At 46.5% G+C, this 72,089-nt stretch overlaps 1 protein-coding gene across 1 annotated transcript; it reads left to right on the forward strand.

Annotated features, from left to right (window-relative positions):
• The first annotated feature begins 29,994 nt into the window (after positions 1 to 29,994).
• LOC138351836 (outer membrane protein A-like) lies at positions 29,995 to 52,050 on the forward strand. Its single transcript, XM_069303849.1, has 9 exons — positions 29,995 to 30,064; positions 31,028 to 31,657; positions 34,734 to 35,075; positions 35,742 to 36,551; positions 38,298 to 39,013; positions 39,464 to 40,115; positions 42,006 to 42,649; positions 46,758 to 47,517; positions 51,317 to 52,050. The coding sequence occupies exons 1-9, from the start codon at positions 29,995 to 29,997 to the stop codon at positions 52,048 to 52,050; spliced, it is 5,358 nt and encodes a 1,785-aa protein (XP_069159950.1).
• Positions 52,051 to 72,089: the final 20,039 nt, after the last annotated feature.

Genomic DNA, 72,089 nt, shown 5'->3' on the forward strand with positions numbered 1-72,089 from the left:
TTTCTCTTCTTTAGATAATGTGCGGCTAGCATAAGCTATTGCGTGATCTCTGTGACCTTCTGTTTGAAGTAATGCAGCACCTAAACCTATGTCACTAGCATCTGTAACCAACGTAAAAGGTTTAGAAAAATCTGGGTACCTAAGGACAGGTGATGAAATCAAGGCTGCTTTGAGTTTTTTGAATGATTGATCCTGGGCCTCTCCCCAAACAAAGGGTTCATCTTTTCTTTGCAACTTGTAAAGCGGAGCGGCTATAAAAGAGAATCCAGCAATAAATGAACGATAAAATCCTACAAGACCTGTGAACTGTCTTACGGCTTCTGCGGTACGAGGTGTTGGAAAATCACGGGCAGCAATAATTTTTGATTCATTCAATGTAATACCTGAAGGTGTAACTGTATGACCTAGGAAATTAATCTTTTGCTTTAAAAATGAACATTTTGCAAGCTTTATTTTTAAATTAGCTTCAGCGAGCTTTGCAAGTACCTTTTCAAGGTTCTGGAAATGAGTCTGAACATCTTGCGACATGATTATGAGATCATCAAGGTAAACTAGAAGCGTACTTCCTATCAATCTACGAAATAGATTTGTCATGAGCCGTGAAAAGGTTATTGGACTACTACGCAAACCAAACGGCATTCTTTTGAAATGAAAATGACCATTGGGAGTACTAAAGGCTGTCAATTGTTTACTTTCCTCATCAAGGGGGATTTGCCAGAATCCCTGCAACAAATCTAACGTTGAGAATACTTTGTTTCGACCAATACTTTGCAACAAATCATTTAGAACTGGAAGTGGGAAACGATCAGGTATTGTTACTCTGTTAAGCTTGCAATAATCGATTACAGGTCTCCAAGTCCCATCTCGCTTTGGTACAAGAATCAATGGAGCGTTCCATGGCGAATTACTCGATTCAATTACATCACTCTGTAACATTTCTTCTACAAGTCTATCTGCTTCTGCTCTCTGAGAATGGGGAAGTCGGTAAGCTGGTACATAAATAGGCGTAGTTCCTTGTTCAAGGGGAATTTTATGTGTAATAAGAGGAGTGAGACCTAATTTTTCTCCTGGTAGAGCAACAACAGCTCTATTCTTGTTCAAAATTTTCAAAAGCTGAGCCACAGAGTCAGGAAAATCAGTAGGACTGAGGTGTTGCGCTTGCACCTCTGGCTGAGATCCCTGTTCTCCTGGTGTGAGTGTACAAACAGTATGATCCATGGAGACATCATCCACAACTCGCACCGGTAACGAGTAATGGGCAAAATCTACAACATGGGTACCCGACTGGAGATGGATATCGGCATTACTAGTGTTTGCGATAAATAATGTAACAGTACCATCCTGCACTGTGTGCCAGGAGGGTTCAACAAATGTACCATTCACTTTACATGTTTCACTTTCCGCAATCACATCCGACAACTCAGGCACTCCCTGAACCTTAACTCTTATTCTGGTGAGAGAATGAGGGTGTAGCACAGTGTCAGTAGCCATGGAACCACTGACTTCAGAGATGGAAGCTGCCAGGCGAGTGAGACAACGAGAATCCGTTAGGGCGTCCCCTTCCAGAAAGTCCCGATACTCATTCTCCTTAACAACTGCACAACTACTATGCTTCAATCGAGTGCCTGTTTTCTCGGGTATGCTACCACGACAATGATCTGACAAACCTACGCTTGCAAGGCGGGTGTCAACAAAATTAACATAATCTGATTGAAGGTTGAACTCGTGGCCCTGTCGATACATGCTACACAAGGGTATGACATGGTCTTTGATACTTATGTTCCAACGATGGGGAAACAATGCAATATTTTCATCAATCATGGTGTACAGACCTAAGAGAATGTCTCCAGGAAAATGAATAATGTCAACAACTAAACATGTTATAGACAATGTGACATCATTGAACTTGAGTGGGAGGTCAATTTCACCCTGAACTTTTACTTTATTTCCTGAAATACCACTTAGAAAAGGTATGTGTGACTGTTTTAAAATAGTAGGGTGCATACTTTCAATGTCTCTAAGAGCTGAGGGCTTGACAATATTAATTTTTGCACCTGAGTCAAGAAAAACTTTTAAAACTCTACCATGTACAATGGCTGAGACAAGGGGACCATCACTTGAGACTGGACAAGTTACTATTTTTGACTTACGATGTCTGGGATATCTGTGTCTTGTTTGTGTCAAATTTACTGTGGATCCGTCAACATCTACAACTGGTCTAGAGTCAGTGTCCTCCTCTGTCAAGTGTCCAAATCTATTTTGGGTAGCTACTGAATACACAGGGAGGGCACTAGGATTGGCTAGCTTGAATTGGTTAGCGGATGGCCTTGGGGGTTTCCCGACGACATGGAGTGAACATTCTGAGCTCCAGCATTCTGTGACTGAGCATTATAATTTGAAGTTGCATTATAGCTGGGCTGGGAGTTGTAATTACGAGAGTTCTGATAATGTCTTGGACGCTGTGAGCCTCGCCAAGACTGACCATGGGAGTTACGCGGTGGAGATGTCCTTTGCCTAGCTCTACAATCCGCAGTGTGGTGACCAACTTGTTTATGGTACGTGCAATATGGAAGCCTAGAATGATTAGATTGATGAGGGGGCCGAGAGAATTGTCTAGGAGGTGATGATCTAGGGGCGGACCAACAGTCCCTTGCAAGATGGTTACTCTTACCACAATGCCAACATGTGGGAGTGGATGGTTGTGGACTATGGCGTTTCGGCATTTTATGAGGCGGCGAATTTGACTGGGGGCTACGAGCATGGGTACGCTTCTGCGACCAAGAGTTTTGAGAATTTGTGGGAGGATGCTGAGAGCTTGTGACTACATTTACAGCATCAGAGGGTGGCAACAGTTGAGCACTTCGGGGAGCTAGTTTATCTGCGGCATTGTTAATAGCCTCAAACACTTCACCAATTTCATGTTTAACACCAAAATTTTGTTGCTCAACGATTGGTTTTGTATGCTCGGGGGCAAAATGCATTAAAGTACCAAATGCTATCATTTTGGCCATAGCCTCAGGGGACAGATTATTGTCTTTATCTAACCAAGTCGAATTATTCATAGCAGAAACTAAGGCATACAGATACTGATCGAGACGGCTAGTAAACGCATTAAACGATTCACCAGGCTGCATGGTGGCATTGGCAATTTTCTTGACTAACCTATATGGGTCAAGGTCTCCTTTATTAACAAAGCGACGGCGAAAGAAATCCTTAAATTCAGGCCAAGACTGGAGGCTAACAATGGCTTTCTCATCAACAACAAAACGTGCATCACCTTTGGTTGTGTCCACGGCTGACCGTGCAATTGCTAAGTATTCGGCATCAGTAGGCTTAGAAAAACGTGCAACTGTTTTCGCTTCAACCTTACTAAACCATGACTCTAATAAGCGGGATTCACCGGCAAAAAGAGGAATAGCCATTTCCTGAGCTGATCTCTGGCCATTGGGACGAGCAACTGTTCCCATTGATTCTGAAGGGGTTTCAACAGTGGTAGGCATTGTCACAGCCGTGGAAGTAATATTTGAACGCAGATTATAATTAAGTGCACCTGGCATCAGAAATAGTATACACAAAAATAAACACAAAAAAATATCAACTTGGCTAAAGTAAAAATGGCAGAAATAAAATTATTAAATTGGGCTAGGCAAGAAAATAATTAAGAACAAGCAATTGTAAACTAAATTTAGCAATCTTTCATTAAAAAATGACTGGAATTAGATGTATGTAAATTAATTAAACCAGACTAAGCACAGCAATTGAGAATATAAAAACTGGAAGTGCAATTGCAAAATTTCTTTAAAAAGATTCAACACAACAAGTGGCAATGCAAGAAATATGGATGTAGCACATAAACTGGACACAGGAATGTATATAACTGCTAGAAACAATTATTTCTTACTTCTCTCACCTTTGAATTCAGTAATGACACTAGCAACAATTAATGAATAATGGAATCATATGCAGGGAATATTGAAATGTCTCAGAGAAACTGTGGGCCTCTGGAGTACTAAACCGGCTCCAATATTTAACAAGTCACTGAATGGGTAATTCACAGGATATTCTGGATATATTTACGTTAAACCTCATTAAAACATAGCACACGCTATCTTAGCTCACAATTACTTAACTCAGGGCTGTACGATTTGCAGTATAACAGCGGCCAAAACGAAAAACGGTGACCAGACGTGTGAAGAGGACCATGTGAGGGCTTGTTTACAAACTGGTGCGATGGCAGCGCTCCTGGCGGCGGTGGCGCGAAACTCAGGGACCCCACACTGTTGATGCTGGAAGTGCGAAGATAAATTCTGACGACGACGATATTACGACGATGTCGGTGGAGAAACACGATTGGGAGGCAGGAGTTCACACAAAATGATGTAGCAGGGGCTGGTGGCGAGGTGTGTGAGCTTGGGAGGGAGGCAGGGTGGCGACACTAGTCAAACAATTGTAGTCTTTTTTTTCACCAATTCCTCTTGAATTACTGTACAACACCCACAATAATCAGTTGATACTTGCGACGATGGCTGACCACGATTTCAGTAGCTTGAACACTCACAAAGCTTAGATACTGTCAGCTTGGGTGGCGGCGGTGGTGGTGGGTGCAGGTGGTTCCCACGTGTTGGCGCGAGATTCAAAAATGGCTGGCGCGGGAAGCTTCCTTCCTCCTCACTGATGAATGAGCGTTCTCACAGGAAAATATTGACCCTTACTTCTGAAACGTTGGCCTGGAGTAGTGGTTGATGGCAGGACCCCGGTCTGGCACAATATTTGATGCGTGGGTGGCAGGATGGCGGCTTATGGCGGTGGCGGTGGCGGCGGTTTTGGCTGGAACACGAGGCGATGCTGGGTACTTGAACTTTTGCTTCCAGAAAAAAATTTCTGGATCCCACTGCTGCTACCAGTATTCGTTTGCCTTGTTCGGGTAGAAGGTAGACACAGTAGTCGCTTCTGTATATATTTATTGACTGAGATTGCAAGGTATATATCTGCCTAGCCGAGGTCCTTCTACTCTGAGCCTGTGAGGATAACTGCGGCTGCTGGGAGCATGCTTGATGCTCCTCTGTCTGGCATGACGTCAGAGGCCTACTTGCCTGTGATTGGTTACATTTCAACTGACAGAATTTTGAGTATAACACATTGGTTACACCAGAAGGAGATACTGAATAAGTACCTACATTACCACTCCCTTTTCCAGTGGATGGAGCAGTCCTAGGTTTAAATTTATTAGACTTATTTAAAGTCGTTTTGGGTTTGACTGAAGTGTCAATATGAGCTGAGTTACGATGGGAGTTAGTAGAGAAATTTGAAACACTTTTCCCATCTTGGTTGGCTCTTTGCCTTTCGACTAAGGTATGTAGACCTTCTGTAATTTCTTTCAAGGTCAGAAAGGTTTTATTGTACATAGTACACAATTTATCTAAGGTTTCTCTTGGTAATTTTCGCCTTACAACTACTTTGGTTATCCATTCAGCTGTCTGAATTTGGACTTTAAGGCTTAAGGCCTTGAGTAAAGATTCTAACTCTAGTTTGAAAGTTTGGAGAGAATCTGTAGTTTTATTAGCAGATGGTAAATCTAGCAATTTTTTAACTAAGACAGTAATAGTTCTCTCCTTGTTATCGTAGTTGGTTTTGAGCAATTGAACAGCTAGGGTGTAACCATCACTGGTCAGTGTTATATTAGAGATTACTGTCAAGGCTTCATTTCGTAACAAGCCTTGTAAATAAATGAATTTGTTTTTTTGAGGAATGTTGACTTTAGAGTCTACTGCATCCACGAATTTACTCCAGAAATAATCCCAACTTTCATTCTCGTTACCAGAGAATGTAGGTATGTAGATTTGAGGTAATTTGACATCAGGATCTGTATGTGCAGTAGAAGTTATTGTTAATTTGTTTTTAGCAATTTGCCTTTTAAAGGGTTGAAGCTTAACCTGTATATCATCTTCATACTCGGCTAAGTCATTTACAACATCCTCAAGTTCTATAGGTAAAATTACCTATAGAAGTTGAGTGAAGTTCTGTCAAATACAGATTCATATGTTGCTTAATATGGGCGAATTTGCTTTCAGCAACTTAAAGTAAATCTTCTAATTCAAAGTAGTCAACAGGTGACTGTTGTGACAGATTTTGACATTTATTAATCTGTCGGGTCAAATGACCTTTCAGACCGATAAGGGTCCTTTTCATTTTCTCAGCCGTTTCCATTATGGTGGGTAAAGGCTGGTTTGAAAGTAAATAGTTGTTATTGAGATAACTGGGATATTGACTCATTCAATGGAGTTCAATATCAATAATAATAGCCTAATATATTTGAATGGACTACACTACCTCTTTCAGAGGTTAATTTACCTACCTAACAAGAAATAACTAATTATTTTGAGTAGTGCTCGAACTTCACCATTAACTTTCGTCCGGCTAGCTCATCTATATCACCATTAGATGTAATGGTGATCATTCAGCAGCACTCAAAATGTATACACACAAAATAATGAGTACAAGAAGAAATAATATGGATATACTCTAATCAGAGTTATCTTAAGGTTTAATCCCACCCTTGATAGGGTCAGCACAAATTAATAATATATGTACTACTAACTAGGTCAAGCCTAGTCGTGAGAATTTCTACCTAAGAAACTACAAATTTATTTAGTCTGTGTTTGTGCCAAATTCAGCACAATCACAGCCTAAATTCCTACCTAATAAAGGTTAGCAAAGATTATTGTGGTGCAGCAATGTGAATATATAGTTGTGCTGATTTTTTTTTTTTTTTTTTTGGATTTTATAGTTTATATAAATGTGCCACTTGCACACACAAGTGAAAACAATTATGTACAGTTAATTTTGGCTTGCTAGCCACAGCCGTTTGTGATAATTGATTGTGTTGATCAATTTGTCAACTACATGTGACCTAGACTCACCTGACAGGTGTACACCATCTCTTGCCAGGTTTTGCCTGCATGGTCTGGCTGTAAATTGGATATAAGTGGCATCCAATCGTACTCGTTTTTTCAGCCTGAAGTTTATGTATTTGGCAGCTCTCTGGTAATATTCCGGTGTTACTCCCCAACGAATATCATTACTCAGTTGGCGAGGTTCCACTAATGTGAATACTACCGAATTACTGATGAGCTTGAAAGAAGAAATTATGGATTTAAGGTGCTTGATCACCTCAGCTGGATGACGAGTAGGATGGATGTCATTACCACCTAAATAAATAATGGTTAGATGGTGAGGCCACTCTAACGCAGGTGTTAGTGTGGAATTGTTATAAAAGTTATGAGCTGTTGCTCCTGGTGACCTAAAGATTCTTACTTCAGTATGAGGTATAGGTCTATGTGTTGTGGGTAATTGACTGTGTCCTACGAGTGCTACCTTATACATGAGGTATAAGTAGCAATGAATTGGTGTGAATTAGGCTAACCTGTGTGTTACGCTGTCGATAGACACGGTTAATTAATGGGGTTAATCTAGACTACTTCACACGGTGATTAGTTATTACTAATTAGTATGCATATATTTATGTTTATCCGGTTCGATAAGGACCATAATGTGGGATATCTGGGCTTGACTCAATTTATTTAATTATTAAATTAATTGAAATCAATTACGAAGGACCACCCACTTTTAAGAAAAGAGGGAAACTAATAAAAAGTGATCATTAGAAACACAAAGAAGAACCAGTGTCTATGGATAAATATTAGAAAGCATAATCACTTAAATAATTAATGGGCTGTATAGTTAATTAACTAAAGTCAGAGCCTCAAACACCTACATTGGGGGGTATTGCTAGAACTTCATCTACGTCTAGGAACTAGTGTGGTTCGTGCACCAGTTCATTGTTTGATAAATAATATTGTGACCAAAATATTAAAGAATCAATAGGCGATTACCACCAGAAATTATAAAGATTATTAGCATTAGAAAGTAATCATCTAAATAAACACATACTATCTCCAGTGTACATGACGAGTAATCAATTAGATAGAATCATGAACAAATAGCAAAAATTGGAGTAATTAAATGTGTACAAAAAGTCTTAGCTTTAAGACGATTTCTATGACATCATTCACGCCTCGGCCTCGTGATTTCAGGAATTCCACGTAGAAGCCCTTAGAGGTGAATAACACGAATGTAGGTAACAGCTCGTTGACTCCTCACATACGAGCTGTAATTTAAGGGATATTACGTAGCATTGAACTAGGCTACTTAAATCTCAATATTCAGAAATATAAAATAAAAATTTGTGCGGTACTAACGTTGGATTTTTTGTAGTCGTTCGATATAACGACAGGCTACCCACGACATATACAATCTCAAATGATGCATCAAAAAAAGAACTATATACTTATCGAAAGGTGCAAATTATGCTGAAGCCTGCCAGTATCGCGTCTCAGGCTCAAACTTCCACAATGTCGTACACGTGGTTGATAGCTTGGCTTGAATATCGACGCGTTATTAGTTGACCGAGCACTGCAGATCACGTAGAACAATAATAAGTCATTCTGGGTTGAGTATCAGTGTAATTCTTGCTGATAATCTCAACGTCACGTGTCTCAGACTCTGATGCCACGACCTTTGTTGCTCAATTCCGCAACACGAGTACACCACACACACACACAATGGCGTCTCCCCTCCCTCTTCAACCCGCGTCCCCGCATTCACCACAGAAATTATTTATCACGAATAATATTATTTCGCGCAATTGTGGCTGAAAGACTTTAATAAAGACTGGGTTGTAATTCTAGGGATTTAAATATTATTACTTTCTCGTCTTATGATGGTAAACAAGAAATGGAGAAGATTTTAGTTTTCTCCATGGCATTCACGCGTGACGGTAAATTTCTTACTTGATAACAATTGTAACTAAAAACTCTCGATTTAGAATTATCTGGGAGCTATGTTATCCATAAATAATTATCACACGGAATACTGATGATTTTAGAGAATCACATTCAATTCTGTAACACACTGGCTATAAATGTGTTTAACTAGATATAATCTGATGCAATACTGGTGCTTGGTTTCGTAAGAATTCCAGTATCCATATGCAGATATAATGGTTAGTTTATGTGAACATTACTGTTAGTAAGTTTTAGTAACTACTGTAATTAGTATATTTTGATACTGATTTATTATAATACAATAGTATTGTATTAGAGTTGGAAATTTCCAACAGCATGTTGGATTTCTAGATAGAGCTAGTATATACTATCCTTAAAGCTACCAATACCCACACCATTGGCGGCCAACCTGTCCTCATAAAATTTCATTGCTCTTCACCCGTATGTGCGCTATGGCCAAAATAAACGTAATTTGACATTTAATTGGCTCACGAAAGTGATGTACTATCACGTTTTCACTTGTGAGTCCTCCGCCTACTCGGTAAGGTTAGGAGAGGAAACTTTTAGTTAACTGTTTTCATGACGTTTTGTAACCTTAGGAGAACTTCCTGCCCTATTAACCTACCAGAGGACCCTTAACTTGTTGTTTTGGAAGAAAAAACTCCAAAATTTATTTTCAATTATTTTTCATTTTCAAATTACGTCCATTTTCGGCCATACGGGCAAACGGTCAAATTCAAACGTAATTTGTAAGAGGACAGGTTCAGGAAATACTTAAAATCTAAGAAAAGACTAACTAAGATCAACAGCATGAATTTAAATTATGTAAGTTGATAGTAGGTAAGGTAGGTTACATGGAGTTGATTATGTAGTACTTAGTTGTTTTTATCTTAAACTAGATGAGAGAGGAGCTGTCTTTGGCATGATTGGGAGTACATTCATGCATACATACGTAAATATACATTTAATCAGTATATTATTATTATTTCGGGATAAAATCCAATACAGTTTATATTGGTGCGATGCCACGGTCATGAGGAGTTTAAATATCTCAGAAACTGTAGGCTTATGCGAGACATGTGTTAGATGGGGCATCTACAAGCACCAGCTGGAGGCTGGGGGAGTGTTGATGATTGAGGTGGTGTTCTGCTCACATGTTGGAGGGTGGGTTTGACCCCCTTCTCCCTGTCGTGACGCTGAACCCCGGTTCATTCCGAACACAGCAATTACACAACACATAACACCTTGCCTCTGCAACCGTTACTACCACCGTGTACTCCTACACACACCAGACCCTTGAGGCGTACCACTAGGTTTGTACTTTAACACAATGAGTGAACATATGGAAGGTATTTAAAGGCCGTCGGGTTTTGTCATTTAATTACAAAAAATAGACTCTGACAAATAATAACATATTAACATACTCAATTAGGTCAATACACTTCCAATACCCATAGACCCCTTGACCTCCGCGATCACCACCCACACTCGTAACTTCCGCCTAAGTCCCTAATACGGAATGATTACTACAACGCTCCACACCTGGTTAGTCTTTCATTCAATACTCACATACTGCAGACTTAACTTGGTCACTAAGATCACATCAGGTTCTCGCATAGCTGTCTGCTACACTTCGCTGCTGCCACAAACGGAGATCCAGAGGACTTCTCAGTTCAACTCCCACAATCAGACTGACTCCAGTCAGCCATCTACCTCAACCATTTCACCCCGCCTCTCAAGGAAGGTATAATCCGATTAACCTTATCCCTAGAGCGGTAACCTTGTTCCTAGAAGCCTGACGAAGAATAATTCCTCTTTCCAGGAATTATTAATTTGGCTAAACAGCTTCGGTCTTAATCCATTGACCTTTCTTAGATATGTGATCCATAGTCTGTCTACTTAACATGTACTTCCAATCATCATTCGTTAAGTGTTGTAGTAATGATCCTCTAGCTAATAATTCCTACTAACTTGTGGATTACAACACCACTCCCCTCCTTAAACACGCATATGTCCCCATATGCATCATTGCAATGGTTCCATTAGTGCAAGGACCTGGAGGATGCACCCACCATATGTGTACAACTAAGAAATCATCCAATAAGTTCATCATACACACGATGAAATAAATTAAAATTTTCCCCGACATGACTCACAACACTTCTCCAACATATACATTATATTCACATCATAGCACAGGTAAAATAGTCTGTAATAATTTTTCCCATCTCCAACAATGCACATATACCTAAACTGCTGACATATAATTACATACAAACATAACCATAAAATTACATGGACCAGAATGCTGGCACTTAAACAGAAATGACACTAGTCATTAATATATACACAACACATATATATCTAAGGTTCTTCATCCTTTGTAATAAGTTACTAACAATTTAACATCTTGCCCTGTACTGTTGACATAAGGGCTTACAATGATCACACAATGTTTCACTGGCCTCCTCCACAATTGGCAGCATCACTTCTCTTGTCTTCGTGTCCCATGGTTGCTAGGTCATAGATCCTCCATGACCCAGACAAAACCCAGGCTGTCCTGCCTGGTGAATGTTGTCAATGTCCCATCGTTGCTCTGAGCTAACGTGATCCTGGCCTCCAGAGCAACGGAGATTCCTACCCCAGGGTCATGTTCCCTTGGGTCTGTGCTGACGTCTCGTTCCAGGGCACCAATCCCAGAACGCTGTAGATACCTCACAGCTCTCTGGTCATCCTTCCTTGCTGTGCTCACCACAGCTGTAGCACATTACTCTAGGCCCATCCGCCCAGAGTGTGTCCACCTGTATTCACACCTTCCCGTCCGCTGTACCTGCAAAATATTCCCTCGGAGCCCCCTGGCTCGATCCCATTATTACATAACCTCCTCGGCTCCTTACTCTCTCCCCGTATATAGCTTGAGCGCAGCTGCAAAACCATTGCAGCTGGCCCTTATCCCTGCTTTGATGTCAGGGGGCGAATTTCGCCTATAACGTCACGTTGGCTTCACTTCCTCCCCCTTTTTTTCTAGAATTACTGACTGTAGCCTCATGGCTTCCCTTCTACTCAACCTGAAGCTCTGTGACATGATCCCGGGGAACCTACTCAAGCCTAACACTCAATAATGGTGCCGATGAGGTAATATACAGTATATACATACACATACATTATCACAATAAATACCACAATAAAATCATTTCACAACTAATGTTACTAAAGCATCATACTGCCACTGGCTCGCTTCTAGCGAGATTCCTGTAACAACTTAATTAATGAGAAATTAGTATATCTACTTGGCTCGCCCACTGCAACCACCAACACCTGAAATTTGAAATTCTACCTTATAATCTTATCCATAAGACTTACCCACTCCGATTTATTTAATGAAAATAATGAATTTTTATTAGTCTTTTATGAGTCTTGCTAGAGATATCGACTTGACTCGCCTACTGCAGCCACCAACTCCTGCAATTATCTACATTTCATCTTATCCATAAGACTTACCCACTCCGACACACCATCTCCTCTGGTTATCCCAACCACTGATGACCTTAATTAATATAACGCCACACATCCCCACAACCACTTATTGCGTCCTAACGCACCGACCTTGCTACGCCAATACTCACCTTATCGACCACTACATGGCGCCCCTGCGCCACCATATACTCCACAACACCACACTCCATACCAGGCGTCCCCAACGCCCTCAACACAACACACGGCGTCCCCAACGCCCTCAACACAACACACGGCGTCCCCAACGCCCTCAACACAACACACGGCGTCCCCAACGCCCTCAACACAACACACGGCGTCCCCAAAGCCCTCAACACAACACACGGCGTCCCCAACGCCCTCAACACAACACACGGCGTCCCCAACGCCCTCAACACAACACACGGCGTCCCCAACGCCCTCAACACAACACACGGCGTCCCCAACGCCCTCAATACAACACACGGCGTCCCCAACGCCCTCAACACAACACACGGCGTCCCCAACACAACACACGGCATCTCCAACGCTCTCAACACAACACACGGCGTCCCCAACGCCCTCAACACAACACACGGCGTCCCCAACGCCCTCAACACAACACACGGCGTCCCCATCGCCCTCAACACAACACCCGGCGTCCCCAACGCCCTCAACACAACACACGGCGTCCCCAACGCCCTCAACACAACACACGGCATCCCCAACGCCCTCAACACAACACACGGCGTCCCCAACGCCCTCAACACAACACACGGCGTCCCCAACGCCCTCAACACAATACACGGCGTCCCCAACGCCCTCAACACAACACCCGGCGTCCCCAACGCCCTCAACACAACACACGGCGTCCCCAACGCCCTCAACACAACACACGGCGTCCCCAACGCCCTCAACACAACACACACGGCGTCCCCCAACACCATTACCACCACAGGCAAATGCCTTGCGCCAGAGCGCATCAAAACACCACGAGACGTCACCACCAATAAGTAACCAGACGCCACACACACTCCCTTTTCTCTCGTAATCCGTTAATTACCTGACCAACACTCGTCAGGCATAATTTCTTGTGTAGTGGCCACCCGCCACACTCTACCACCTGCGTTAACATACTTCAACGCTAATGTCTACAATACACCCGGTGTTACAACAACCAGTTATGCTACACCTTGGCGCTACAATGCCAACAATGTCATGCACTATACTACATCCATAATATCAACAGTCAAAACGTGCACATTTCACTACAGTAGATACTATGCATTACGCTGGCGTTTAATAAGCCACTACACGTGCATTACACTACACACCCCGGCGTACAAACGCCAATACACAACCATGCACTACACTTGGCGTCCAAACACCAGTACACAACCATGCACTACTCCCGGCGCCACACACCCCCACCAACGGGACACGCTCCCCGTGTCCCAAGGTAACACTCTCCATAATGCTACCTGCACTCACTAAAAATCTCCATGGCCCTCTCCAGGGTACACTAGACGGCGAACCCCAGACGTCAAATTCTGGAAGTCATAGACGTCGCTATGCCAAGGCGTCCATAATTCACTGCACCTATTTTCTGTATCTACACCTGACAATGCCGGAACTCGCACAGTACTTTAGGTAATATTTCATTATCCTTAAAATATTCGATTTACACGTTACATGAAATTTAATTAACTTTAAACTACGTAGTTTTCACGCTTAATTTCACCTTAGCAACGGTTTCTCACTATTTCCGCCTTACCAACGATATAAAACAAGCTCCAAGGTGCGGCTCGCTTGGCCCACCCATCGCTTTGCCCGCACATGGGTGCGGGCCACGTGGCACATGGCCCACGCTGGCCCACATTCACCCGCGCTAGATTACCTCGCCACTCTGTATACTCCGCACTACGAACACTGCACTTGTTTTGGTTCCCGATGCTTCAGTGGTCCAGACTTGCATCTTAGCCGTCTCTTGTTGCGGGAATCTGGAAAGAAAGAAATAAACCCCACATGTCCCCCACAATGGCCTAGTCCCTTTTAATTAACTAACTCCTCTGACCTGGTCTCACCTGACCTTTCTTTCCTCCGTCTAGTAACCACCATTCTCACCACAACCCGACGTCTACCATTTCCCGAACATTCCCTCACCAACTAAACCAGAACCACACTTCCTTCATCTCACACAGTGTTCCAAAACCTGTTTGCGCTGCCACCAAATATGTCCTGACGCTGAACCCCGGTTCATTCCGAACACAGCGATTACACAACACATAACACCTTGCCTCAGCAACCGTTACTACCACCATGTACTCCTACACACACCAGACCCTTGAGGCGTACCACTAGGTTTGTACTTTAACACAATGAGTGAACATATGGAAGGTGTTTAAAGGCCGTCAGGTTTTGTCATTTAATTACAAAAAATAGACTCTGACAAATAATAACATATTAACATACTCAATTAGGTCAATACACTTCCAATACCCATAGACCACTTGACCTCCGCGATCACCACCCACATTCGTAACTTCCGCCTAAGTCCCTAATACAAAATGATTACTACAACGCTCCACACCTGGTTAGTCTTTTATTCAATACTCACATACTGCAGACTTAACTTGGTCACTAAGATCACATCAGGTTCTCGCATAGCTGTCTGCTACACTTCGCTGCTGCCACAAACGGAGATCCAGAGGACTTCTCAGTTCAACTCCCACAATCAGACTGACTCCAGTCAGCCATCTACCTCAATCATTTCACCCCACCTCTCAAGGAAGGTATAATCCGATTAACCTTATCCCTAGAGCGGTAACCTTGTTCCTAGAAGCCTGACGAAGAATAATTCCTCTTTCCAGGAATTATTAATTTGGCTAAACAGCTTCGGTCTTAATCCATTGACCTTTCTTAGATATGTGATCCATAGTCTGTCTACTTAACAGGTACTTCCAATCATCATTCGTTAAGTGTTGTAGTAATGATCCTCTAGCTAATAATTCCTACTAACTTGTGGATTACAACACCCCCCCCCCCCACAAGTTGACCACACAACGTCTATGGTTATCTGCCACTCTCACTTACCAAGGGTATCCCACACACACACACACACAACGGCATATGCCAGGTTGGCTAACATAAGAATGGCCTTTAGAAACTTGTGTAAGGAATCTTTCAGAACTTTGTAAACCACATGTCAGACCAATCTTGGAGTATGCAGCTCGAGCATGGCGTCCAAATCTAGTCAAGCATAAGACTAAACTGGAAAAGGTTCAACGGTTTTCCACCAGACTAGTATTCAAACTGAGGGGTATGAGCTACGAGAGGAGACTTCGGGAATTAAACCTACACGTCACTTGGAGACAGAAGAGTTAGAGGGGACTTGATCACCACATATAAGATTCTCAGAGGAATTGATAGGGTAGATAAAGACAGACTATTTAACATAAGGGGTACATGCACTAGGGGACACAGGTGGAAATTGAGTGCCCCAAATGAGCCATTGAGACGTTACAAACTTTTATTAGTGTCAGAGTAGTTGACAAATGGAATGCATTAGGAAATGATGTGGTGGAAGCAGACTCCATACACAGTTTCAAGTGTAGATACGATAGAACCCAGTAGGCTCAGGAACCTGTACACTAGTTGATTGACAGTTGAGAGGCGGGACCAAAGAGCCAGAGCTCAACCCCAGCAAGCACAAATAGGTGAGTACATATGCATCAGATTCTTAACTTACAATATTTATGATTTACCAATTTATGTTACTACCTAGACTCAATTTCACAAAACTCTATAAACCTGGAACTTAAAATTTGTCTATCTGAATAATAAAACGATAACTTTGTTATGCAGATGAAGAGTCACAACAACGTGGCCGAGAAAGGTTGACCAAACAACATACTATAAATTGAAGAGACGATGACATTTCGGTCCGTCCAGAACAATTATCAAATCGATTGTGACGACCATGAAACGTCTTTGTCTCTTCAATTTATGTTGTGTGTGGTTTGGTCAACATAACTTTGTTAATTATCAACTAATCATTAATTTACTCATTTAAATATTTTCACATTAATATTAGCTACTAAAACTCTTTCTTGTGTTACAATATCCCACCAATGTTAATGGACTCTCAAGCTATAATTACATCTGCGTCTCATTCATTTCTTTCTTTATTATGCACCCCATACCCGTCGCTTGGGCGATTGTGGAAAGGGTTACATAGGCATATAATCGGTTCAGAAACTGAACCCATAGTTCATACTGCTAAGCAAGTGACAGTTACACAATATAGCTAGTTACTAGCTAGTTACACAATATAATGTTATACATATTATACATACATGTACATATATATATATATATATATATATATATATATATATATATATATATATATATATATATATATATATATATATATATATATATATATATATTTATATATATATATATATATATTTATATATATATATATATATATATATATATATATATATATATATATATATATATATATTTATATATATGCAGAAAATCCACAGAGAAATATGAAATGAGGTGAAGCATAAAATGCGGATTTTCCGCATAAAATGATCAGTGTTTTGTGATCGTCAATTGCATATATATATATATATATATATATATATATATATATATAATATATATATATATATATATAATATATATATATATATATAATATATATATATATATATATGTGTGTATATCACGAAAATAAACACGTGATTAAGAATGTGACAATGTCAGACCACGGAGGAAAAATGAAACAGGAAATTTCCTTAAGTACTTTCGTATATTAAATACATCTTCAGAAGGTACCTTCTGAAGATGTATTTAATATACGAAAGTACTTAAGGAAATTTCCTGTTTCATTTTTCCTCCGTGGTCTGACATTGTCATATATATATATAATATATATTTTGTGACGGTAATCTCTTTCAAGAGAGATTGAGCCTGCTTTTCCTTACATAAAGTTACTCATACAAATATACCACAAGAAGATGCTAACTTTAAGATACGTATACCAGTAGCACAAAACGTTTTGATTAGAGGGTAAAACGTACCCTAAACTTGCTCCACTCCACACTACCTCCTGCCGGCTCGCCACCGTCGTCAACACCCAAACTACCACTCCAAGCCAGCGCTCTTCCCGATTGGTGGATCAACGACTGTATTCGACGCCAGCACCATCTACACCCCCGTATAAATAGCCACACACGAGCTGTGGACTTCAGAATATCCTAGTGCTCTAAGAGTTGATATCTCTCTCTGGCATACTAAACTCTCTGGGTCTGTATACTAAGGGAGGTCTCAGCCAAGGCCAATATTCTCAGCACCATTTACTATTTTGTCTTACGTATTCACTATTTTATTTTATATTGTGTTCTTGCATTTATCTCCGTTTTTTGAGTGCACTGTACATTGCCATGGGACTCGTGTTTATTTTTATTTGTGTTTAAAGTAAATTAAAGTTTTATTTTTATACGTTTTGTTTTACGTGTTCCTCCCTCTCACTTACCACAGGAAACAAGCCAAGCAGTCAACATTTTTTTTTCTCTCTCTAAATGTGATTAGGCATTAACATCAGCCAAAGTGAGGACTGCATTACCATCTACACTTTCCCATCACAATATATATATATATATATATATATATATATATATATATATATATGAATGAAAACTCACACCCCAGAAGTGACTCGAACCCATACTCCCAGAAGCAACGCAACTGGTAACTACATGGCGCCTTAATCCGCTTGACCATCACGGCCGTCAAAGGAAGTGATAGCCGAGGCTATTTGAGCCACTTCCCCGACGGCAACTCGGATGGTAATCTTGGGCATAGCATTTCACCAAATCACCTCATTCTTTGGGGCACACGTGAGGAACACAAACGCATTTGTGTTCCTCACGTGTGCCCCAAAGAATGAGGTGATTTGGTGAAATGCTATGCCCAAGATTACCATCCGAGTTGCCGTCGGGGAAGTGGCTCAAATAGCCTCGGCTATCACTTCCTTTGACGGCCGTGATGGTCAAGCGGATTAAGGCGCCCTGTAGTTACCAGTTGCGTTGCTTCTGGGAGTATGGGTTCGAGTCACTTCTGGGGTGTGAGTTTTCATTCGCATATAGTCCTGGGGACCATTCAGGCTTGTTCGCATATATATATATATATTATATATATATATATATATATATATATATATATATATATATATATATATATATATATATAGGGGGTACCACCTCTGGTGCAATTATAGGGACCCACAGCCTCAGAGAAGGGAACAAGGAGCATTCAGAGAAAAACTTGCCATTTAACTCTGATACGTATAAGTGTTCGCATCTCCTACCACCCCCCTTTTTTATGGTGTACACTTTATTATGAAAGGTTATACAGTTACATATCTGATTTTATACAAAAAATTAATATTAAGAGGACACAGGAAAAAGTTAGCATCCTAGAGGCTGTAGATTTCCTCGAACTCCTCCGATGCCGGGCAGGAACCGATGATGCAGCAGGCATTCCCCCTCTGGATCGCGACACTGAGGCACTGAAAGAGAACACTTGCCGCTCTAGGGTCTCTTGCAGTGTCATTGAGCTTGGAACCAAGATCCTTAAAAAAACCTTCTTGCACTCTCTCCCCATGGGCCAATGGTCTCAGACCCTATTGGAACGAAGTTGTTCCGATGATCTAATTGGCTGACTTGTGTCTTTCTCTGTGTGTCGCCGCGGCTCCTGCTTGGTCGGCAGAGAGGTTGATGTATGTGGTTGCCAGGGTGGCTATGCAAATATAGTCCCATGCCAACTGTCTGCCACCCTTCCACGGGCGCAGTGTGATTCCGTCTGGTCGGCCGGCAAAGCTAACAGAATCACGGTTCAGTAGTTTGCAGGTCTCTCTCTCTCTCCGCTGGACACTGAGCAGAGGCAAGGCTTCTTTTAATGATTTCATTGACTTTGTCGTGTCTAGTGTGCCAACCACCAGATTTTCCACAGTGCAGGCCATGCAAACCATATTTGTCAGCATCTGCCTCGCCGCAAATACACCTATGAACAGTGTGGATAGGGGCAGCAAGGCGGAGAGTGACTGCAATACAGAGCTCCTGCGGATCAAGACGTGTGCCTGTCGCAGACATGGGGACTGCCAAAAGGAAGTCCCCTACATGGGGAGCCTGCACAGCTGTGAGGCGTGCACGATCACTGGGGGTTGTTGCTGCCTCCAGCAAAGCAGTGACTTTGTCTAGAATGGGGCTGTCCCAACTGGATTGTTTCTTGGCTTTCGGTATGGCTGGTCTGAGTGCTGGGTCTGCCATAGCACCCCATTTCGTGTCGCATTCCGTGTAGTGGCGGTCCTGTATCCCCGCTACATCACTCAGGGTGTCAGGTAGAATTTCCTTAACCAGGTCATCTGATGCTGAGGAGGAAGACAGGAAGGCTGGGACAGCAATTTGGGTGGCGGTGCGGACACCCAAGCCACCGAACCTAACAGGAAGAGTGGCTTGTTTCCACCGGCATTCGTTGAGGGAGAGGTTAACAACTTTTTCCAGCATGGTCTTCAGTAAGAAATCATACTCTTCAAGCTTTTGGTTGTTGTAAGATGGGGCGCACCTCAGAAAGTAGGTTAGCCTCGGAAGGGATAGGCATTTGGTGAGGAGATATAAGGCATCGTGGGCATCGATGTCATCTTTTCTGTCTTCCATCCTTCTAAGGTCTGCGATTTTCTTGTCAATGATATCTTCAATGGCGTTAGACCCAAGAGGGGGGGGGGGGCTCCAAGGAGGGTGATGTTCTCGGCCCTAATGACATGGGCTCCAGGCAAGGCAGACCTTATTCTAGCTACGATGTCTGGGTTAGAGGAGGGATATATATATATATATATATATATATATATATATATATATATATATATATATATATATATATATATATATATATATATATACACACACATATATATTAACGAGCATTTCCAGTAATGAGCGAGCCACCTGCAGCAAATTTGTCTCTATTGACGAGCTTCACCTCTATTAACGAACAAGACCACATTTTTTTTTTTTTTTTTTTTTGCAGGGATATTCCTGCACGGGCCCTAAACCTCTGGCTGGCCCACTAAGTGTTGCTTGTTTCTGTTTTACTTGGGCAGAGTATGTGTATTTATTACTCGTATGGTCGCTTCAGTAAGATTTTGCCATACGTGTTTAACAACTTCTTCTGCTCTGTTGAATCTAAGTTGAAATCTTAATGGGTTTGTAACTGTGCACTGTGTTAGATAATGTTCCAGTGGTCTGTCGGGCATTTCTCCACAGTGTTGACATTTCCTCTCATCTTCCGGAACCTGTAAGCCAATTTCCCATGCACATGGGTATCCAAGCCTGATGTGATATAAGTGCACTTCTGTTGCTCTACTGCTCCCTTTCATCAAACTAAGTCGTTTGTAGTTGGTTGAATTCTTGTACCAACCCGCAGATCCTGATGTTGCAACTGCTGTGTTGTGGTCACTGTACATCTTTTTGCATTGCTCTGTTTCTAATTACTTTCTTAATCTGTGATAGACTCTGTGGTATGTAAATGTCTACATTTCTTCTCTTAGTTGCAAGTTTTGCAGCTTCGTCTGCAATGTCATTTCCTATTATTCCCACATGACTTGGCACCCAGTTGATAAGTACCTGTCAGCCTTGTCATTTGAGTGTTTGCATTAATGATATAACATTTGTGATCAGATGTATGTTATCACATATGTGTTCTTGTTGCAAGGTTTCAATGGCGGTTCTCGAATCTGTATGTATGATAACATGTTGTCGGTATCACATGGTGCTTCGTAGTGTCTCGTGGGTTCTCGCAAATTTTCGGACGCCTCCGACGCCAGTGTTGTTGTTGTATCGCACACGACAAGCATCCCTCTGGATTTATTTGCGTTTTTCTTTGTGTTTTTAGTGGTTTTGTGACTACAATTTGTAACGCACGATGTCGCCAAAGAAGCTGCTTGCTAAAGATAGTGTTGTCAAGAGGAAGAAAGACACAATTACTGTGGATTTGAAGAAGGAAATTATAGCAAAGCATGAGTGTGGTGTCTGTGTGACTGATCTCACAAGGGAGTATGGCAGGTCCTCATCAACAATTTACACCATTAGTAAGGGAATGAGGAGGTAAGGGAGGATGCTGCCTCTTTCACTGAGATCAGGGAAGTGTTGGGAATGTTTGAAAAGGTGAACACATTCTTGGAAAAGCTGCTCTGATAAAGCAGTGACAACCCGGTGTGTGAAAATGTTTAATTAATTTATCACTTTGTGATAACACTTTGTGAAAGTGTTATCACTTTCGCAGGTATATGTTGCTTCAACGTGACACACTTTTTTCTCTTGAATGCACCCAAACACCGCGCTCAAGCATCATTTGAGCAAATATTTCAATAAAATCAAATTCTTATCCGAGCGACTTGGGGATAGTATAAACATGTTTGCCATAAAATTTCCGTTTTCTTTAATAGCCACATAGCCTATTTAGGAGAACGGCAATGTATTGTATCTTCGTGGTAAGACCATTGTATTGTTGACTCGACGAGTGTAATCAATGTAGTTTTTTATTTGGTGCTGGTCTAACGTATCCTTGTGTGACATTTGAAATGAAATTTGGGTGAAAATCCCAAGAAAAGAGAGTCTGCCTGACTCAGAGGTGGATTCTCCTTCCACACCATAACCCCTCTCCTCCTTCCCACCTCCCCTTCGTCTCCCTCAAGCCAGCAACTACTCTTCAGAAGGTAAAGTAAACATTAAAACAGTATAACAAAACAATTATAATTACATGTGCAGCATTATATTTACATAAAAAAATGTCATACAAGTATGGATGTTTTGGGGAGTGGAACGGATTAAATTTATTTCCTTTATTTTAAATAAGGAAATTTATTTCTTAAGACGAGTTTTCCAGATAACGAGCTCGGTGCCAGAACGGATTAAACTCGTTAATAGAGGTTCCACTGTATATATATATATATATATATATATATATATATATATATATATATATATATATATATATATATATATATATAATACATATATATATATATTTATATTTATATATATATATATATATATATATATATATATACATATATATATATATATATATATATACATATATATATATATATATATATATATATACATATATATATATATATATATATACATATATATATATATATATATATATATATATATACATATATATATATATATATATATATATACATATATATATATATATATATATATATATATATACATATATATATATATATATATATATATATATATACATATATATATATATATACATATATATATATATTTATATTTATATATATATATATATATATATATATATATATATATATATATATATATATATATATATATATATGTCGTACCTAGTAGCCAGAACGCACTTCTCAGCCTACTATGCAAGGCCCGATTTGCTTAATAAGCCAAGTTTTCCTGAATTAATATATTTTCTCTACCCTTTTTCTTATGAAATGATAAAGCTACCCATTTCATTAAGTATGAGGTTAATTTTTTTTTATTGGCGTTAAAATTAACGTAGATATATGACCGAACCTACCCAACCCTACATAACCTATTTTTATAGGTTAGGTTTGGTTAGGTTAGGTAGTCGAAAAAACATTAATTCATGAAATTTGGCTTATTAGGCAAATCGGGCCTTGCATAGTAGGCTGAGAAGTGCGTTCTGGCTACTAGGTACGACATATATATATATATATATATATATATATATATATATATATATATATATATATATATATATATATATATATATATATATATATATATATATATATATACATATATATATATATATATATACATGTGTGTATATCACGAAAATAAACACGTGATTAAGAATGTGACAATGTCAGACCACGGAGGAAAAATGAAACAGGAAATTTCCTTAAGTACTTTCGTATATTAAATACATCTTCAGAAGGTCCTGACCTTCTGAAGATGTATTTAATATACGAAAGTACTTAAGGAAATTTCCTGTTTCATTTTTCCTCCGTGGTCTGACATTGTCATATATATACATATATACATATATATATATATATATATATATATATACATATGTCGTACCTAGTAGCCAGAACTCACTTCTCAGCCTACTATTCAAGGCCCGATTTGCCTAATAAGCCAAGTTTTCCTGAATTAATATATTTACTATAATTTTTTTCTTATGAAATGATAAAGCAACCCTTTTCTCTATGTATGAGGTCAATTTTTTTTTATTGGAGTTAAAATTAACGTAGATATATGACCGAACCTAACCCACCCTACCTAACCTAACCTAACCTATATTTATAGGTAAGGTTAGGTTAGGTAGCCAAAAAAAGCTAGGTTAGGTTAGGTTAGGTAGGTTAGGTAGACGAAAAAACATTAATTCATGAAAACTTGGCTTATTAGGCAAATCGGGCCTTGAATAGTAGGCTGAGAAGTGCGTTCTGGCTATTAGGTACGACACATATATACATATATATATATATATATATATATATATATATATACATATATATATATATATATATATATATATATACATATATATATATATATATATATATATATATATACATATATATATATATATATATATACATATATATATATATATATATACATATATATATATATATATATATATATATACATATACATATATATATATATATATATATATATATATATATATATATATATATATATATATATATATATATGTCGTACCTAGTAGCCAGAACTCACTTCTCAGCCTACTATTCAAGGCCCGATTTGCCTAATAAGCCAAGTTTTCCTGAATTAATATATTTACTATAATTTTTTTCTTATGAAATGATAAAGCAACCCTTTTCTCTATGTATGAGGTCAATTTTTTTTATTGGAGTTAAAATTAACGTAGATATATGACCGAACCTAACCAACCCTACCTAACCTAACCTAACCTATATTTATAGGTAAGGTTAGGTTAGGTAGCCAAAAAAAGCTAGGTTAGGTTAGGTTAGGTAGGTTAGGTAGACGAAAAAACATTAATTCATGAAAACTTGGCTTATTAGGCAAATCGGGCCTTGAATAGTAGGCTGAGAAGTGCGTTCTGGCTATTAGGTACGACATATATATATATATATATTAGTATATTTTGGTAGCAGTCTTTCCTGTAGACATATATTATTAAATATGACCGAAAAAGTAAGATTAATAATTCTAACACGAATTTTCTCTATCTTTCTTACATTTCTTTTCACTGTTGATGGTAATTCAAAGGTCAATTCTCCAAAATTAATTTTTATTTCTAGTCTGACGCGACACTTGAGCGCGTTTCGTAAAACTTATTACATTTTCAAAGACTTTAGTTTACAAACACACAACTGAAACTGAATAGAGCTTGCACATCTTCGAGTTTATATCTACATTTGGGTGAGGTGGATGAGGTGAAAACGAACTTTCAACAATGGGTATTATATGGGTATTAAATTCAAACACAAGACAGAACACGAAACAATGGGTATTGAATGGAAGTAATTGTAGAAAGCCTATTGGTCCATATTTCTTGATGCTTCTATATTGGAGCAGAGTCTTGAGGTGGGTAGAATATAGTTGTGCATTATTTGGCTGTTGATTGCTGGTGTTGACTTCTTGATGTGTAGTGCCTCGCAGACGTCAAGCCGCCTGCTATCGCTGTATCTATCGATGATTTTTGTGTTGTTTGCTAAGATTTCTCTGGTGATGGTTTGGTTGTGGGAGGAGATTATATGTTCCTTAATGGAGCCCTGTTGCTTATGCATCGTTAAACGCCTGGAAAGAGATGTTGTTGTCTTGCCTATATACTGGGTTTTTTGAGGCTTACAGTCCCCAAGAGGGCATTTGAAGGCATAGACGACGTTGGTCTCTTTTAAAGCGTTCTGCTTTGTTTCTGGAGAGTTTCTAATGAGTAGGCTGGCTGTTTTTCTGGTTTTATAGTAAATCGTCAGTTGTATCTTCTGATTATTGTCTGTAGGGATAACGTTTCTACTGACAATATCTTTCAGGACCCTTTCCTCCGTTTTATGGGCTGTGGAAAAAAAGTTCCTGTAAAATAGTCTAATAGGGGGTATAGGTGTTGTGTTAGTTGTCTCTTCAGAAGTTGCATGGCGTTTCACTTTCCTTCTTATGATGTCTTCCACAAAACCATTGGAGAAGCCGTTGTTGACTAGGACCTGCCTTACCCTACAGAGTTCTTCGTCGACTTGCTTCCATTCTGAGCTGTGGCTGAGGGCACAGTCGACATAAGCGTTAACAACACTCCTCTTGTACCTGTCTGGGCAGTCACTGTTGGCATTCAGGCACATTCCTATGTTTGTTTCCTTAGTATAGACTGCAGTGTGGAAAACTCCGCTCCTTTCCATGACTGTTACATCTAGAAAGGGCAGCTTCCCATCCTTCTCCATCTCGTAAGTGAAACGCAACACAGAATTCTGCTCAAATTCCTCCTTCAGCTCCTGCAGATGTCTGACATCAGGTACCTGTGTAAAAATGTTGTCAACATACCTGCAGTATATGGCCGGTTTCAAGTTCATGTCAACTAAGACTTTTTGCTCGATGGTACCCATGTAGAAGTTTGCAAACAGGACACCTAGGGGAGAACCCATGGCGACCCCATCTACTTGCTTATACATGTGTCCATCCGGGCGCAAGAAGGATGCCTCTTTAGTACAAGCTTGGAGTAGTTTCCTTAGACTGTTTTCTGGTATGTCAAGAGGAGTACAGGCCGAATCACAGTACACTCTATTGGCTATCATCCTGATTGTTTCATCCACAGGTACGTTGGTAAACAGAAATTCTACGTCCAACGAGGCTCTTATCTCTGTGGCCCGTGTTCCCCGCAGCAAGTCAACAAATTCCTTTGGAGACTTCAGGCTGAAGGCGCAAGGGACATAAGGAGTCAGCAAGCCGTTGAGTCGTTTCGCCAGTCTGTACGTGGGTGTGGGTATCTGGCTGATGATTGGCCGAAGTGGGTTTCCAGGCTTGTGTGTCTTGACATTTCCATACGCATATCCAGGTTTATATTCCCCAATAATCTTTGGCAGGTGGAGCCCAGATTTCTTGGCGTTCACAGTTTCGATCAATTTGTTGACCTTTACTTTTAGTTCGGCTGTAGTGTCCTTCGTTGCCCTTTGGAATTTAGTTTGGTCAGAGAGTATGAGGTTCATTTTCGCCAGATATTCGTCTTTCTTAAGAATGACGTATATTGGCGACTTGTCGCCTCTCCTGACAACTATCTCCTTGTTCTCACGAAGGCTCTTAGCTGCCGCTTTGAGCTCGGGGGACAGTATGGTGCTTCTGTAGTTGCCTCGATTCCTTCCTCCTTCTGCAATAAGTTCTGCTTGTAAGGTGCCTCTGGTGGTGACCTTCTTTTGTGTCTCGAGGTCGAATATGTCGTCCAACAGGATCTCCAACTCCACTTTCCGGGCCATCTCACTTGGTCTGGACATAACGTAACAGTTTATACCCAGATTTAGGTGAATGACTTGGTCCTCAGTGAGGTTGATTCCAGCAAGGTTCAGGAAGCCGTCTCTTGGTCGTGGAATAGCCATAGGTCCTTCACTGATGGCCTTTTGCTCTCTTTGCCTCCCCTGGGTTTTGTATGATTCCTGTAGCTTTACTTTAATTGTTTTAGTTTCTCTACCTAACCTTCTTCGCCGTTCTTGATAGGGTGCGACTCTCAAGTTGTTCCGCGTTTCGTTTTCTTCGCCTATAGAGGGAACGATGTTCTCGTTCCAATCGGCATCTCTTCCTCTTTTTTCTTAGGGGTATGCAGTTTGAGCATATTTCTATTTAGTGGTAGTAGCATATTTAGTCCTACTGAGCTTATTTTTTTCAGGCACTGGTTCAAGTTTTCATTTTCTAGCTGTTCTTCCCAGCTTATTTCTGTGAAGTCTTGGTTTATTTGCTCCCAATTTATCTGTATACCATGCATACCATATGCATGCCATATACATATCATATGCATACCATGTATACCATATGCATGCATTAATTTGCATATTTCGCTAAGATTTCCGGAAGTACATCACTATGAATGAAGTACTTACACATTTCTTGGACTCCATTGATGGTGTTTTCTCTGAATTCCGCAATTTTTTCATTCCATTATATAATGGCGCAATGTATGCGAGTAGTTCTGCTGACAGAGCTTACATTTAGTCAAATCTACATCTGCAGATGTTAGAAACTCCCAGTGGTGTTTGTAGCCGAGCCTAAGCCTAGCAGTGGTAACATCTAGAGGTCTGCTAACCTTATTAAATGATCCGTAGACGCTGGTTCGGTTCTGGTTCGCTCGTGCGGTTCTTCCTGCATAATAGAATGATGATTGATGGAGTAACTGGTGTGAATTTCATTTTACATCAAGTCAACGAAATTTTGTTGATGTTCCCGGAATATTTCTGCCCTCGGGCTGCTCAAAGACAGTCCAAGATTGTAATCAATTCCTTGTTATGAGCAAAAGTCTTGGCTAACGCATCAGTTGTACCATGCATTCGGAGACCAATATGGGAAGGAATCCACAGGAGACAAACTCAGGCTCCATCATTGATTATTTCACCATATTTGTGTCTAGCTTCAATTATATGCAAGTCACAGTTATGCCTTGAGGAGCAGAGGGCATTCGAGGATGACAAGGAGTCACTTAAAATTAGCGTGTCAACTTTGGATTCATATACGTGCTCAAGTGAAAAAATTATGGCAACCAATTCTGTTTGAAGAGTGGAGGCCCAGTTACTTAGATGCGCTCCACACTCATGGGAGAAGGAACCATCTCTCCCTGTCACAACAACTGCACTTCCAGCTGCACCATGGGACTGTTGCAAGGAGCCATCAGTATAAATAATTTGGAAAAGGGAGCACTCACTGACCAATGCATCGCTTAGCATTGAACTTTGCTTCTTGTGGAAGCAAGGCTTGTTCTCTAATCAGCTTCTTGGGTGGGAAAGGGGGGGGGGCAGTAATTTGAAAGTTGTCTCCCATTGGGCAGGAAAGTGTCGTTCTTGTCTATCTTGGTAGAGGTGATGAATATAATAGAAGCTGAGCACAGTGGCGGTTTTGGCAATCCTTTTGGAGGGATGCTGACCTTCAAGAAAGAAGGCTTGGAGGGCTTCAGTGCAGGGGTTAGAGTGGGTTAGCCTAAGTATCTTGATACCAATTAATGCATTAATTTCAGTGCCACGATCACTTACACACATGAAATATTCAGTTCCTTCCTCGTGTTTTGTGATATAGTTGTACGGGGGCATCCGAGGATAATCCTCATGGCTACGTTTTGCATCTTTTCGAACCCTACAAGCATTTTCTAAGGTACTAGAGCAAGCATAGATGCAACATAATCGATTGGAGATCTAATATATGAGAAATACATCATTTTGCTAATTCTCACATTTGCATCATATCTTGGATGGTAACCTGCCACAGACTTGAGAGCACATAGCCTCTCTCTTCATTGGCGACCCAGTCTGGCTACAACACTGCTGTACAGTGGGACCTCAAGACCAAGGAAGTTGTATCTGGTTACATAATGGAGCAGAGAATCCACACAGCTGCATCTTGCGAACAGCCCCACCCCGTCTGCGTGGGCGTCGGTTCAGGATCTTTCTTTTTTCTACTGAGAAAGTGTAGGCTTAGGCTGCGTAGGGGGTGGACGTTTCTGGGGTCCTCTCCGGCGTTGGCGCTCGTTGACGATGGTGTAATTGGACTTGCTGCATTTACGAAGCTTAATAGCTAATCTGGGGCACACGTACACACCAGGTGGGTCTGAAACTTGGTTATCACCTGCACTGGTAAATTAGAAGTGACATTTGTAGCCTTGTTGTTGGCCTGCGAAGGGACGCCTCTCCTCCTCACACACCTATTGGGCCTAAACAAACATGTCAGGTACCCGAAAATATCTCTTGCGCCATACAACCGCTGAGCCGTGATTGCCTTTTTCTTTGATCGGAGACACTAGTGATCATGAAACAATGCAGCCTCTTTTCAGTGTAGATACTTTGAGTGATGCCTTAACTCTCCACTTCTACATTAGTTGATGTGAAGTAGTGCTCTGACGATTGAAGGGGGTTAGAAACTTTAATTACAAAAACTTTGTGGATTAACAAAGGAGCCGTTGGAATATTAGGCATTGGTGTGGCACCAACTATAACTGTGTTAGGCCTAGCTCCTCGCCCGGCCAGGAAAGGAGGATATGGTGCCAGGAACGCCTTCATGATCAACATGCTTATTGCACATCTCTCAAGAACTCTCAAGAACTACGGTTTGTTGACTGCGTATTTCAATTTTGTTGTAAGTATTGAGCAGACTCCAGGTATTTATGCATATGCCACTAACTTAAAATTTAGCTCGCGGATCTGCAAGTACGCTGTGACCTGGAAAATAGTGGAGCCTCATATATGCAGGCTGGCCGATATATTTCTGCTGATCTTGTTTGATGGTTCGCGGCCCCTTCCACCCTGTGAATAGGCCATCTGCTGGTGTGCTGCTTTGTGGTTCACTGTGGGGCGAGTGTACCGTAGTACCCTGCATATAGATGTTATGTTTTTGACGTCATGGCAACTGTCCTGGGCGAGATGCCGGGCAGCACATCACCGTTGCCAGATAGTGACTTTGGGGACCACCGTATGCTCATCAGTTGTTCTTTAATGATGGTGCGATCTCCTCAGTGATGACCCACGACATATCAGAGGGCGGTGCATATGATATAGGTTACAAGGTGCAAATGAGTAAAAGTCAGCGACGTAAGCATTCGAGAACGGCACGATCTAACACACCCAATTCGGCTGCTGCCAAACTTTACGGCTAGATTTTTCTCTGGGAACCACAGTAGAGGGAAAAGTGCAGTGGTTGTGAAGCCTCTGCGACATATTATGACATGGTCATTAAGTTACCTAGAGATAAAAGTGACTATGTCTTCGTTACAAACGACAGTGCTTTTGTAAATGTGTTGCTAAACACCCAGTTTACATGTATTAAGATGAAAAATGCAGTACCAAGGTGTCCAAATGTAACCATTGCTATATTCAATGTTAATAAACATATTTAGCCTGTATATGTCTGTGATGAAAATGTTGTAAACCCTAAACGTCTGAGATATGGCCTCATAGCTGCCACATGAAAAGGTGCCATGCCTATACCAAATAGAATTTACTCTAGAACAGCTTTAGGTCGGCACTATAACATAGCACTCTACAACCCTCCCCCTCGTGGGTGTTATAAGTGTCAACGCTGGGGACGTCACGTGGCCAGGTACTGATAAAGCAAAAACTATTTTTGTGCCGTGTGTGGTGAACCTCATAAATTTGAGGTGTGTTTTAAACTCATAAATGAGCTGCACCCAGTAAGTGAAAAATGCATAAACTGTGTCAGGAGCGGTGCTCAAGAATGGCACCTTGACTATTACAGGAGTAGTGTTCAAGCCTGGCACCTTGACAGTGGCAGGAGTGGTGTTCAAGCCTGGCACCTTGACTGTGGCAGGAGCGGTGTTCAAGCATGGCACCTTGACTCTGGCAGGAGCAGTGTTCAAGCCTAGCACCTTGACTGTGGCAGGAGTGGTGTTCAAATTTGGCACCTTGACTGTGGCAGGAGCAGTGCTCAAGCCTGGCACCTTGACTGAGGCACAAGCAGTATTCAAGCCTGGCAACTTGACTGTGGCAGGAGCAGTGTTCAAGCCTGGCACTTTGACTGTGGTAGGATCAGTGTTCAAGCCTGGCACCTTGAATGTGACAGGAGCAGTGTCCAAGCATGGCACCTTGACTGTGGCAGTAGTGGTGTTCAAGAATTGCACCTTGACTGTGGCAGGAGCAGTTTTCAAGCCTGGCATCTTGACTGTGGCAGGAATGGTGTTCAAGCCTGGAACCTTGACTGTGGCAGGAGTGGTGTTCATGCATGGCACCTTGACTGTGGCAGGAGCAGTGCTCAAGCCTGGCATCTTGACTGAGGCACAAGCAGTATTCAAGCCTGGCAACTTGACTGTGGCAGGAGTGGTGTTCAAGCATGGCACCTTGACTGTGGCAGGAGTGGTGTTCAAACCTGGTTCCTTGACAGTGGCAGGAGTGGTGTTCAAGCCTGGCACCTTGACTGTGGCCGGAGCGGTGTTCAAGCATGGCACCTTGACTCTGGCAGGAGCAGTGTTCAAGCCTGGCACCTTGACTGTGGCAGGAGCTGTGCTCAAGCCTGGCATCTTGACTGAGGCACAAGCAGTATTCAAGCCTGGCAACTTGACTGTCGCAGGAGTGGTGTTCAAGCATGGCACCTTGACTGTGGCAGGAGCAGTGTTCAAGCATGGCACCTTGACTGTGGCAGAAGCAGTGTTCAAGCCTGGCACCTTGACTGTGGCAGGAGTGGTGTTCAAGCCTGGCACTTTGATTGTGGCAGGAGCAGTGTTCAAGCATGGCACCTTGACTGTCGCAGGAGTGGTGTTCAAGCCTGGCTCCTTGACTGTGGCAGGAGCAGTGTTCAAGCATGGCACCTTGACTGTCGCAGAAGTGGTGTTCAAGCCTGGCACCTTGAATGTGGCAGGAGCAGTGTTCAAGCCTGGCATCTTGACTGTGGCAGGAGCGGTGTTCAAGCCTAGCACCTTGACTGTGGCAGGAGCAGTGTTCAAGCCAGGCACCTTGACTGTAGCCGGAGCAGTGTTCAAGCATGGCACCTTGACTGTGGCAGGAGCAGTGTTCAAGCCTGGAACCTTGACTGTGGCAGGAGCGGTGTTCAAGCCTGGAACCTTGACTGTGGCAGGAGCGGTGTTCAAGCCTGGAACCTTGACTGTGGCAGGAGCGGTGTTCAAGCATAACACCTTGACTGTGGCAGGAGTGGTGTTCAAGCCTGGCACCTTGACTGTGGCAGGAGCGGTGTTCAAGGCTGGAACCTTGACTGTGGCAGGAGCAGTGTTCAAGCCTGGCACCTTGACTGTGGCAGGAGTGGTGTTCAAGCCTGGCACCTTGACTGTGGCAGGAGTGGTGTTCAAGCATGGCACCTTGACTGTGGCACGAGCAGTGTTCAAGCCTGGCACCTTGACTGTGGCAGGAGTGGTGTTCAAGCCTGGCACCTTGACTGTGGCAGGATTGGTGTTCAGGCATAACACCTTGACCGTGGCAGGAGTGGTGTTCCAGCATGACACCTTGACTGTGGCAGGAGTGGTGTTCAAGCCAGGCACCTTGACTGTGGCAGGAGCAGTGTTCAAGCATGTCACCTTGAATGTGGCAGGAGCAGTGTCCAAGCATGGCACCTTGACTGTGGCAGTAGTGGTGTTCAAGAATTGCACCTTGACTGTGGCAGGAGCAGTGTTCAAGCCTGGCACGTTGACTGTGGCAGGAATGGTGTTCAAGCCTGGCACCTTGACTGTGGCAGGAGTGGTGTTCAAGCATGGCACCTTGACTGTGGCAGGAGTGGTGTTCAAGCCTGGCACCTTGACTGTGGAAGAGCGGTGTTCAAGCATGGCACCTTGACTGTGGCAGGAGTGGTGTTCAAGCCTGGCACCTTGACTGTGGAAGAGCGGTGTTCAAGCATGGCACCTTGACTCTGGCAGGAGCAGTGTTCAAGCCTGGTACCTTGACTGTGGCAGGAGCAGTGTTCAAGCCTAGCAACTTGAATGTAGCAGGAGTAGTGCTCAAGCCTGGCACCTTGACTGAGGCACAAGCAGTATTCAAGCCTGGCAACATGACTGTGGCAGGAGTGGTGTTCAAGCATGGCACCTTGACTGTGGCAGGAGCGGTGTTCAAGCATGGCATCTTGACTGTGGCAGGAGCAGTGTTCAAGCCTGGCACCTTGACTGTGGCCGGAGCGGTGTTCAAGCCTGGCACCTTGACTGTCGCAGGAGTGGTGTTCAAGCGTGGCACCTTGACTGTGGTAGGAGCAGTGTTCAAGCATGGCACCTTGACTGTCGCAGGAGCTGTGTTCAAGCCTGGCACCTGGACTGTGGCAGGAGTGGTGTTCAAGCCTGATACCTTGACTGTGGCAGGAGTGGTGTTCAAGCATAACACCTTGACCGTGGCAGGAGTGGTGTTCAAGCATGACACCTTGACTGTGGCAGGAGTGGTGTTCAAGCCTAGCACCTTGACTGTGGCAGGAGCAGTGTTCAAGCCTGGCACCTTGACTGTGGCAGGAGCGGTGTTCAAGCCTGGCACCTTGACTGTCGCAGGAGTGGTGTTCAAGCGTGGCAAATTGACTGTGGTAGAAGCAGTGTTCAAGCCTGGCACCTTCACTGTGGCAGGAGCAGTGTTCAAGCCTGGTATCTTGATTGTGGCAGGAGCAGTGTTCAAGCCTGGCACCTTGACTGTGGCAGGAGTGGTGTTCAAGCCTGGCACCTTGACTGTGGCAGGAACAGTGTTCAAGCCTGGCACCGTGACTGTGGCAGGAGCGGTGTTCAAGCTTGGCACCTTGACTGTGGCAGGAGTGGTGTTCAAGCCTGGCACCTTGATTGTGGCAGGAGCAGTGTTCAAGCATGGCACCTTGACTGTCGCAGGAGTGGTGTTCAAGCCTGGCTCCTTGACTGTGGCAGGAGCAGTGTTCAAGCATGGCACCTTGACTGTCGCAGAAGTGGTGTTCAAGCCTGGCACCTTGAATGTGGCAGGAGCAGTGTTCAAGCCTGGCACCTTGACTGTGGCAGGAGCGGTGTTCAAGCCTGGCACCTTGACTGTGGCAGGAGCAGTGTTCAAGCCAGGCACCTTGACTGTAGCCGGAGCAGTGTTCAAGCATGGCACCTTGACTGTGGCAGGAGCAGTGTTCAAGCCTGGAACCTTGAGAGTGACATGAGTGGTGTTCAAGCCTGGCACCTTGACTGTGACAGGAGCGGTGTTCAAGCCTGGAACCTTGACTGTGGCAGGAGCAGTGTTCAAGCATAACACCTTGACTGTGGCAGGAGTGGTGTTCAAGCCTGGCACCTTGACTGTGGCAGGAGCGGTGTTCAAGGCTGGAACCTTGACTGTGGCAGGAGCAGTGTTCAAGCCTGGCACCTTGACTGTGGCAGGAGTTGTTTTCAAGCCTGGCACCTTGACTGTGGCAGGAGTGGTGTTCAAGCATGGCACCTTGACTGTGGCAGGAGTGGTGTTCAAGCCTGGCACCTTGACTGTGGCAGGAGTGGTGTTCAAGCCTGGCACCTTGACTGTGGCAGGATTGGTGTTCAGGCATAACACCTTGACCGTGGCAGGAGTGGTGTTCAAGCATGACACCTTGACTGTGGCAGGAGTGGTGTTCAAGCCAGGCACCTTGACTGTGGCAGAAGCAGTGTTCAAGCATGTCACCTTGACTGTGGTAGGATCAGTGTTCAAGCCTGGCACCTTGAATGTGGCAGGAGCAGTGTCCAAGCATGGCACCTTGACTGTGGCAGTAGTGGTGTTCAAGAATTGCACCTTGACTGTGGCAGGAGCAGTGTTCAAGCCTGGCACCTTGACTGCGGCAGGAATGGTGTTCAAGCCTGGCACCTTGACTGTGGCAGGAGTGGTGTTCAAGCATGGCACCTTGACAGTGGCAGGAGTCGTGTTCAAGCCTGGCACCTTGACTGTGGCAGGAGCGGTGTTCAAGCATGGCACCTTGACTCTGGCAGGAGCAGTGTTCAAGCCTGGCACCTTGACTGTGGAAGGAGCAGTGCTCAAGCCTGGCACCTTGACTGAGGCACAAGCAGTATTCAAGCCTGGCAACTTGACTGTGGCAGGCGTGGTGTTCAAGCATGGCACCTTGACTGTGGCACGAGCAGTGTTCAAGCCTGGCACCTTGACTGTGGCAGGAGTGGTGTTCAAGCCTGGCACCTTGACTGTGGCAGGAGCGGTGTTCAAGCCTGGCACCTTGACTGTGGCAGGAGCAGTGTTCAAGCCAGGCACCTTGACTGTAGCCGGAGCAGTGTTCAAGCATGGCACCTTGACTGTGGCAGGAGCAGTGTTCAAGCCTGGAACCTTGAGAGTGACATGAGTGGTGTTCAAGCCTGGCACCTTGACTGTGACAGGAGCGGTGTTCAAGCCTGGAACCTTGACTGTGGCAGGAGCAGTGTTCAAGCATAACACCTTGACTGTGGCAGGAGTGGTGTTCAAGCCTGGCACCTTGACTGTGGCAGGAGCGGTGTTCAAGGCTGGAACCTTGACTGTGGCAGGAGCAGTGTTCAAGCCTGGCACCTTGACTGTGGCAGGAGTGGTGTTCAAGCCTGGCACCTTGACTGTGGCAGGAGTGGTGTTCAAGCATGGCACCTTGACTGTGGCACGAGCAGTGTTCAAGCCTGGCACCTTGACTGTGGCAGGAGTGGTGTTCAAGCCTGGCACCTTGACTGTGGCAGGATTGGTGTTCAGGCATAACACCTTGACCGTGGCAGGAGTGGTGTTCAAGCATGACACCTTGACTGTGGCAGGAACAGTGTTCAAGCCAGGCACCTTGACTGTGGCAGGAACAGTGTTCAAGCATGTCACCTTGACTGTGGTAGGATCAGTGTTCAAGCCTGGCACCTTGAATGTGGCAGGAGCAGTGTCCAAGCATGGCACCTTGACTGTGGCAGTAGTGGTGTTCAAGAATTGCACCTTGACTGTGGCAGGAGCAGTGTTCAAGCCTGGCACCTTGACTGCGGCAGGAATGGTGTTCAAGCCTGGCACCTTGACTGTGGCAGGAGTGGTGTTCAAGCATGGCACCTTGACTGTGGCAGGAGTGGTGTTCAAGCCTGGCACCTTGACAGTGGCAGGAGTCGTGTTCAAGCCTGGCACCTTGACTGTGGCAGGAGCGGTGTTCAAGCATGGCACCTTGACTCTGGCAGGAGCAGTGTTCAAGCCTGGCACCTTGACTGTGGAAGGAGCAGTGCTCAAGCCTGGCACCTTGACTGAGGCACAAGCAGTATTCAAGCCTGTCAACTTGACTGTGGCAGGCGTGGTGTTCAAGCCTGGCACCTTGACTGTGGGAAGAGTGGTGTTCAAGCATAACACCTTGACCGTGGCAGGAGTGGTGTTCAAGCATGAAACCTTGACTGTGGCAGGAGTGGTGTTCAAGCCAGGCACCTTGACTGTGGCAGGAGCAGTGTTCAAGCATGTCACCTTGAATGTGGCAGGAGCAGTGTCCAAGCATGGCACCTTGACTGTGGCAGTAGTGGTGTTCAAGAATTGCACCTTGACTGCGGCAGGAGCAGTGTTCAAGCCTGGCACGTTGACTGTGGCAGGAATGGTGTTCAAGCCTGGCACCTTGACTGTGGCAGGAGTGGTGTTCAAGCATGGCACCTTGACTGTGGCAGGAGTGGTGTTCAAGCCTGGCACCTTGACTGTGGAAGAGCGGTGTTCAAGCATGGCACCTTGACTCTGGCAGGAGCAGTGTTCAAGCCTGGTACCTTGACTGTGGCAGGAGCAGTGTTCAAGCCTAGCACCTTGACTGTAGCAGGAGTAGTGCTCAAGCCTGGCACCTTGACTGAGGCACAAGCAGTATTCAAGCCTGGCAACTTGACTGTGGCAGGAGTGGTGTTCAAGCATGGCACCTTGACTGTGGCAGGAGCGGTGTTCAAGCATGGCATCTTGACTGTGGCAGGAGCAGTGTTCAAGCCTGGCACCTTGACTGTGGCAGGAGCGGTGTTCAAGCCTGGCACCTTGACTGTCGCAGGAGTGGTGTTCAAGCATGGCACCTTGACTGTCGCAGGAACTGTGTTCAAGCCTGGCACCTGGACTGTGGCAGGAGTGGTGTTCAAGCCTGATACCTTGACTGTGGCAGGAGTGGTGTTCAAGCATAATACCTTGACCGTGGCAGGAGTGGTGTTCAAGCATGACACCTTGACTGTGGCAGGAGTGGTGTTCAAGCCTGGCACCTTGACTGTGGCAGGAGCAGTGTTCAAGCCTGGCACCTTGACTGTGGCAGGAGCGGTGTTCAAGCCTGGCACCTTGACTGTCGCAGGAGTGGTGTTCAAGCGTGGCACCTTGACTGTGGTAGGAACAGTGTTCAAGCATGGCACCTTGACTGTCGCAGGAGCAGTGTTCACGCCTGGCACCTTGACTGTGGCAGGAGTGGTGTTCAAGCCTGGAACCTTGACTGTGGCAGAAGCAGTGTTCAAGCCTGGCACCGTGACTGTGGCAGGGAGCAGTGTTCAAGCCTGGCACCTTGACTGTGGCAGGAGCATTGTTCAAGCATGACACCTTAACTGTGGCAGGAGCAGTGTTCAATCCTGGCACCTTGACTTTGGCAGGAGTGGTGTTTAAGCCTGGCACCTTGACTGTGGCAGGAGCAGTGTTCAAGCCTGGCACCTTGACTGTGGCAGGAGCGGTGTTCAAGCTTGGCACCTTGACTGTGGCAGGGGTGGTGTTCAAGCCTGGCACCTTGACTGTGGCAGGGGCAGTGTTCAAGCATGGCACCTTGACTCTCGCAGGAGTGGTGTTCAAGCCTGGCACCTTGACTGTGGCAGGAGCGGTGTTCAAGCCTGGCACCTTTACTGTGGCAGGAGCAGTGTTCAAGCCAGGCACCTTGACTGTAGCCAGAGCAGTGTTCAAGCATGGCACCTTGACTGTGGCAGGAGCAGTGTTCAAGCCTGGCACCTTGACTGTGGCAGGAGTGGTGTTCAAGCCTGGCACCTTGACTGTGGCAGGAGCGGTGTTCAAGCCTGGAACCTTGACTGTGGCCGGAGCAGTGTTCAAGCATGGCACCTAGTCTGTGGCAGGAGCAGTGTTCAAGCCTGGCACCTTGACTGTGGGTCAGGAGTGGTGTTCAAGCCTGGCACTTTGACTGTGGCAGGAGCAGTGTTCAAGAATGGCACCTTGACTGTGGCAGGAGCAGTGCTCAAGCCTGGCACCTTGACTGAGGCACAAGCAGTATCCAAGCCTGGCAACCTGACTGTGGCAGGAGTGGTGTTCAAGCCTGGAACCTTGAGTGACATGAGTGGTATTCAAGCCTGGCACCTTGACTGTGGCAGGAGCGGTGTTCAAGCCTGGCACCTTGACTGTGGCAGGAGTGTTGTTCAAGCATAACACCTTGACCGTGGCAGGAGTGGTGTTCAAGCCAGGCACCTTGACTGTGGAAGGAGCAGTGTTCAAGCCTGGCACCTTGACTGTGGCAGTAGTGGTGTTCAAGAATTGCACCTTGACTGTGGCAGGAGCAGTGTTCAAGCCTGGCACCTTGACTGTGGCAGGAATGGTGTTCAAGCCTGGCACCTTGACTGTGGCAGGAGTGGTGTTCAAGCATGGCACCTTGACTGTGGCAGGAGTGGTGTTCAAACCTGGCACCTTGACAGTGGCAGGAGTGGTGTTCAAGCCTGGCACCTTGACTGTGGCAGGAGCGGTGTTCAAGCATGGCACCTTGACTCTGGCAGGAGCAGTGTTCAAGCCTGGCACCTTGACTGTGGCACGAGCAGTGTTCAAGCCTGGCATCTTGACTGAGGCACAAGCAGTATTCAAACCTGGCAACTTGACTGTCGCAGGAGTGGTGTTCAAGCATGGCACCTTGACTGTGGCAGGAGTGGTGTTCAAGCATGGCACATTGACTGTGGCAGGAGCGGTGTTCAAGCATGGCACCTTGACTGTGGCAGGAGTGGGGTTCAAGCATAACACCTTGACCGTGGCAGAAGTTGTGTTCAAGCATGACACCGTGACTGTGACAGGAGCGGTGTTCAAGCCTGGAACCTTGACTGTGGTAGGAGCAGTGTTCAAGCATAACACCTTGACTGTGGCAGGAGTGGTGTTCAAGCCTGGCACCTTGACTGTGGCAGGAGCGGTGTTCAAGGCTGGAACCTTGACTGTGGCAGGAGCAGTGTTCAAGCCTGGCACCTTGACTGTGGCAGGAGTGGTGTTCAAGCCTGGCACCTTGACTGTGGCAGGAGTGGTGTTCAAGCATGGCACCTTGACTGTGGCACGAGCAGTGTTCAAGCCTGGCACCTTGACTGTGGCAGGAGTGGTGTTCAAGCCTGGCACCTTGACTGTGGCAGGATTGGTGTTCAGGCATAACACCTTGACCGTGGCAGGAGTGGTGTTCAAGCATGACACCTTGACTGTGGCAGGAGTGGTGTTCAAGCCAGGCACCTTGACTGTGGCAGGAGCAGTGTTCAAGCATGTCACCTTGACTGTGGTAGGATCAGTGTTCAAGCCTGGCACCTTGAATGTGGCAGGAGCAGTGTCCAAGCATGGCACCTTGACTGTGGCAGTAGTGGTGTTCAAGAATTGCACCTTGACTGTGGCAGGAGCAGTGTTCAAGCCTGGCACCTTGACTGCGGCAGGAATGGTGTTCAAGCCTGGCACCTTGACTGTGGCAGGAGTGGTGTTCAAGCATGGCACCTTGACTGTGGCAGGAGTGGTGTTCAAGCCTGGCACCTTGACAGTGGCAGGAGTCGTGTTCAAGCCTGGCACCTTGACTGTGGCAGGAGCGGTGTTCAAGCATGGCACCTTGACTCTGGCAGGAGCAGTGTTCAAGCCTGGCACCTTGACTGTGGAAGGAGCAGTGCTCAAGCCTGGCACCTTGACTGAGGCACAAGCAGTATTCAAGCCTGGCAACTTGACTGTGGCAGGCGTGGTGTTCAAGCCTGGCACCTTGACTGTGGGAAGAGTGGTGTTCAAGCATGAAACCTTGACTGTGGCAGGAGTGGTGTTCAAGCCAGGCACCTTGACTGTGGCAGGAGCAGTGTTCAGGCATGTCACCTTGAATGTGGCATTAGCAGTGTCCAAGCATGGCACCTTGACTGTGGCAGTAGTGGTGTTCAAGAATTGCACCTTGACTGCGGCAGGAGCAGTGTTCAAGCCTGGCACGTTGACTGTGGCAGGAATGGTGTTCAAGCCTGGCACCTTGACTGTGGCAGGAGTGGTGTTCAAGCATGGCACCTTGACTGTGGCAGGAGTGGTGTTCAAGCCTGGCACCTTGACTGTGGAAGAGCGGTGTTCAAGCCTAGCACCTTGACTGTAGCAGGAGTAGTGCTCAACCCTGGCACCTTGACTGAGGCACAAGCAGTATTCAAGCCTGGCAACTTGACTGTGGCAGGAGAGGTGTTCAAGCATGGCACCTTGACTGTGGCAGGAGCGGTGTTCAAGCATGGCATCTTGACTGTGGCAGGAGCAGTGTTCAAGCCTGGCACCTTGACTGTGGCAGGAGCGGTGTTCAAGCCTGGCACCTTGACTGTCGCAGGAGTGGTGTTCAAGCGTGGCACCTTGACTGTGGTAGGAGCAGTGTTCAAGCATGGCACCTTGACTGTCGCAGGAGCTGTGTTCAAGCCTGGCACCTGGACTGTGGCAGGAGTGGTGTTCAAGCCTGATACCTTGACTGTGGCAGGAGTGGTGTTCAAGCATAATACCTTGACCGTGGCAGGAGTGGTGTTCAAGCATGACACCTTGACTGTGGCAGGAGTGGTGTTCAAGCCTGGCACCTTGACTGTGGCAGGAGCAGTGTTCAAGCCTGGCACCTTGACTGTGGCAGGAGCGGTGTTCAAGCCTGGCACCTTGACTGTCGCAGGAGTGGTGTTCAAGCGTGGCACCTTGACTGTGGTAGGAGCAGTGTTCAAGCATGGCACCTTGACTGTCGCAGGAGCAGTGTTCAAGCCTGGCACCTTGACTGTGGCAGGAGTGGTGTTCAAGCCTGGAACCTTGACTGTGGCAGAAGCAGTGTTCAAGCCTGGCACCTTGACTGTGGCAGGGAGCAGTGTTCAAGCCTGGCACCTTGACTGTGGCAGGAGCATTGTTCAAGCATGACACCTTAACTGTGGCAGGAGCAGTGTTCAATCCTGGCACCTTGACTTTGGCAGGAGTGGTGTTTAAGCCTGGCACCTTGACTGTGGCAGGAGCAGTGTTCAAGCCTGGCACCTTGACTGTGGCAGGAGCGGTGTTCAAGCTTGGCACCTTGACTGTGGCAGGGGTGGTGTTCAAGCCTGGCACCTTGACTGTGGCAGGGGCAGTGTTCAAGCATGGCACCTTGACTCTCGCAGGAGTGGTGTTCAAGCCTGGCACCTTGACTGTGGCAGGAGCAGTGTTCAAGCCTGGCACCTTGACTGTGGCAGGAGCGGTGTTCAAGCCTGGCACCTTTACTGTGGCAGGAGCAGTGTTCAAGCCAAGGACCTTGACTGTAGCCAGAGCAGTGTTCAAGCATGGCACCTTGACTGTGGCAGGAGCAGTGTTCAAGCCTGGCACCTTGACTGTGGCAGGAGTGGTGTTCAAGCCTGGCACCTTGACTGTGGCAGGAGCGGTGTTCAAGCCTGGAACCTTGACTGTGGCCGGAGCAGTGTTCAAGCATGGCACCTAGTCTGTGGCAGGAGCAGTGTTCAAGCCTGGCACCTTGACAGTGACATGAGTGGTATTCAAGCCTGGCACCTTGACTGTGGCAGGAGCAGTGTTCAAGCCTGGCACCTTGACTGTGGGTCAGGAGTGGTGTTCAAGCCTGGCACTTTGACTGTGGCAGGAGCAGTGTTCAAGAATGGCACCTTGACTGTGGCAGGAGCAGTGCTCAAGCCTGGCACCTTGACTGAGGCACAAGCAGTATCCAAGCCTGGCAACCTGACTGTGGCAGGAGTGGTGTTCAAGCCTGGAACCTTGAGTGACATGAGTGGTGTTCAAGCCTGGCACCTTGACTGTGGCAGGAGCGGTGTTCAAGCCTGGCACCTTGACTGTGGCAGGAGTGTTGTTCAAGCATAACACCTTGACCGTGGCAGGAGTGGTGTTCAAGCCAGGCACCTTGACTGTGGAAGGAGCAGTGTTCAAGCCTGGCACCTTGACTGTGGCAGTAGTGGTGTTCAAGAATTGCACCTTGACTGTGGCAGGAGCAGTGTTCAAGCCTGGCACCTTGACTGTGGCAGGAATGGTGTTCAAGCCTGGCACCTTGACTGTGGCAGGAGTGGTGTTCAAGCATGGCACCTTGACTGTGGCAGGAGTGGTGTTCAAACCTGGCACCTTGACAGTGGCAGGAGTGGTGTTCAAGCCTGGCACCTTGACTGTGGCAGGAGCGGTGTTCAAGCATGGCACCTTGACTCTGGCAGGAGCAGTGTTCAAGCTTGGCACCTTGACTGTGGCACGAGCAGTGTTCAAGCCTGGCATCTTGACTGAGGCACAAGCAGTATTCAAGCCTGGCAACTTGACTGTCGCAGGAGTGGTGTTCAAGCATGGCACCTTGACTGTGGCAGGAGTGGTGTTCAAGCATGGCACATTGACTGTGGCAGGAGCGGTGTTCAAGCATGGCACCTTGACTGTGGCAGGAGTGGGGTTCAAGCATAACACCTTGACCGTGGCAGAAGTTGTGTTCAAGCATGACACCCTGACTGTGGCAGGAGTGGTGTTCAAGCCAGGCACCTTGACTGTGGCAGGAGCACTGTTCAAGCCTGGCACCTTGACTGTGGCAGGAGCGGTGTTCAAGCCTGGCACCTTGACTGTCGCTGGAGTGGTGTTCAAGCGTGGCACCTTGACTGTGGTAGGAGCAGTGTTCAAGCCTGGCACCTTGACTGTGGTAGGAGCAGTGTTCAAGCATGGCACCTTGACTGTCGCAGGAGTGGTGTTCAAGCCTAGCACCTTGACTGTGGCAGAAGCAGTGTTCAAGCCTGGCACCTTGACTGTGGCAGGAGCAGTGTCCAAGCCTGGTACCTTGACTGTGGCAGGAGCAGTGTTCAAGCCTGGCACCTTGACTGTGGCAGGAGCAGTGTTCAAGCCTGGCACCTTGACTGTGGCAGGAGCGGTGTTCAAGCTTGGCACCTTGACTGTGGCAGGAGTGGTGTTCAAGCCTGGCACCTTGATTGTGGCAGGTGCAGTGTTCAAGCATCGCACCTTGACTGTCGCAGGAGTGGTGTTCAAGCCTGGCACCTTGACTGTGGCAGGAGCAGTGTTCAAGCCTGGCACCTTGACTGTGGCAGGAGTGGTGTTCAAGCCTGGCACCTTGATTGTGGCAGGAGCAGTGTTCAAGCATGGCACCTTGACTGTGGCAGGAGTGGTGTTCAAGCCAGGCACCTTGACTGTGGCAGGAGCAGTGTTCAAGCCTGGCACCTTGACTGTGGCAGGAGCGGTGTTCAAGCCTGGCACCTTGACTGTCGCTGGAGTGGTGTTCAAGCGTGGCACCTTGACTGTGGTAGGAGCAGTGTTCAAGCCTGGCACCTTGACTGTGGTAGGAGCAGTGTTCAAGCATGGCACCTTGACTGTCGCAGGAGTGGTGTTCAAGCCTAGCACCTTGACTGTGGCAGAAGCAGTGTTCAAGCCTGGCACCTTGACTGTGGCAGGAGCAGTGTCCAAGCCTGGTACCTTGACTGTGGCAGGAGCAGTGTTCAAGCCTGGCACCTTGACTGTGGCAGGAGTGGTGTTAAAGCCTGGCACCTTGACTGTGGCAGGAGCAGTGTTCAAGCCTGGCACCTTGACTGTGGCAGGAGCGGTGTTCAAGCTTGGCACCTTGACTGTGGCAGGAGTGGTGTTCAAGCCTGGCACCTTGATTGTGGCAGGTGCAGTGTTCAAGCATCGCACCTTGACTGTCGCAGGAGTGGTGTTCAAGCCTGGCACCTTGACTGTGGCAGGAGCAGTGTTCAAGCCTGGCACCTTGACTGTGGCAGGAGTGGTGTTCAAGCCTGGCACCTTGATTGTGGCAGGAGCAGTGTTCAAGCATGGCACCTTGACTGTGGCAGGAGCAGTGTTCAAGCCTGGCACCTTGACTGTGGCAGGAGCGGTGTTCAAGCCTGGAACCTTGACTGTGGCCGGAGCAGTTACCTGGATGATACCTGGTTGATGGGGTTCTGGAAGTTCTTCTACTCCCCAAGCCCGGCCCGAGGCCAGGCTCGACTTGTGAGAGTTTGGTCCATCAGACTGTTGGTTGGAGCGGCCCGCAGGCCCTCATACCCACCACAGCCCGGTTGGTCCGGCACTCCTTGGAGGAATAAATCTAGTTTCCTCTTGAAAATGTCCAGAGTTGTTCCGGCAATATTTCTTATGCTTGCTGGGAGGACGTTGAACAACCGCGGACCTCTGATGTTTATACAGTGTTCTCTGATTGTGCCTATGGCACCTCTGCTCTTCATTGGTTCTATTCTACATTTTCTTCCATGTCTTTCACTCCAGTACGTTGTTATTTTACTGTGTAGATTTGGTACTTGGCCCTCCAGTATCTTCCAGGTGTATATTAATTGACATCTCTCTCGTCTTCTTTCTAGCGAGTACATTTGGAGGGCTTTGAGACGATCCCAATAATTTAGGTGCTTTATTGCGTCTATGCGTGCCGTATATGTTCTCTGTATTCCCTCTATTTCAGCAATCTCTCCTGCTCTGAAGGGGGAAGTGAGTACTGAGCAGTACTCAAGACGGGACAACACAAGTGACTTGAAGAGTACAACCATTGTGATGGGATCCCTGGATTTGAAAGTTCTCGTAATCCATCCTATCATTTTTCTGGCTGTCGCAATATTTGCTTGGTTATGCTCCTTAAACGTTAGGTCGTCAGACATTATTATTCCCAAATCCTTTACATGCTGTTTTCCTACTATGGGTACATTTGATTGTGTTTTGTACTCTGTATTATGTTTAAGGTCCTCATTTTTACCGTACCTGAGTACCTGGAATTTATCACTGTTAAACATCATGTTATTTTCTGATGCCCAGTCGAAAACTTTATTAATATCAGCTTGAAGTTTTTCAATGTCCTCAGCCGAGGTAATTTTCATACTGATTTTTGTGTCATCTGCAAAGGATGATACGAAGCTGTGACTTGTATTTTTGTCTATATCTGATATGAGAATAAGGAAAAGCAGCGGTGCAAGGACTGTACCCTGAGGTACAGAGCTTTTCACTGCACTTGGACTAGATTTTATATGGTTGACAGTTACTCGCTGAGTCCTGTTTGACAGAAAACTGAGTATCCAGCGTCCTACTTTACCGGTTATTCCCACTGACTTCATTTTGTGTGCTATCACGCCATGGTCACATTTATCGAAAGCCTTTGCGAAGTCCGTGTATATCACATCAGCATTCTGTTTCTCTTCTAATGCCTCAGTGACTTTGTCGTAGTGCTCAGGTAGCTGTGAGAGGCACGATCTTCCCGCTCGAAATCAATGTTGGCCTGGGTTGTGAAGGTCATTGGTCTCCATGAAATTGGTGACCTGACTCCTAATCACTCTCTCAAATACTTTTATGATGTGCGATATTAGTGCAACTGGTCTATAATTTTTTGCCAATGCTTTGCTCCCTCCCTTGTGTAGAGGGGCTATGTCTGCTACTTTAAGTGCATCTGGTATCTCCCCCGTGTCCAAGCTCTTCCTCCACACTATACTGAGTGCCTGTGCTACCGGCACTTTGCATTTCTTTATAAATATTGAATTCCATGAGTCTGGACCTGGGGCCGAGTGCATGGGCATGTTTTCAATTTCTTTTTCAAAATTTAGTGCGCTCGTGTTTATATCAGTTATATTTACAGGGGTTTGAATATCCCGCATAAAGAAATTGTCTGGATCTTCCACCTTCATGTTGTTTATTGGAGTGCTAAACATGTCCTCATACTGCTTTTTTAGGATTTCACTAATTTCTTTGTCATCCTCCGTGTATGAACCTTCACTTGTACGAATAGGTCCAATACTGGCAGTGGTTTTTGCTTTTGATTTCGCATATGAGAAGAAATATTTTGGATTTTTCTTTATTTCCTGAATTGCTTTCTGTTCTAACTGCCTTTCTTCAGTTTCATATGAGTGTTTCAATTTCCGCTCGATTTCTTCAATCTCCCTATTTAAATTATTCCTTCTTTGACGGGAAATTCGTGTCTGTATAAGCAGTTCCGTTATTTTTTTCCTGCGTTTATAGTGTCGTCTGCGTTCTCTTTCTACGTTAGATCTCTTTCTGGCTTTCCTCAAAGGAACATGTTTCAGACAGACTTGATACGCTTCTGAAGTCAGTTTTTCTATTCCTTCTGTAGGACTTGTATTATTTAGAACAGTTCCCCATGGAATGTTTGTAAGTTCCCTGTTTATTATCTCCCAGTCTATCCTTTTATTATTAAAATTGAATTTACTGAATAGCCCCTCTCGCTTCATCAACGTTTTAGGTCTATTCTGAGTATTGATGGTCGTTTGCACTTCAATGAGTTTGTGATCTGAGTATGTGGTATCTGATATCGTAATGTCACTGATAATGTCTTCATTGTTCGTAAAGACCAGATCTAGAATATTTTCATTTCTCGTTGGCTCCGATATCTGCTGATTGAGTGAAAATTTGTCACAGAATCTAAGTAGTTCTCTAATCTGTGGTTGGTTAGGTCCTGATAGATTTCCTGGTATAATATTATTGTTTGCTATTTTCCACCTGAGACTAGGCAAGTTGAAGTCACCTAGGAAGATAATATCAGGTATCGGGTTCTCCAAGTTATCAAGGCAGTGTTCAAGCATGGCACCTTGACTGTGGCAGGAGCAGTGTTCAAGCCTGGCACCTTGACAGTGACATGAGTGGTGTTTTAGCCTGGCAACCTGACTGTGGCAGGAGCAGTGTTCAAGCCTGGCACCTTGACTGTGGCAGGAGTGGTGTTCAAGCATAACACCTTGACTGTGGCAGGAGTGGTGTTCAAGCCTGGCACCTTGACTGTGGCAGAAGCGGTGTTCATGCCTGGAACCTTGACTGTGGCAGGAGCAGTGTTCAAGCCTGGCACCTTGACTGTGGCAGGAGTGGTGTTCAAGCCTGGCACCTTGACTGTGGCAGGAGTGGTGTTCAAGCGTGGCACCTTGAGTGTGGCAGGAGTGGTGTTCAAGCATAACACCTTGACCGTGGCAGGAGTGGTGTTCAAGCATGACACCTTGACTCTGGCAGGAGTGGTGTTCAAGCCAGGCACCTTGACTGTGGCAGGAGCAGTGTTCAAGCATGTCACCTTGACTGTGGTAGGATCAGTGTTCAAGCCTGGCACCTTGACTGTGGCAGGAGCAGTGTCCAAGCATGGCACGTTGACTGTGGCAGTAGTGGCGTTCAAGAATTGCACATTGACTGTGGCAGGAGCAGTGTTCAAGCATGGCACCTTGACTGTGGCAGGAGTTGTGTTCAAGCCTGGCACCTTGACAGTGGTAGGAGTGGTGTTCAAGCCTGGCACCTTGACTGTGGCAGGAGCGACGTTCAAGCATGGTACCTTGACTCTGGCAGGAGCAGTGTTCAAGCCTGGCACCTTGACTGTGGCAGGAGCAGTGCTCAAGCCTGGCACCTTGACTGAGGCACAAGCAGTATTCAAGCCTGGCAACTTGACTGTGACAGGAGTGGTGTTCAAGCATGGCACCTTGACTGTGGCAGGAGCGGTGTTCAAGCCTGGCACCTTGACTGCGGCACGAGCAGTGTTCAAGCCTGGCACCTTGACTGTGGCAGGAGTGGTGTTCAAGCCTGGCACCTTGACTGTAGCAGGAGTGGTGTTCAAGCATAACACCTTGACCGTGGCAGGAGTGGTGTTCAAGCATGAAACCTTGACTGTGGCAGGAGTGGTGTTCAAGCCAGGCACCTGGACTGTGGCAGGAGCAGTGTTCAAGCATGTCACCTTGAATGTGGCAGGAGCAGTGTCCAAGCATGGCACCTTGACTGTGGCAGTAGTGGTGTTCAAGAATTGCACCTTGACTGTGGCAGGAGCAGTGTACAAGCCTGGCACCTTGACTGTGGCAGGAATGGTGTTCAAGCCTGGCACCTTGACTGTGGCAAGAGTGGTGTTCAAGCATGGCACCTTGACTGTGGCAGAAGTGGTGTTCAAGCCTGGCACCTTGACAGTGGCAGGAGTGGTGTTCAAGCCTGGCACCTTGACTGTGGCAGTAGCAGTGTTCAAGCCTGGTACTTTGACTGTGGCAGGAGCAGTGTTCAAGCCTAGCACCTTGACTGTGGCAGGAGTAGTGCTCAAGCCTGGCACCTTGACTGAGGCACAAGCAGTATTCAAGCCTGGCAACTTGACTGTGGCAGGAGTGGTGTTCAATCATGGCACCTTGACTGTGGCAGGAGCGGTGTTCAAGCATGGCACCTTGACTGTGGCACGAGCAGTGTTCAAGCCTGGCACCTTGAGTGTGGCAGGAGTGGTGTTCAAGCCTGGCACCTTGACTGTGGCAGGAGTGGTGTTCAAGCATAACACCTTGACTGTGGCAGGAGTGGTGTTCAAGCATGGCACCTTGACTGTGGCAGGAGCGGTGTTCAAGCATGGCACCTTGACTGTGGCACGAGCAGTGTTCAAGCCTGGCACCTTGACTGTGGCAGGAGTGGTGTTCAAGCCTGGCACCTTGACTGTGGCAGGAGTGGTGTTCAAGCCTAGCACCTTGACTGTGGCAGGAACAGTGTTCAAGCCTGGCACCTTGACTGTGGCAGGAGCAGTGTTCAAGCCTGGCACCTTGACTGTCGCAGGAGTGGTGTTCAAGCCTGGCACCTTGACTGTGCCAGAAGCAGTGTTCAAGCCTGGCACCTTGACTGTGGCAGGAGCAGTGATCAAGCTTGGCACCTTGACTGTGGCAGGAGCATTGTTCAAGCATGACACCTTAACTGTGGCAGGAGCAGTGTTCAAGCCTGGCACCTTGACTTTGGCAGGAGTGGTGTTCAAGCCTGGCACCTTGACTGTGGCAGGAACAGTGTTCAAGCCTGGCACCTTGACTGTGGCAGGAGCGGTGTTCAAGCATGGCACCTTGACTGTGGCAGGAGTGGTGTTCAAGCCAGGCACCTTGACTGTGGCAGGGGCAGTGTTCAAGCATGGCACCTTGACTGTCGCAGGAGTGGTGTTCAAGCCTGGCACCTTGACTGTGGCGGGAGCAGTGTTCAAGCCTGGCACCTTGACTGTGGCAGGAGCGGTGTTCAAGCCTGGCACCTCTACTGTGGCAGGAGCAGTGTTCAAGCCAGGGACCTTGACTGTAGCCAGAGCAGTGTTCAAGCATGGCACCTTGACTGTGGCAGGAGCAGTGTTCAAGCCTGGCACCTTGACTGTGGCAGGAGTGGTGTTCAAGCCTGGCACCTTGACTGTGGCAGGAGCGGTGTTCAAGCCTGGCACCTTGACTGTGGCAGGAGCAGTGTTCAAGCCTGGCATCTTGACTGTGGCAGGAGTGGTGTTCAAGCCTGGCACTTTGACTGTGGCAGGAGCAGTGTTCAAGAATGGCACCTTGACTGTGGCAGGAGCAGTGTTCAAGCATGGGCCTCTTGACTGTGGCAGGAGTGGTATTCAAGCCTGGCACCTTGACCGTCGCAGAAGTGGTGTTCAAGCATGGCCCCTTGACTGTGGCAGGAGCAGTGTTCAAGCCTGGCACCTTGACTGTCGCAGGAGAGGTGTTCAAGCGTGGCACCTTGACTGTGGCAGGAGCAGTGTTCAAGCATGGCACCTTGACTGTGGCAGGAGTTGTGTTCAAGCTTGGCACCTTGACAGTGGCAGGAGTGGTGTTCAAGCCTGGTACCTTGACTGTGGCATAAGTGGCGTTCAAGCATGGCACCTTGACTCTGGCAGGAGCAGTGTTCAAGCCTGGCACCTTTACTGTGGCAGGAGCAGTGCTCAAGCCTGGCACCTTGACTGAGGCACAAGCAGTATTCAAGCCTGGCAACTTGACTGTGGCAGGAGTGGTGTTCAAGCATGGCACCTTGACTGTGGCTGGAGCGGTGTTCAAGCATGGCACCTTGACTGTGGCACGAGCAGTGTTCAAGCCTGGCACCTTGACTGTGGCAGGAGTGGTGTTCAAGCCTGGCACCTTGACTGTGGCAGGAGTGGTGTTCAAGCATAACACCTTGACCGTGGCAGGAGTGGGGTTCAAGCGTGAAACCTTGACTGTGGCAGGAGTGGTGTTCAAGCCAGGCACCTGGACTGTGGCAGGAGCAGTGTTCAATCATGTCACCTTGAATGTGGCAGGAGCAGTGTCCAAGCATGGCACCTTGACTGTGGCACTAGTGGTGTTCAAGAATTGCACCTTGACTGTGGCAGGAGCAGTGTTCAAGCCTGGCACCTTGACTGTGGCAGGAGCAGTGTTCAAGCCTGGCACCTTGACTGTGGCTAGAGTGGTGTTCAAGCATGGCACCTTGACTGTGGCAGGAGTGGTGTTCAAGCCTGGCACCTTGACAGTGGCAGGAGTAGTGCTCAAGCCTGGCACCTTGACTGAGGCACAAGCAGCATTCAAGCCTGGCAACTTGACTGTGGCAGGAGTGGTGTTCAAGCATGGCATCTTGACTGTGGCAGGAGCGGTGTTCAAGCATGGCACCTTGACTGTGGCGCGAGCAGTGTTCAAGCCTGGCACCTTGACTGTGGCAGGAGTGGTGATCAAGCCTGGCACCTTGACTATGGCAGCAGTGGTGTTCAAGCCTGGCACCTTGACTGTGGCAGGATCAGTGTTCAAGCCTGGCACCTTGACTGTCGCAGGAGTGGTGTTCAAGCGTGGCACCTTGACTGTGGTAGGAGCAGTGTTCAAGCATGGCACCTTGACTGTCGCAGGAGTGGTGTTCAAGCCTGGCACCTTGACTGTGGCAGAAGCAGTGTTCAAGCCTGGCACCTTGACTGTGGCAGGAGCAGTGTTCAAGCCTGGCACCTTGACTGTGGCAGGAGCATTGTTCAAGCATGACACCTTAACTGTGGCAGGAGCAGTGTTCAAGCCTGGCACCTTGACTTTGGCAGGAGTGGTGTTCAAGCCTGGCACCTTGACTGTGGCAGGAGCAGTGTTCAAGCCTGGCACCTTGACTGTGGCAGGAGCGGTGTTCAAGCTTGGCACCTTGACTGTGGCAGGAGTGGTGTTCAAGCCTGGCACCTTGACTGTGGCAGGGGCAGTGTTCAAGCCTGGCACCTTGACTGTGGCAGGAGCGGTGTTCAAGCATGGCACCTTGACTCTGGCAGGAGCAGTGTTCAAGCCTGGCACCTTGACTGTGGCAGGAGCAGTGCTCAAGCCTGGCACCTTGACTGAGGCACAAGCAGTATTCAAGCCTGGCAACTTGACTGTGGCAGGAGTGGTGTTCAAGCATGGCACATTGACTGTGGCAGGAGCGGTGTTCAAGCATGGCACCTTGACTGTGGCACGAGCAGTGTTCAAGCCTGGCACCTTGACTGTGGCAGGAGTGGTGTTCAAGCCTGGCACCTTGACTGTGGCAGGAGTGGTGTTCAAGCATAACACCTTGACCGTGGCAGGAGTGGTGTTCAAGCATGAAACCTTGACTGTGGCAGGAGTGGTGTTCAAGCCAGGCACCTGGACTGTGGCAGGAGCAGTGTTCAAGCCTCTCACCTTGACTGTGGCAGGAATGGTGGTCAAGCCTTGCACCTTGACTGTGGCAAGAGTGGTGTTCAAACATGGCACCTTGACTGTGGCAGGAGTGGTATTCAAGCCTGGCACCTTGACAGTGGCAGGAGTGTTGTTCAAGCCTGGCTCCTTGACTGTGGCAGGAACAGTGTTCAAGCCTGGTACCTTGACTGTGGCAGGAGCAGTGTTCAAGCCTAGCACCTTGACTGTGGCAGGAGTAGTTCTCAAGCCTGGCACCTTGACTGAGGCACAAGCAGTATTCAAGCCTGGCAACTTGACTGTGGCAGGAGTGGTGTTCAAGCATGGCACCTTGACTGTGGCAGGAGCGGTGTTCAAGCATGGCACCTTGACCGTGGCAGGAGTGGTGTTCAAGCATAACACATTGACCGTGGCAGGAGTGGTGTTCAAGCATGACACCTTGACTGTGGCAGGAGTGGTGTTCAAGCCTGGCACCTTGACTGTGGCAGGAGCAGTGTTCAAGCCTGGCACCTTGACTGTGGCAGGAGCATTGTTCAATCCTGGCACCTTGACTGTCGCAGGAGTGGTGTTCTAGCCTGGCACCTTGACTGTGGTAGGAGCAGTGTTCAAGCATGGCACCTTGACTGTCGCAGGAGTGGTGTTCAAGCCTGGCACCTTGACTGTGGCAGAAGCAGTGTTCAAGCCTGGCACCTTGACTGTGGCAGGAGCAGTGTTCAAGCCTGGCACCCTGACTGTGGCAGGAGCATTGTTCAAGCATGACACCTTGACTGTGGCAGGAGCAGTGTTCAAGCCTGGCACCTTGACTGTGGCAGGAGCGGTGTTCAAGCTTGGCACCTTGACTGTGGCAGGAGTGGTGTTCAAGCCTGGCACCTTGACTGTGGCAGGGGCAGTGTTCAAGCATGGCACCTTGACTGTCGCAGGAGCGGTGTTCAAGCATGGCACCTTGACTGTGGCGCGAGCAGTGTTCAAGCCTGGCACCTTGACTCTGGCAGGAGTGGTGATCAAGCCTGGCACCTTGACTATGGCAGCAGTGGTGTTCAAGCCTGGCACCTTGACTGTGGCAGGATCAGTGTTCAAGCCTGGCACCTTGACTGTCGCAGGAGTGGTGTTCAAGCGTGGCACCTTGACTGTGGTAGGAGCAGTGTTCAAGCATGGCACCTTGACTGTCGCAGGAGTGGTGTTCAAGCCTGGCACCTTGACTGTGGCAGAAGCAGTGTTCAAGCCTGGCACCTTGACTGTGGCAGGAGCAGTGTTCAAGCCTGGCACCTTGACTGTGGCAGGAGCATTGTTCAAGCATGACACCTTAACTGTGGCAGGAGCAGTGTTCAAGCCTGGCACCTTGACTTTGGCAGGAGTGGTGTTCAAGCCTGGCACCTTGACTGTGGCAGGAGCAGTGTTCAAGCCTGGCACCTTGACTGTGGCAGGAGCGGTGTTCAAGCTTAGCACCTTGACTGTGGCAGGAGTGGTGTTCAAGCCTGGCACCTTGACTGTGGCAGGGGCAGTGTTCAAGCCTGGCACCTTGACTGTGGCAGGAGCGGTGTTCAAGCATGGCACCTTGACTCTGGCAGGAGCAGTGTTCAAGCCTGGCACCTTGACTGTGGCAGGAGCAGTGCTCAAGCCTGGCACCTTGACTGAGGCACAAGCAGTATTCAAGCCTGGCAACTTGACTGTGGCAGGAGTGGTGTTCAAGCATGGCACCTTGACTGTGGCAGGAGCGGTGTTCAAGCATGGCACCTTGACTGTGGCACGAGCAGTGTTCAAGCCTGGCACCTTGACTGTGGCAGGAGTGGTGTTCAAGCCTGGCACCTTGACTGTGGCAGGAGTGGTGTTCAAGCATAACACCTTGACCGTGGCAGGAGTGGTGTTCAAGCATGAAACCTTGACTGTGGCAGGAGTGGTGTTCAAGCCAGGCACCTGGACTGTGGCAGGAGCAGTGTTCAAGCCTGGCACCTTGACTGTGGCAGGAATGGTGGTCAAGCCTTGCACCTTGACTGTGGCAAGAGTGGTGTTCAAACATGGCACCTTGACTGTGGCAGGAGTGGTATTCAAGCCTGGCACCTTGACAGTGGCAGGAGTGTTGTTCAAGCCTGGCTCCTTGACTGTGGCAGGAACAGTGTTCAAGCCTGGTACCTTGACTGTGGCAGGAGCAGTGTTCAAGCCTAGCACCTTGACTGTGGCAGGAGTAGTTCTCAAGCCTGGCACCTTGACTGAGGCACAAGCAGTATTCAAGCCTGGCAACTTGACTGTGGCAGGAGTGGTGTTCAAGCATGGCACCTTGACTGTGGCAGGAGCGGTGTTCAAGCATGGCACCTTGACCGTGGCAGGAGTGGTGTTCAAGCATAACACATTGACCGTGGCAGGAGTGGTGTTCAAGCATGACACCTTGACTGTGGCAGGAGTGGTGTTCAAGCCTGGCACCTTGACTGTGGCAGGAGCAGTGTTCAAGCCTGGCACCTTGACTGTGGCAGGAGCATTGTTCAATCCTGGCACCTTGACTGTCGCAGGAGTGGTGTTCTAGCCTGGCACCTTGACTGTGGTAGGAGCAGTGGTCAAGCATGGCACCTTGACTGTCGCAGGAGTGGTGTTCAAGCCTGGCACCTTGACTGTGGCAGAAGCAGTGTTCAAGCCTGGCACCTTGACTGTGGCAGGAGCAGTGTTCAAGCCTGGCACCCTGACTGTGGCAGGAGCATTGTTCAAGCATGACACCTTGACTGTGGCAGGAGCAGTGTTCAAGCCTGGCACCTTGACTGTGGCAGGAGCGGTGTTCAAGCTTGGCACCTTGACTGTGGCAGGAGTGGTTTTCAAGCCTGGCACCTTGACTGTGGCAGGGGCAGTGTTCAAGCATGGCACCTTGACTGTCGCAGGAGTGGTGTTCAATCCTGGCACCTTGACTGTGGCAGGAGCAGTGTTCAAGCCTCGCACCTTGACTGTGGCAGGAGCGGTGTTCAAGCCTGGCACCTTGACTGTGGCAGGAGCAGTGTTCAAGCCAGGGACCTTGACTGTAGCCAGAGCAGTGTTCAAGCATGGCACCTTGACTGTGGCAGGAGCAGTGTTCAAGCCTGGCACCTTGACTGTGGCAGGAGTGGTGTTCAAGCCTGGCACCTTGACTGTGGCAGGAGCGGTGTTCAAGCCTGGAACCTTGACTGTGGCCGGAGCAGTGTTCAAGCATGGCACCTTGTCTGTGGCAGGAGCAGTGTTCAAGCCTGGCACCTTGACAGTGACATGAGTGGTGTTCAAGCCTGGCACCTTGACTGTGGCAGGAGCAGTGTTCAAGCCTGGCATCTTGACTGTGGCAGGAGTGGTGTTCAAGCCTGGCACTTTGACTGTGGCAGGAGCAGTGTTCAAGAATGGCACCTTGACTGTGGCAGGAGCAGTGTTCAAGCATGGGCCTCTTGACTGTGGCAGGAGCAGTGTTCACGCCAGGCAACTTGACTGTGGCAGGAGTGGTGTTCAAGCCTGGCACCTTGACCGTCGCAGAAGTGGTGTTCAAGCATGGCCCCTTGACTGTGGCAGGAGCTATGGGAACCGACCTGTGAGATTTATATTTATTTAATTTATATGAATTTATATTTACGTTAATTTATATACTTCGATAGCAATTTGTATAATGATAAGTGGACTGTATTTCTGCAATAATCTCATAATCTCACAAATCGATCCTCTACACATTAGGGGGGGTTTATTAAATTAAATTTATATATATGCAGCCAATCAAACTACAGTATTAACTACATACATTGAAAAGGTTCCTTATCTTATAGTACATCAGGTTAGTCCACCAGGTATAACTAGGGTGTAGACACCAAATTATCCTCTTTGAGGTAGCTTCCATCACCCAGGTAACTGATGCACAAAGCCTTGCTTCCACGTCTTGAACTGTCAAAAGGGCGCTAGCTGTAAAGCCAGATACCTATATATGACAAGCTATGTCAGAGAAAATACTGTACATGGAACAATAAAGACCTGGCTTAATTACCTTTAGTTTGAGGCGATTTCGTGATCTAACCCATTCACCCTACCCAATGACATTAATGGCCACTAATGATAGATATACGGGTTTCGGAAAGACACTTAACTTGAATTTGTTGACAGCATGTGAAGATGGTACACCTTTGGTTTCCATAACACTACGTCCAAGTAAAATTAACAGGAGCCGAATTTGCTCCCGTGCCTCTGGTCTCATTATAAACAATGGCAATGTCTAACACTCCATACTATTGACGCTACTGGCCGACATTGTCCAGATATGATAGGAGCCGAATTTGCTCCACACGTCTCGGAGGTGACACAACAATGGCTGCCCTCCTTCCTCCCTCCTGCCTGGCTTACATTGTCCACATGACAGAAAGTGATAGAAGGGTCACATTTACTCTACTTTAATATTGATAATTAAGTTAATTTATATAAGATGTTTTTCTGATGGTAAAGTCCAAAGACTAATGTATTTAAGAATAATTCCCAGCAAAATAGCTGGTGAATTATAATAGTATGTGGTGATGATATCCCGTTTTCTATAGACGGTAATTCCACTACAAGTTACGTTTTCTATGGTTAACTTGTTTATACAATACAGCTATTATCTGTATGATATTAAATGGTGTCGGATTTTCCGACATAATTCCCCAGGGGCTGCTCACGGGTCGAAGTCCTCTTTAGAACAGACGAACACCGATACTCCTCCTTCGAATTATTAGATTAATTTGATGTTAGTAGTTAGTAATCACACATTTGTGCGTCTGTTCGTACAGGACGGATGTCCCGTACTAGAGTTGCAGGGGTTAGAAGTCTAATGCGATTTCATTTTCCTGTCAACTCTTGAAAGGCTAATATTCAAGCCTTATTACATATTATTTAACCCAGAAGACTGGATGTGATCAAGTACTGCAGTCAAGTATGATTCAGGGACTGCAGTGAGATCAGTGACATTAGATATAACTTGAAGTTTGTTCAGGTAACTGGTCACTGATATATAAACACTGAGGCCCATGGAATACATCTTGATTAAATAATAAATGTATCAAATCAGTCATCAGATTTATTGGGGTTTAATTTAGTTAATTGATTCAGAAGATTGAATAGCTCATCATTAAAGTAAAGTATGGTTCTGAGACTGCAGTGGGTTCAGTGACATTGGTCGCAGTGACTTGTAGCTGTTTAAGCTACTGTTCACTGATTTGCCACTGAGGCCTCATGAACTCATCTTCAGCTTTAAATGATGATACTAACATCAACCTCTGTTGGTATAGTCAGCTGTAATCTCCTTAGTATAATGCTACTGGAAAAATATAATCAGCTGACAAATTTAGATTTCTACTGGTATTGTTTATCTGCAGGCATAGGTCTCCTCAGGCTTGATACTGGGCCTGAGAGTAATTTACCTCCTGCAGAGTTTAACATGGTTATGCCCTGATATTTAGTAGGGCTACCAATGAATTGATGGTAGTAGTCTGTCCCCACAAGGACAGCCATTTGGCATTTGATTTGCTCAAATTTACCTGCAGCTGTTTGATAATAGCTTTCCAGGTCAGCATAATCAACTTGAGATTGTTGTGACAAATCTTCACATTTCTTGATCTGTCTTGTTAAGTGGCCTTTAAGACCTGCAAGGGTTCTTTTCATTCTCCCTGCATTATCCATCCTGGCTAGTTGGTGAAGCCTTGTGGGGCTTGTACTTGGGCTGCTCATAATACTGAACAAGCACTGATGGTAGCCTAGGGTAAATTCTGCACTCACTAGGCTGTAATCCTACCTCCACTAGAGGTTAGCACTTAAAATTAATACACGTTATATATATACAATCATCCACACTAATGATTTGAGTGATAAACCAGTGTCACTGGAAGTACCTTTAGGTTAGCTCTTCTATATCACCCTAGGATGGTAGAGACACTAATTAATCACTCAAAGGTGTAATGATCATAAGTAAATTATTATATATACAACTCAATTCGAGTTGATAAAAATTACACCCAAAATAGGGTCTGGACCATTCATTAATGGTGTTAGGTTGATCAATATAGTACAACTGACTATGGTAATAATGGGACTAGGATGAGTAATAATAGTTCAACAAGTCAATGGTTAATATCCTACCCTATTGTGGGTTGGCAATTAGTAAATATTATACTGTGAACACTAGTGCAATTTAAATTAAATAATTCTCTATTTTGGAGAAATAATATACACAATTATTGATAATAGCCTCTTAATTAGCCTCTATGAAACTTCTAATATTATCAAGCAGTATTAAATATTATTAGTGACCTCGCGAAATAAACTCCACAAAATTCGTAGATAATCTCTCGCGAAATTTAACACCACGAAATCCGTGAACAATATCGCGAAGACACAGTCACTAATTTGGCTGGCTTCAATATTAGCGCTGTCATTTCACAGAATAACACGCCACCAAATATCTGTGGGTGTGCATGAAACCGCTGACGAAGCTGATCTGAACTGAGCGGGGCTCGTGAACTCGCACGAGTCAACGCCGCCGTCATTGACTGCTGGCTTTGTTTAAATAACACTGCACTAGTATATTTAATGAATCCACTGGTTAACTGGTTCATCCGGTACTAAGATGACCAAATGTGGGTTCAAAGAATCAAATAATCCGTCATCCGGTTCGAAGATGACCAAATAATGTGGGAACCGACCTGTGAGATTTATATTTATTTAATTTATATGAATTTATATTTACGTTAATTTATATACTTCGATAGCAATTTGTATAATGATAAGTGGACTGTATTTTTGCAATAATCTCATAATCTCACAAATCGATCCTCTACACATTAGGGGGGGTTTATTAAATTAAATTTATATATATGCAGCCAATCAAACTACAGTATTAACTACATACATTGAAAAGGTTCCTTATCTTATAGTACAGTAGGTTAGTCCACCAGGTAATAACTAGGGTGTAGACACCAAATTATCCTCTTTGAGGTAGCTTCCATCACCCAGGTAACTGATGCACAAAGCCTTGCTTCCATGTCTTGACCTGTCAAAAGGGCGCTAGCTGTAAAGCCAGATACCTATATATGACAAGCTATGTCAGAGAAAATACTGTACATGGAACAATAAAGACCTGGCTTAATTACCTTTTGTTTGAGGCGATTTCGTGATCTAACGGGATCAACCTACCCAATGACATTAATGGCCACTAATGATAGATATACGGGTTTCGGAAAGACACTTAACTTGAATTTGTTGACAGCGTGTGAAGATGGTACACCTTTGGTTTCCATAACACTACGTCCAAGTAAAATTAACAGGAGCCGAATTTGCTCCCGTGCCTCTGGTCTCATTATAAACAATGGCAATGTCTAACACTCCATACTATTGACGCTACTGGCCGACATTGTCCAGATATGATAGGAGCCGAATTTGCTCCACACGTCTCGGAGGTGACACAACAATGGCTGCCCTCCTTCCTCCCTCCTGCCTGGCTTACATTGTCCACATGACAGAAAGTGATAGAAGGGTCACATTTACTCTACTTTAATATTGATAATTAAGTTAATTTATATAAGATGTTTTTCTGATGGTAAAGTCCAAAGACTAATGTATTTAAGAATAATTCCCAGCAAAATAGCTGGTGAATTATAATAGTATGTGGTGATGATATCCCGTTTTCTATTGACGGTAATTCCACTACAAGTTACGTTTTCTATGGTTAACTTGTTTATACAATACAGCTATTATCTGTATGATATTAAATGGTGTCGGATTTTCCGACAGGAGCAGTGTTCAAGCCTGGCACCTTGACTGTCGCAGGAGAGGTGTTCAAGCGTGGCTCCTTGACTGTGGCAGGAGCAGTGTTCAAGCATGGCACCTTGACTGTGGCAGGAGTTGTGTTCAAGCCTGGCACCTTGACAGTGGCAGGAGTGGTGTTCAAGCCTGGCACCATGACTGTGGCAGGAGCAGTGCTCAAGCCTGGCACCTTGACTGTGGCAGGAGCAGTGCTCAAGCCTGGCACCTTGACTGAGGCACAAGCAGTATTCAAGCCTGGCAACTTGACTGTGGCAGGAGTGGTGTTCAAGCATGGCACCTTGACTGTGGCAGGAGCGGTGTTCAAGCATGGCACCTTGACTGTGGCACGAGCAGTGTTCAAGCCTGGCACCTTGACTGTGGCAGGAGTGGTGTTCAAGCCTGGCACCTTGACTGTGACAGGAGTGGTGTTCAAGCATAACACCTTGACCGTGGCAGGAGTGGTGTTCAAGCATGAAACCTTGACTGTGGCAGGAATGGTGTTCAAGAATTGCACCTTGACTGTGGCAGGAGCAGTGTTCAAGCCTGGCACCTTGACTGTGGCAGGAGCAGTGTCCAAGCCTGGCACCTTGACTGTGGCAAGAGTGGTGTTCAAGCATGGCACCTTGACTGTGGCAGGAGTGGTGTTCAAGCCTGGCACCTTGACAGTGGCAGGAGTGGTGTTCAAGCCTGGCACCTTGACTGTGGCAGGAGCTGTGTTCAAGCCTGGTACCTTGACTGTGGCAGGAGCAGTGTTCAAGCCTAGCACCTTGACTGTGGCAGGAGTAGTGCTCAAGCCTGGCACCTTGACTGAGGCATAAGCAGTATTCAAGCCTGGCAACTTGACTGTGGCAGGAGTGGTGTTCAAGCCTGGCACCTTGGCTGTGGCAGGAGCAGTGTTCAAGCCTGGCACCTTGACTGTGGCAGGAGCAGTGTTCAAGCCTGGCACCTTGACTGTCGCAGGAGTGGTGTTCAAGCCTGGCACCTTGACTGTGGTAGGAGCAGTGTTCAAGCATGGCACCTTGACTGTCGCAGGAGTGGTGTTCAAGCCTGGCACCTTGACTGTGGCAGAAGCAGTGTTCAAGCCTGGCACCTTGACTGTGGCAGGAGCAGTGTTCAAGCCTGGCACCTTGACTGTGGCAGGAGCATTGTTCAAGCATGACACCTTAACTGTGGCAGGAGCAGTGTTCAAGCCTGGCACCTTGACTTTTGCAGGAGTGGTGTTCAAGCCTGGCACCTTGACTGTGGCAGGAGCAGTGTTCAAGCCTGGCACCTTGACTGTGGCAGGAGCGGTGTTCAAGCTTGGCACCTTGACTGTGACAGGAGTAGTGTTCAAGCCTGGGACCTTGACTGTTGCAGGATCAGAGTTTAAGCCTGGCACCTTGACTGTTGCAGGAGCAGTGTTTAAGCCTGGCACCTTGACTGTGGCAGGAGTGATGTTCATGTCTGGCACGTGGACTCTGGCAGGAGAGGTGTTCAAGTATGGCACCTTGACTGTGGCAGAAGCAGTGTTTAAGCCTGGCACCTTGACTGTGGCAGGAGTGATGTTCAAGTTTGGCACGTGGACTCTGGCAGGAGAGGTGTTCAAGCATGGCACCTTGACTGTGGCAGGAGCAGTGTTCAAGCATGGCACCTTAACTGTGACAGGAGTGGTGTTCAAGCCTGGGACCTTGACTGTTGCAGGATCAGTGTTTAAGCCTGGCACCTTGACTGTTGCAGGAGCAGTGTTTAAGCCTGGCACCTTGACTGTGGCAGGAGTGATGTTCAAGTCTGACACGTGGACTCTGGCAGGAGAGGTGTTCAAGCATGGCACCTTGACTGTGGCAGACTGCTCCTGATGTAGAGTGGACACTCCCCAGTTCTGCCAGTGGTGAACCTGCCCCTGATGTAGAGTGGCCACTTCCTGGTTCTGGAAGTGGTTCTTCCCCCACACAATTCAGATTAAATGCTGGTTACGGAGGTCGAGAAAGGCTCGTTGACTGCATGCTCCACAAGGAAGATGAATGCAATGTGCTATTTACTGAGTGTGAAGTACTCACGGCCCTAAACGAAGGTAAAGCCACATCCACGGTGAGGATGGTATCACTTAAGACATATTGCGTCTGCTTCCTTTAGTACCAGGGAATCCTCTTCTTGAGCTGTATAATATGAACTATGTTACTGGGGAACTTCCTATCTCTTGGACCAACAGTATAATAATTCCAATTCCCAAGACAAACCAAGAAAATGCTTTCCACCCAATTCCCCCTCCCCGCTCAGCTCGTTGTCGCCGTGTGGGGGCTTAGTGGGCGGCTGCCGGAGTGTGATGCTCCTTGGGACAGTCCTCTGTCCTTTTCTAGCCTTGTGCTCCTGCTGCCGTCCTCTCCAATTCTGCTGGGCATCTTTTCCTTTTCCTTCTGTTTCCTTTTTTCTCCCCCCTCTTCTCCTATCTGCTTGCCGTTTCCTGCCGACCTTTTGCTCGTTCTGGTTCTTCCCTTGGACTTCTTCTATTTTGACGCCCGGGTGCTTGAGGAGGCATACTCTTGCACCCGTAGAACTGCAGTACCCGACGTCGAGAGCGAGGGGAACCTTTTATTGTCAATCCCCACTTCGTCACTGAACCCGATCTCGACGGACTGTCGGTTTCTTAAGGTGGCGTTTGTGGGGCGTATACTCACGACGCACCCCTAGGAGGCCCCGACAAGATCGGCGATAGCTTCTTGTTGGGTGTCCTGCCTCTAATTGTGGCTCCATGGTGGGTGTAGGGGCACATTCGTGAGTGAATTCTTCTTTCGTCAAGATGATAACCCCTGCTTCGGCTTCTTCTGGTTTACCTTCTCAGGCTCGTGGGGTGGGCGACCAAGCCCCCGAGTCGGTCCGTATTGGAAGACCGGGCTCTGTAGCCTCCGCTGCATTGGGCCCCGACCTTGCTCCTCCTTTGGCCTCTCTGACTCCTTCCTCTGGCTCCCCTCCCTCCTCTGTGGTTGGGTCGAGCCCCAAGCCCCCAGTGGTGACTACCTCGTCCCCTGGCGCGGCTCCTTCTCTGGTTATAACTACTGCACCTTTTAACCCCTCTCTCTCTGGGGGTTCTCACCGCCGTCCTCGTCACGGCCGCCCTCGCTCGATTCCTTCCAGTTCTGCTACCTATCAAGCCTTGTTTGGTCCCGCTTCGTGGGCCAAATATTTTGATCTCCTCCCTCTTGATTCTGCGCCTCCTGACGATTTCTCCCTCCATCGACATCTCATTGATTCCGTAGATGCCTCCATTACTTTCAACCCCACTCGTCTCGGTACACGTGTCGTTGCTGCTCCTTCTCAGGATGCTGCTTCCCGCTTGGCTGCCTTATCCTGCCTTGGCGAGACCCCCGTTCGGGTCTCGAAGAACGCTCAGTTGAATGCCAGTGTTGGCACTATTTTGCTCCCGCCCCATGTTGCGACCGGTGTTCGGGACCTGCGCGACTGCCACGACGATATTCGACATATCCTCGCTGCTCAGGGCCATTCTATTCTCCAGGTGGACACGTTTACTCGTCCCCCTCGTGGTAGTCGCCGTCAACCCCTCCGGGTTGTGAAGATTACCTTTGATGGTAGGACCCTTCCACCCTCTGTCATTCTTGCTGGTGCTAGATGCTCTGTCCAGGAGTACATTCCTTCTCCTCGGCTCTGCAACAAGTGCTGGAGGTTTGGGCATGGTGCCCTCCGCTGCTCCCGGACTGTCTCTCTCTGTCCTTTGTGTGGTGGCGAAGGTCACTCTAAGTCGGAGTGCGCTTCTCCCCAGGCTCGTTGCCTCAACTGCGGTGAGGCCCATCCTACCTTCTCCCGTGCGTGTGTCCATTACAAGCTTGAGGCAGCTGTCCTCAACTTGAAGCACCGGGAGCGTTTATCTTTTCCTGAGGCGAGGCGCCAGGTTCGCCGGCTCCCGCCTTATGCTAATATCTCTTATGCTCGCGTGTTGCGCTGTTCCTCTCCTCGTCCTTCCCGCCTTCCTCAGACTCACAACCGTTTCCGGGCCTTGGACCCTGATGCGCCCACTGCCCCCTCCTCTGTCCCTTTGGGTTCTCTCCCGAAGGATCCTCCTCCTGGTCCTCTGTCTGGGGTTCCCCTTCCTTCTACCCGGTCTGTCGTGTCTTCTGTGTCTTCTTCCTCGTCCCCCTCCGATCCTCCTTCCCATCCTCTTCCTCCATCTATCGGCTCTCCCCACCGCCTGTCGGTGCGGGCGGATGTCCATCGCTCTCCTAACGGCCGTCGTGTGTGCTCTCGTTCGGCTTCTCCTGTTGAGACACTGGAATCCGTTGCCCGGTACGTAGTTGCTGGGACACCGGTCTCTTTAAGTCAGAAGCGTAAGCCTGGCTCCTCTCCTTCCTCTTCCCCGGCGGGTAAGAAGGCTTCGCTTTCTTCCTCAGCTCCTCCTTCTGGCTCTGTTGCTCCTTCCCCTCCCGTTTCAGTGCTTGCGCCCCCTGTTCCTGCTATGGAGGTTTCTTTGGCCCCTGCTTCCCTTTCGGTTGCTGCTCTTGCTGGGGTGCGCTCCCCTCTTTCTACTCCCCCTCTTCCTGCTGCTGTCCTTGACTGCTCCTCTCCGTTGTCTCCTCCTCTTCCTCCTCCTCCTCCTCCGGACCCTGCCCGCCCACCTCTGATCTGTTCTCCCGTTTCCTTCCCTCCGTCTTTGCTCAGTTTACCCATGCCCCCTAACCCTGACTTTGCTGACCCTGATCCCGACCCTGATATTCTTTAACGTGCTCTGTTGGTCTTTCGCCTTTGTTTCTTCCTTGTTCTCTGTTTTTGTCCTTTCTCTTCTCGTCGTTGTCCATTCTTCAATGGAACGTTCGAGGTTATTACGCCAATTTCCTCGACCTCCAACTTCTGATTTCGCGGTTTTCGCCCCTTTGTGTCTGTCTCCAGGAGCCAATGCTTGGTGCTCGTCCTGGTCGTTTTCGTGGCTATTCCTTTCTCTCCCCCCCCCCCAGCCATTGCTGGGGCTTCTAATTCTTCTGCTCTCTTGATTCGGGCTGATGTTCCCTTTGTTCCTTTACTTTTTCCTTCGCCTCTCCATTGTTCTGCTGCTCGTATCTTTGTGGGGAAATGGTACACAGTTTGTTCCATTTATCTCCCCCCGAGTGTCCCGCTCTCTCTTCCTGATTTGAAACACCTCCTAGACTCCTTGCCGGAGCCTGTGCTCCTGCTGGGAGACTTCAATTGTCGTCATTCTCTTTGGGGTGACGTTCTGACGAATACCCGGGGTCGCCTCCTTGAGCCGTTTCTCCTCTCTTCTTCCCTGTCTCTTCTGAATTCTGGTGAGCCCACTCATTTGGACTCTCGAACTCGCACCCTTTCTTGTCTTGATCTTTCTCTCTGCTCTTCTTCTCTTTACTTAGATTTCACGTGGCAGGTTCTTGATGACCTCCATGGAAGTGATCATTTCCCCATCCTTGTTTCCTTTTTCTCTTTTCGCCCTTCCCTCTCTTTCCCTAGGTGGCAGTTTGCTAAGGCGGACTGGACCCTATTTTCCCTCAGTGCTACTCTCTCTGACCTCTCCCTTCTGCCCCTCTCTCGCGCTCTCCTCCTTTTTCATGACACTGTCTCCGACGCTGCCCTCCGCTCTATTCCTCGCTCTTCCTCTCGGGGTCCACGGAAGTGCGTTCCCTGGTGGAATGCGGACTGTGCTCGGGCTGTCCGCTGTAAGCGTGCAGCCTGGAAGAGGCACCGCCGTAGGCAGACGACCGATTCTTTTCTTTTCTTTCGGAAAGCGAGTGCGGTGGCCCGTAGGGCCATCCGTACGGCTAAACGTGAATGTTGGGCATCTTATGTCTCAACAATTATGTCCGAAACCCCTCTGGCCCAGATCTGGAAGCGTATCCGCAAGATAGCGGGTAAGTTCGTTCCCGATGTTTCACCGGTCCTTCACCTCCATGATACTCTTGTGGCGGACCCGTTGCAGGTCGCTTCCGAACTGGGTTCCCACTTTTCTTCTGTTAGCTCTGGTCTTCATCTTCCCCAATCTTTCCTTCTTCGTGAACCTGTCCTTGAGTCTCGTCCTTTAGATTTCTGCACTCATCTTCAGCTTCCCTATAATGATCCCTTCTCTCTCTCTCTGAACTTCGTTCTGCCCTGGCCCTCTGCGGTTCTACGGCGGCGGGCTCCGATGGTATTCATGATGAGATGCTTCGCCATCTCCCTCCGAGCACGTCTCAGTATTTACTGAGTCTGTATAATCGGATCTGGGAGTCGTCGTCAGTCCCTGAGGACTGGCTCGATGCCGTTGTCCTCCCTGTTCGCAAACCGGGGTCTCTGGGTACTTCCCCTAAGGACTTTCGCCCTATTGCTCTCACAAGTTGTGTCTGCAAACTCTTTGAACGTATGGTTAACGTTCGTCTGATGTGGTTCCTGGAACGCCATCGCCTCCTCTCCCCTTCTCAATTTGGTTTCCGCAAGTGCCGCAGCACGACAGATGTCCTGGTGAACTTGGAGGTCTATATTCGTACTGCTTTTGCTGCGAAGACCTCCGTTGTTGCCGTCCTTTTTGACCTAGAAAAGGCTTATGACACCACTTGGCGTTATCATATCCTATCTCAACTTCATTCTTTTGGCCTTCGTGGTCATCTCCCTCTCTTTCTCCGCAGCTTCCTCTCTCGTCGTTCCTTTCGGGTGCGCCTTGGTACCGCTCTCTCTCCCTCTTTTCAGCAATACGAAGGTGTGCCCAAGGGTAGTGTTCTGAGCACTACTCTTTTTCTGGTTGCCCTCAATGGTCTTCTTTCCTCTCTTCCTTCTGGTGTCTTCTCCGCTCTATATGTCGATGATCTTACCCTTTGTTGTCAGGGTGATGATTCGCCTCTCCTTCAACGCCGGCTTCAACTTGCCATTGATGCCGTGTCGTCTTGGGCCACAGGTCATGGCTACAAGTTCTCTACTTCTAAGACTTGTGCCATGACTTTTACGCGGAAACGGGTTGTTCTTCGTCCCTCTTTGTCACTTTATGGTCATCCCCTTGAATACAAAGATTCCGCGAAGTTTATGGGGTTATTCCTTGACACTCGTTTGTCTTGGTTTCCCCATATCTCTTACCTCCGTGTTGAGTGCTCTAAGGCCCTTACCCTCCTTCGGGTCTTGTCCCATACTTCTTGGGGGGCAGATAGGCGCACTCTCCTTGCTTTACATTCCTCTCTCGTCCTGTCTAAGCTCGATTATGGTTGCCCTGCTTACTCGTCTGCTTCTCCTTCTACTCTTCGCCGTCTTGATGCTTTGCACCATACTGGGTTGCGTCTCAGTTCTGGTGCCTTTCGTTCGACTCCCATCCTTAGCTTGTATGTTGACACTGGCTTCCTGTCTCTCCAGGACCGCCGTGATCGCTACTGTCTTCGCTATCTTGCGCGGTCCTTACAACATCCTTCCTCTCGCCTCTGTCGTGCTTTAACTTTTACCCCTCCTGCGGTTCCTGTTCCTTTTCACCACCTCCCTCTTTCTGTCCGGTTATCTCACCTACAGGATTCTCTTTCCGTTCGTATTTCTGATGTTTCTCCTCGTGTTGTTCCTTCTTTGCCCCCGTGGAGGGTCCCTCTTCCGCGGTTTTGTACATCCTTGACCCGTATCACTAAAGCTTTTACCCCTCCTACGGTTCTCAAACGCCTTTTCCTCGAGCACTTTTCTTCTCACTCCCGCTCCGTTTCTGTCTTCACCGATGGGTCTAAGTCAGCGGACGGTGTTGGCTACTCCGTTGTTTTTCCTGATCGCACTTATATGTGTCGCTTGCCTCCGGAGACTAGCATCTTTACAGCGGAACTTTATGCTATTCTCTATGCTCTTCGTCTCCTGCTTTCTCGTTGTCAGTCTTCCTTTGTGGTTGTTGTTGACTCTCGTAGTGCCCTCATGGCTCTCGGGTCCTTTAATCCGGTTCATCCAGTAGTTGTCGAGATCCAGCATTGGCTGTTTCTCGTTCACAGTAAATTTAAGTCGGTTGCGTTTTGTTGGGTTCCCAGCCATATTGGTGTGTCTTTAAATGAGCGTGCGGATGCTGCTGCCAAGGAAGCTGTCCGCTCTTGTCCCATCTCTCGCAAAGGCATTCCGTATTCCGACTTTTACCCGGTTATCCATTCCTCAGTCCTTACCCGTTGGCAGGCTTCTTGGTTGTCTGTTACTGGTAACAAGCTACGTACTCTTAAATGTTGTGTTTCCTCGTGGCCGTCCTCCTTCCACCGTAACCGGCGGTGGGAAACAGCTCTGGCGAGGTTGCGTATTGGCCATACTCGCTTAACCCATGGTCACTTGATGGAGCGCCGCCCTGCTCCTTATTGTCCTAGTTGCATTGTCCCTCTTACGGTCGTGCATGTCCTTCTTGAATGTCCTGACTTCCAGGACGAGCGTGTGTCTTGCTTTCCGACCGCCCCTCGCGGTCACCTGTCCCTCGATAGAATTCTTGGTGACTCGGATACTTTTGATATCGTTCGCCTTATGCGTTTTTGTTCTCGTATTGGCATCCTTGGTGATATTTAGCGCCCTCTGATTATTTTGCGTACTTGATGGTGGTACATAGCCTTCCCGGTTTGGTGCCTTCTTTTGATAATTACTTACTTACTTTCCACCCAATTTCCCTTACTAGCTGCATTTGCAAAACATTCGAGAGAATGGTCCTAAACCGTCTCCTCCATAGAATAAGAACCGTGCTATCCCCCCCCCCCCAGATATATGGCTTCATGCATTGAAGGAGTGTGCATCATTGCATCACAACCTTTCTTACCCTGCACACTGAAAAGTCATATACCACCTTCCTGGATCTCAAGTCTGCCTTTGATATTGCAAATCAACATGTTATCTTGAGTGAGCTTGCAAGAATGAATATGGGTAGTCGGCTTCTTTCTTGAATCAGGGGTTACTTATTCAGCAGGAAGTCATCTGTATTTTTCCAGAGGCATAGGAGTGTAACAAGAGATTTCGAACTAGATACCCCGCAGGGAGGTGTCCTCAGTCCTACCTTATTTAATATCTTAATAAACACGCTGTTAAACTCTGTACCGAGCAAACCCAACGTCCACATCATTAGCTAAGCTGATGATATAATGATACACACCACTGGGTGTGCTAACACGCAGAACACTCTTAACTCTGTATTAGACTCATTTCAGCAGAAAAAACAAAGATACTAAATCGGCGCCCACCCAGGCAGGGAGGAGCTGTTCGCAAGATGGTATATGGCTCCCAGCTTAACAATGTAAACAGATTTAAATACCTTGGATTTGAGGTGCCACAGTATGGTCCTGATGTATTCAGACTCTGTCGTCAGTATAAAGAGAGGCTCCGAGCTCTCAAGGCTGTTGCAGGTTATCACTCAGGCTATGGTGCCAATGTCAGAATTGTCAAAATGATGTACCTTGCAGACATCAGATCTGTAGTGGATTATGCTGCACCTCTGCTTGTTTTGATGCCTGAAAGACAGCTTGGAGGGCTTGAAAAATTGCAGAACGAAGCCTTGAGTATAATCCTTGGGTGCCCTCGTACCACAAAGATACTTATCATGAGAAAGGAACTTAATATTACGAGCGTTGTTGATCGTGTTACTAAAATTACCAGTTATATTGGTTTAAAAATTCTTAGGCTAACTCATCCTAACCCTTGCACAGAAGCCCTCCAGAATTTCTTTATTGAAGGTCAGTATTGTTCCAGATGGATAACTAAAACTAGAACTAAACTCATAATATATCAGATTTATAATTTGTACCAAGACAACAACGGTACTTTCCTGCACCGTGGGAGATTACACCCTTTCCAATTTCAATCCCTCCCTTTGCACCCAAGAAACAAATTAGAGCTTTGTCCAAGCTTTGTCTTGAGGCAAAACTCAACGTCTTAAAGTCATATTGATGCTCTCTCCACAGAGCATTCTCTCTCTCAAATTATATTCACTGATAGTTCCCTACACCGCACCACTGGTGCAGCTGGAAGTGCAGTTGTACTGACAATGGGCGATGGCTTATATTTTGAGTCCGGATAAACAACTGGGCCTCTACCCATCAGACCGAACTATTTGTCTTGCTCCTTGTACTGAAATGTGTACAAGTCTCCAAAATTGATACATTAATTGTAAGTGACTCTTTGTCATTCTTAAATGTTCTCAACTCTTTAAGACATAACTGTAACATGCTCGTGTCCGAAGCTAGACACAAATACAACAAAATTAATAATGATGGTAACAGAGTCCATTTCATTTGCAATCCATCTCATGTTGGCTTCCGAATGCATGGTAGAGCTGATAAGTTAGCCAAAGAATCTGCTTTTAAAGGAGACGTTGAGTGTAACCTTGGATTGTCAATGAGCAATCTGAGAGCAGCAGTACACCATGAACTTTAACAAAATGTTGTAGATCTGAGACAAAGTGAAATCGACACCAGTAATTCCATCTATCATCTTACTATCATGCAAGAGGAGCCACACATCTATGGTTCAACCAATAAAATCAGCAGACTTCAAGATGTTACTACTGCTCGGCTTAGACTCGGTTACAAGTATTTCTGGGAATTCTCATTATCTGCCGATGTATACCTGACCAAATGTAAACTGTGTCAACAAAATTATTCGCACACCCTCCGTCACTATGTGTCGGAGTGCGAAAAAATACGTGAATTCAGAGGCAACTCTATTACCAATGTTCCAGCAATGTGTCAATATTTCACTCAAAAGGATCTGCTACTAGAAATTTTATCCAAATATCCCCAGATTGCTAACTGTAGGTAGTAACTAAGTGACTGAAACCTATCCACCGCTGCCCACTGGATAAGGGGCGGTGTAACCTATCCTCCGCTGCCCAGTGGATGGGGGGCGTTGTGCAGGACAAACATATCAATTGTGTCACTAGCTCTCCACGTATGTCAGTTCCTTAATATTGAAACTGTACTTGTGGTCGATCTCGAACCCATTGATGATATGACGACTTATACTGAATTTTGTAACTAGCTCATCAAGATTGTAACTTACTTTGCTAAATGAATTGTGGGGTTCAGTCCCTGAGCCCATTATGTGCCTCTGTAACCCTTTTCACTACCGCGCACAAGATGGGGTATGGGGTGCATAATAAATGAACTAAAGTAATTAAAATACACATTTATAATAAAAACAAGTGAAGTAATAAAAAGGTTACTGTATTGAGACAGTAGGATCAAAATAATAATGCAGTAAGTAACAAATGAGGAAATGAACAATAAACAAAATAGTGAGTTAAACTAGAAAGAAGAAAAAAATAGCTTAAAATGATAAAATTAAAAACTTTTCGAAAGGAAAGGCAGAGCTATAGCACACTTTGGTTATTAGATGAAACTATTAATCTTTATTAATCTTTGTTAAATTACCATTCAAGTTGTCAATGCAATCAATCAGAGCTACCGATGTGCTTTAATATACTTACTAATCTCCCTCATCTCATTTTTTCCCTTGCAATGTACCTGTTATCACTTTATAAATTTTGCTAGAATTTACCTACTTAAAATTATATGTTAGATTAAGGACCTGCCCGAAATGATGAGCATACTTTTTTATTTATTTATTATTTTTACACGTAACACATGCAAATTAAATACAATAAAAACAATAAGTACATTATCAAACAAAACAAAACAAAACAAAACAAGACAATAAACCACCGGCCAGAAGGGCCGACAGCAAATTACAAACATGAGAAATGCAAGAGCAAACATCAAAAGAGAAAACAATGTCAAACAAGCAAGCACAGTAACATTACAAAACAAAACAGTATAAACAAAACAACTATCAAGATGTATAACATGAAACATAACAAGAAAAACGCAATAAACAACAAACAAAACAAAAATAACAAACAGGTACAACATTGTAATGCACTAATAAAACACCAGTGCAAGGTACATCACAGAAAGAAGACATGAATAAAAACACTCACACCAAACTAACCGCCTCGCAACAAACAAAGGGAGCGGCCAAAATTATACAATAATAACAATTATATAATAATACAAGCACTCCATGCAATCAAGAAAACAAAACATAGTAACATACACAACAAACAAGCACTGGCCTGAAGGACCGAGAACAAACACATCATAGAGGTCATCATGAAATAGAACAAGAAAATCGCACAGCACACAACAAGCCAAAAACAACAATAAAAAACAATAATAAAAATAACAACAAAAACAATAATAATCAAAGATAATAATAAAAACTAATAAAAACAAACTAAAAAATAAAAATAAAATGAAATAAAAATAAAATAAAAATAAAAAAAAAAATAAAAAAAAATAAAAAAAAAAACACACAGTCAAGCAATGCATAAGTAAAACACACATGGCAAAATAACAACATAAAAGCAAATACAGGAACAAAAAACTCCCTCACCAAAACACCGGCCTCACAACAAAGAAGGAAGAGGCATAGGCACAGAATACAAGGAGGCCATAGGGGCACATAACACTACAGGAACAAGAAATCAGCTAACATATTTGCCCGGGAACAAGATCCGGGGGAACCACACATGGGACGCGTCCCAAAGCAGCCACCTCCCCCAAGAGGCTACACCCTCCACCGGGACCGTCATGTTATTCGGAACCCCGGCAACAAACACCTGCAAACAGGGAACCCAGATGGTGTCATGCCAGAGGCGAGTAACCGCCACCCTCCTCCATATAACGGAAACCTGCTCATCATGAAAATCCTCCGGCCATTCAGACAGCAGGATCCTGGAAACTGCAGCCTCCATAGCTTCAAGTGGCAACCCCGCAGGAGAGAGCCGGTCAGAGGGCACCACCACAGGAGCACCAGCGGCCACGGGCACACCACCAGATGACTGCAGGGAACCAGGGCGGCGCGCATCCTTGCGTAAATTCACTACCAGGCCACGCCCAGCACCAGCATCCACACCACCCCTTG

The sequence above is a fragment of the Procambarus clarkii genome, chromosome 51 (assembly GCF_040958095.1).
Source record: "Procambarus clarkii isolate CNS0578487 chromosome 51, FALCON_Pclarkii_2.0, whole genome shotgun sequence".
NCBI lineage: Eukaryota > Metazoa > Arthropoda > Malacostraca > Decapoda > Cambaridae > Procambarus > Procambarus clarkii.

Bases quoted from the DNA above. Each gene is read 5' to 3' on its own strand.
- LOC138351836 (XM_069303849.1), top strand. From the start codon at position 29,995: ATGGCAACTGTCCTGGGCGAGATGCCGGGCAGCACATCACCGTTGCCA. The intron at 35,076-35,741 runs GCAACTTGACTG...TGACCGTGGCAG, and splicing joins ACAAGCAGTATTCAAGCCTG to GAGTGGTGTTCAAGCATGAC. The intron at 42,650-46,757 runs GCAGGAGCACTG...GTGGTGTTTTAG, and splicing joins AGCCAGGCACCTTGACTGTG to CCTGGCAACCTGACTGTGGC.